Consider the following 72,089-nt stretch of genomic DNA (forward strand, 5'->3'; position numbering starts at 1 on the left):
TAATATTCAGTAGATGAAAGAATGAATGAGTGAATAGGAGCTGTTATGAGTAGCAGAGTTCCTGTCAAATACTATAGTTATGTATTTGAGTGTGTAAATGTGTATATGAATGATTTATATGCATTTATGTATGTGTGAATGTATAGTTGTGTATACATACATACACATTCATATCAAGTTAGCAATATATTAATTCTGTATATCTCTGATATAGTATAAGAATCTGCTAGGGCTGCCATAAAAAAACCACAAGACTGGGTGCCCTGAACAACAGATATTTACTTTCTGACGTCTTTGGAGGCTAAAATTCCAATATGGGGCTCCTGGGTGGCTCAGCTGGTCTGCCTTAGGCTCTGGTCATGATCCTGGGGTCCTGGGATTGAGCCCCACATGGGGCTCCCTCCTCAGTGGGAAGCCTGTCTCTCCCTCTCCCCCTACTTTTGTGTCCTCTCTCTTTATCTCTCTCTCATGTACACTATCTTTCTCTGTCAAGGGAATGAATAAAATCTTAAAAAAAAAAAAAATCCAATATCAAGCTGCCCTCAAGGTTAGTTTCTAGTGAGAAGTCTCTTCCTGGCTTGTAGACTGCACCTTCTTACCCGCTGTCCCAAAGCCTTTCCTCTGTGCCAGGGCAGACAGGGATCCCTAGTGTGACTTCCTTTTCTATAAGGATACCAGTCCTAGATTAGGACCCCACTCTTAGGACCTCACTTAATCTGAACTCCCTCCTGATATGCCTTGTCTCCAAATACAGTCACATTGGGGGTCAGACTACAACATATGTATCTGGGGGGAGGGAAACACAATTCAGTCCATGACAACATCAGTACATATGACATTCAGCTTGTCTTTTTCTCAAAGGATAGTCTCTGTGAAAACAAAGAAACTGTTCTGTGTCATAAAAGAGGATACTTAAATAGAAGGGGAGAGATATAGTTAAAGTTCAAAGAGTTTGCTTATTTATAAAATAATTACAATTCTTTTCTACTTCACCTGATTTTATCAAAATAGTTATATTCCCACAAAGAGATTTTTTTTTTTTTTAATTTTGGAAAGGATTATAAACCACTTGCAAGTAGATAAACCTTTAATAGCTGAATGAGCTTAATCAGTTGTTATTGTCTACTACTCTATGGAAACCAGGCAGGAAGAGCCAGAAAAGGTTGACGTCCCACAAAAATTTCATACTATGAAGGTGTAAATTTAAAGCGAAATTACTTGTAGAAAACTGTGTTGCATTCTTGGCGTGTGCGCGTTTGTAATAAAGTTAACTTTCACTTACGGTTATATTTAACTCAGGGGCTAATCCCAGTTTATTTTGCGCCTGTTATGATTAACCTCTTTGCACACTTGGCTTTGGTTTAGCGCTGGCCTCTGCGTTGGTGTTCCCCCCTAAAAGCTCCCTGGGGTTGGGAAGCCCTCGCCCGGACAGCCAGGTGACACAGGATGGAAAGCCTGAGCTCAAGGGCGCGGAGCCTCTCGCATACCGTTCCCCTCCCACCATCATCCCACCGCCGGGAGGCGGAGAGGGCTTCAAACTTCGCTCCAATCCGCAGCCGGCCCTCCCCGGGGTCCCCCGCTGGGCGACCCGCCCGCCGCGGACCGAGTTGGAGGAACTTTTGCACAGCTCCGCTCCAGAGTCTGGAGCGGCGAAGTGCTCCCCCTCCTCCCCAGCGCCCCCCTCCCTCTTCCCCCGCCTCCCGGTCCTCGCCCAGGCGCGAGCTCTGGTGATAGGACGAGCCCCGGGCGTGCATTGTGTATATGCAAACCAGAGCCCCGGCTCCCCAGGGCTGCCCAACCCGGCCGGGGCTGAGGCGGCGGCTGGCGCTGCAGTGGGCGCTGCTGTCCTCGCAGGAGCCGGGCACTGTCATGCCCCCGCCGCGCGGCGGGCCCCTGCGTCCCGGAGCCGCTATATAAGCGCAGGCAAGGGGACACTCGGAGGGGCTGAAGATGAAGGTGCCCGCGCATGGGCCCCCACTGATTGCCAACCCCTCCCGAGCCAGCGCCTCGCGCGGAGCCCGCGGCCGCCGAGGACCCGCCTTCGCCGCAGTAGCAGCTGGAGCAGCGACAGAGGAGGCAGCTGCGGCGGTGGCGGTGGCGGCGGCGCAGGTCGCCCGAGGACGCAGAGCGGCGGCGGCAGCTCGGGGGCCGCCGCTGCCCCGGCTGCCATGAGTTGTGCGGAGGTGATGTATCACCCCCAGCCGTATGGAGCGCCCCAGTATCTGCCCAACCCTGTGGCAGCTGCAACCTGCCCCACAGCCTACTACCACCCGGCGCCCCAACCTGGCCAGCAGGTGAGTCACCGACCGGGCAGCCCGCCGGGGGCGGGGGCGGGGGCGAGGGGCACCGAGAGTATCTATCTGGGACTCGGGCGACGTCCCGCCGGGACGGGTGGCGCGGAGGATGCTCTGGGACCTGGGGGAGCGCCGTTGAGCAGAACGGAGGAAAGGCTTCGGGAAGGGACAAGCAGCCTGGTGGACGGGGGGGGGGATTCGATGTGAGGCACTACCTGCCTTCATTGAGCTGGTGTCACCGGAGCTCAGAGCTGCTCCGCATAGCCACCTTAGCTCTTTGGGCTCAGTTCTCTGAAAACCACCAAGGGCATCTGTCTTAGGAGTATGTGAGTAAACTTACTTTAAATCAAATATTTTCTTTTCTTTGGAAAGGTGAAGTGTTTTCAGGGTTTTCTTAAGAGGATAAAATTGTGTCACCGACATAGGGGAGGCTACCTGGACAGTGAGCTCATGGAATGACCTTTCTGGAACTTTCATGGAACGGAGGTCTAGTGTAATGTCTGTCAAATGTTACTACAACTTCTCTGTAGAGTCTGTCTTCTTATGACTGTGACTGAGAGGGCAGGAATTGATCCCAAACTTCCTCATTCATTTTTAATTCCATCAAAGCGCAGAGATGTTATAGTTCAGCCTACTAGAAGTGTGTCCTCACTCAAGAGGTAACCTTGGATCACTGGATGTTGGGTCTTCACCATGCTGAGAATGATGGAGAATGCTGTGGATTAAAAAGGGTTCTGGAACCAGGGAGATGATATAGTTCTTTTAAAAGAGAGAGTAGGGTGTGGGGGATTTGGCACTAGGTACCCCTGGACATTCCTCTCTGGACACCTACAGAATGTGTTTCAAGCCTCAGTTAGTGCTATAGAGAACACATATGTGAGTATGTGGCACTAGCTTGTACCGAAGTAGGGTCTTCAGACTCTAGGAATTCGGGAATTACGGTTGATTTGGTGAAATTTTTAAAAATACAGTTTATGCACTCCGAGGTGGAGACACTTACCAGGAAACCAGATGTGCTTTGGAAATTACCATTCACAGAATTTATTGATTGGGTTTAAAAAAATTTCTTAGGAACCATATGTTTTATTATGGTCTTAAGGGTTTGGCTCTTTATTAAAACTTATATAATTAATTTTGATTTCTGTATTCCCTTTACTTGTTTCTTTGCTAGATTTGTAGGGCTACTCTTTGGAAAGAAATCATAACTTCAGTTTAGAATTTAAGGACTGTAAAACTCAGCTGATTCTGGAGCAGGGTACATGCCCCAGAGTTATCTGCTAAACAGTATAAGCTTAACCAGACCAAGTAGGGCAAAAGAGGAAGGAGCCCCATTTTATTGCTACCATTTTCTTTTATTTTATTTTATTTTTTTTAATATTCAGCAGCCTTAGCATTTGAAAACAAGATTACTTTTAGGAAAGAGAATAGGAAAACATTTTATAATTTATGGTCGAAGGTGACAGATTTAAACATTTTGGTTATCCTGTTTGCTTTTCTTTGATTTTAAACATAAAAGACGTTAAGTAATAGAGAAAACCATTTAGGTACAAATTAGGCAAGTGAAGCAAAGAGATGCTGGATATCATTTTTATGTGTTTTATAAACAGTCAGTCCCAGATGAACCATCCTATTTCCTCCCTTCCCTTCCTTCATCTCAAGGACTGTAGAGGCTCTCAGTTGTCAATTGGAATGTAGACAAGCAACAGACTCAAAATTACTAAGCATACAGAAAAGTGTTTTTCCCCTTAAAAGATAACTTGAACTATGTAAGTTATGAATAGGGTTTTGTTCTATAGAATTGTGAAAATAATCCCATTAATATATGAATCTGTGGTGGAGGTTAGGGATTATAATACTCTTGAACTAGAAAATAAAATTCATGTCGGAAAAATTATAAATTACTATTCATAAAATTAAGTTTTCAGTGAGGAAAACTCCAGTACGCCAACTTTTGTAACAGTGCTACAACTCGATCCCCAAATATCAGTCTTTTGCTGAGACCATCAACTAACTGAAGAATGAATTTTCTTTTTCATCTGAATCGTCCACATTGATAAGTTGCGCATATTAGTCTACACTTTAGGGTTCTGTAGGTATCCTTCAAATACATAATTGGCTGAGTTGACTTTAAGAACTTAGCTGAGAGGTGTGCTTGGAAATTTTCATGTTACTTTTACAAAAATGGTTTGTTAGAGGTTACTTTTTCTGTTGTTGTTAAGTAAGGAAATGGACTATAACTGGCTAGTGAAATAAAGGGACTTGATAGTGTAACTACTGTTCCTTTACCGTCAGGAGTTTATTTTGATGACCTATATTTTCTATTGGAAAAAAGAGTAAATCAGGAAATTCTTATCAGGCTGACAACATTTTTAGATTATGCGGTGCGTGGGTGAAGTGGGACTAATATTGACTTGGCCCTAATGCAGTCATCCGAGAATACATATTTTGGTTGTTTTTGCATTCCATAAGGTTTTATCATTATTATCCTTGAAGATTGTTTTCTCCATCCATGGGAAGTGACCCCTAATAGCATCTTGCCTGGGAGACAAAAATAAAGGCTACCACTCCTACAGCATTTGAAAACTTGATTTGCTGAGCAGAAAAAAGAAAAGCAGAAAAAGTGATAGAGTTATAAAGAAAGTTTCATGGTCACTGATAAAATGTTAGAAAAGAAAGCATTTCAGGTTTATGTTCCTTCTGTAATCCGTTGTAGTGGTGTATCTTTGAGCTTATTTTTTTCCCTCGAATCCATATAGCTCAGAAGTCCTTGTAAGTTAGTATAGCATAATGGTTTATTTTTTTCAAATATTTTATTTATTCATTTGAGACAGAGAGAGAGAGTGTGTAGGAACAGTGGGGAGAGGCAGTGGGAGAAGCAGACTCCCTGCTGAGCAGAGAGCCTGACGCAGGGCTAGCTCCCAGGACCTGGAGATCATGACCTGAGCTGAAAGCAGACGCTTAACCATCTGGGCCACCCAGGCTCCCTATAATGGTTTATTATGATGGATTTTATCCACAGGTGTGTTTTTCCTCTTCATGTATGATCATATAGGTGATAATTATTTTTGAAATAATAGAATATCATTCTCCAGGCGTGTGTACTCTGCTTTACCCTTAAAAGCACAGATGTGCACTTGAAATTTTAAGTTCAGATTTTTTTTCATCAAGTATATTATGCATTGTAGGTAATAATAGGTTGGTGGCTTAAAAACCTAGTGAACTGCATATATCTCAGGTGGCACTGTAATGCGTTACTTAGGCATACAGTAGACTACATGAATCAAAATAATTTGTAAATATGTCTGCAGAGTAAGTTTTATAGTCCCTGACGTTGATTCCTAGAAGTTGCATGACTATGAGTAAATCTTACAGTGTGCTTTATCCAGATAGGGTTTGCTAAGAGATGCTAAGCTTTGTGGTCCTCATGCCCACCATCTCTTTAACATCTCCTCAAGAGAACTCTTGACTCAGTCTCTCAGCCCCTGCTCCGGAGGCCTGATGACACTGCAGAACGTGTCCAGAAAGGAATGTGCTTGCATTCTAACAGTGACAGTAGGAACTAAGAGAAACAAATTTCCAAATATGTGTCAGGAAAAATTGAGGGAAATGATATGAAATCATAGATTCTCTTCATACCCGGGGGACTTCTCATCTTAAATGTAGACAGCCTGTTATTGTCTAAATCTGCCCCCCCCCCATTTACTCATAATGTCAACATTAGAAAGCTACGTAAAGCTTTCAGCATCCTGTAGTTTGTTCATGAGGTGGTGAACGCAGAAAAAAATATCGCCAGTTTTCTAATTGTGCATAGGGGTTTTTAACAGTTGTGCTCCGGACTTCATATAAGTTAGAGCATATTTACTTTGTCCACAGCTGTGTGAATCCTCTGGCATGCTTTCACTTAAAAGAATTAAATGCTCCTAGGAGGCAGAACTCCAGTTATAAGTTTATAAGGAGTTCCCCTGCTCCCCAAACTATTTCTCTGGACTTTGATACCTTGGTTAGGTCACAAAACACACACACATACACACACACACACACACACACACACACACACACGTAGTCAGAAGAAGACACCCTGAAGAAACATACTACACCCCTCCTTTTACAAACGGGAAAAATGGATGCTCACATGGCTGAACCACCTAGCCAAAGATTTCAGAGTTAACTGGTGACAAAATTAAGACCACCAGATGCCTTGCTCCGCAATGTAGCATCTTTCTACCATGCCATACAGTCTTCCAAGCCTTTTTATTTTTTATTTTTTGCAATTGCACAATAGGCTTATTTTTGTCTTTAGTGCTCCAAATCAACTTTTTGATAAAGAAGATTAATATGCAGTAGATTCTTTGGCCTTGGAGCTTGAAATTCTTTCCAAGTCCTTGGTAGTGTACTTTTTTAGTTTAGGCATTCCAAAGTCCTTTTGAAAGCATTTATATTATGCTAATGACTTTTGCTATCCATTCTGCATCCTTTGTTGATGAGGCAGAATATCCACTTAGCAAATGAACATTTATTTATTTTAAAATAATCTTCAGGAAGTGGTATTAACAGTCAGCTTCAAGTGCCTCATATGTTACTGTTATTTCAACGTAAGTTTAAATTCATTAAAAGGAAAGAATACAATTATATCCTAAATAGTCTCAGGATACAGCCAAATTATTTAAGGTGGAGGATCCAATTTTCTTGCAACTGTAAGCAAGGACTTAAGTGGACTTATAAGAATTCATACAGGACTTCATTGAGAAAGAACAACCCCCATAATTCCACACTACACAAATTAACTTGACTGCAGAAACTTAGAAGCTTAAAGTACACAGAGTTTTATGCTCCCAATAACTTTGCAGCCAGAAAATTCAAAGCTGGAAAAAAAAAATTAAACTTTAAAATGACTAAACTAACTATTGTCTCTGGCAGTCAACCAGAAGAGAGATTACAATAACGATAGAAAGGGAAGGCTTGGAATCCATACAATCATGCATAGTGAAGATATGTTTAGCAGAAAACCAAATGCCAGGACAAGGTGACAACTTTTTGGAAAGGAAGGGGTATTTTGGACAAATGCAAGTAAGGCCTAATTCACCTTGTACTTTCTAAAGTCTCCCATCTCATGAAATTGGGGATGGCAGGGACATGCGCCACGGCGAAGGAAATGAGGGTGTTCAGAGGGAAAAAGCTTGCCATCGTGCGCAGTGACTCTTGGGGCTGTTGCAGCAAAGATGCTGAGCTGATCCCTTTGGATAGTGTATGTATTTCTGTCTTGTATCCTTCTGTGCAAAGGGAATGTTCAACGAGACTAAAAATATTATGCTTAGGATACTCAGGGCAGATCCTAAAGCAGACTTGTGTATTAGACTTTCTGTCTATCATTCTAAAACTTGGGTGCTGAAGTTGGATCCCATTCCCATAGGCCCTACTTCCAGCTAGCGTTTAAAAACAAACAAACAAACAAACAAACAAAAAAACCCACAAAAACCCCCCACAAAGAATCCCAAACTAATTAATCCAGTAATAGATAATAATTTAAGGTATTATCTCCAGAAAAATATTTTCATTCTTCATTCAAGAAACAAAAGCTTTCTGATACTTGAATTTTAGGTTCTGGCAGACACAGTGAAGGAAATAATTTTGGGCAAAACTCTGCCCTGAATCTTTCAAAAAGCACCTCTTTAAGCAGCTGGTTTTCTGCTTTAAATATTCATTTAGGAAGACCCAACACTGCCCTGAACCAATAGACCCAAACATATGCTGCTAAAAACAAGTAGTCGTATATGCCGCATTTATAGATATCTCAGTGGATACCAGACTTATGCCAGTAATTTAGAAGTGTGGTCTGAAATGGGGTAACCAAACTATTTTTCATTTGTCTTGTGTTTTAGTAGAGAGGAGACAAAGAAAAGAAAGGAAGAATGACCTAAAGTAAACAGGTGTCCTTTTCTCTTAGAACTCTAATGTGGTAGTTTGCCAAAACACTTGGCCTTGGCGGATGGAGCGAGGGGCGGGGCAGTTGTAGGATGTATCCTTTCTTCTTACTGTGAAGACAGATAAAGGAGATACCAAAGCTAATTCTTGGGAATTGGGCTAGATGACCCATGTCTCGGAATGAATTAGTCTTCAGTGGTCTGTACGGTATTTTTGGCTGGTGTCCTGCAAAATCAGAAGAGGCAGCCAACGTAAGAAACAAAATTAAGTGTGAATTTGTCTAGAGCTCTAGCATGTTGCTTATTAGGATAGAGAGTTGGACGAGACCTCTGAGATAATCGAGTCTCAAAACTCCTCATTTTCAGAGGAGGAAGCTGAAGGCCAGACAGTTTGGTGACTGACCCAGACTCACGGACTCATTTTGGTCAAATCCTCCTTTCTATTCCGGCTCTCTTTCTATTGTGGTTCCTTCCCATCTGGACTTCTTTGCAAACAAGGAAACAATTAATAATTGACCTAATGTTACCTTCTTACTTTTCTTATTTAAAAATTTTAAAATATTAGCCACTTGGAGAAATTGGACAATTAGCCGTATGGATAAACTGTAAGGTTCTCTTTATTTACCATTGCCCTTACAATGCTCTTCTGACTAACTATGAGCAGCTTGAGTTTAATAATAGGCTATGACTTTCATCTTTGTGATGAATCCATGTCTTTGCACAATTACTGATAGAGAAGAGGAATTAATTGGTGATTAAATGAATAACAGATGAATTTTTAAAGATGAAGTCATACCCTATGTCTAGTAATAGGATTATAAAGGCATATCAGAAAATCACATATTGGAAACTTGTTTCATTCAAAGTAGTCAGTTTGAGAGAGAACACATACCCTTGTGATGTGATCATAGCTTAAAATATTTTGGGAATGCAAATTTTGAAATTCTGTCTAAGTATGTGGCACATTTTTTTGGAACATCCTCGAAACTGGAAACTTTTCATCCTTGGAAGGGATGAGTTTGATTTTTGATAATGACCAGAATCATTGAGACTCAAGTGTGCTCAAAAATAGCTGGTCAGGTTAATAGTATTTTTGGTTTGTTACTCCCAACTCTTAAGAAAAATGAAAACAAAACAAAATAAACAAATAAACACAAAATCTCAAGTTATGACTGTGTCTCACAAAATTGGCTCTGCTCACATTTCCAAAATAGGATTTCCAGAAAAATGGTGGGCAATAACATTATGTATCTGAGTTGCCAAGGGTACAATACCTTTTTTGGATAGAGACTTCAGTTTTATGTGGATGTATATCTATTTTGAAGAGCACTGCATGATTTAATAGCTGTAACTCTGTTATATGTTTACATCTCCATTTTTTTTTAATGTTTAAGTAACTTCGACTCTCCGTAGTTATGGGATACATCTGATGCCCTGCTGATTGTGGGCTTCTGTTTATTTATTCGACTAACCTAAATATATAGACACTCTTTTCCTTTAGTCTATTTTCTTGGCTCATGTTTTGTAGTCAGACAGAAATAGGTTCTAATCCTGTCTCTGCCATTTATTAGTTCGATGATCCCAGCCAAGCAAATCAGTTTTTGCATTTGTAAATTGGAAACAATTATTTGGGCAAAATATTTGTGTGCTTGTGTTTGAGAGAGGGAAGCAAAATATGATATGTGAAAGGTCTGTGGCATAGCTCTTCATCCCGACCCACCCTCCCTGAACCTGATTCCTCCTCCTTTTCCAAACAGGCTAAGGATCAAAATTTCAAGTCTCTCTGATATATTTTTAAAACTCTGTTACCGAGTAAATTCAGAAAAATATAATCAAGGAGCAGTCAGTTGCTTTTATGGACTTTACAATTTGAAGCGTAGAGAATTTGAAACATTTATTTCAGCCTAGTGGTCCTTTCTTAGAGGCATCGACCATGTTTTTTGAACATAAAAGAATCATTGCATTTAGAGAAGAGAGCCAGTAGAAATTGGGAAAAGAAAGAAAAAGAAAAAAGAATGAAAAAAAAAAAGACAAAGCTGTTTCCAAATATCCAATGATTCATTAAAATACTTTTGTTTTTTTAGGAAAAGAAGTTTCCACATATGCACAGTAATCATTTGGCATTTTGTAAGCTTAAGCCTTGGGGAGTTAGTGGTATTTGGCTCCTGACATGGAAGTCTCTCTTGTCAGACAAAATCCTTTCCCCTGCACATTCCTGTGAGAGTTGGTTCTTGTCGTGCCTTGTGGCAGGCTGTGAGGTGGCTGGGTATGGTCTGCATTGCCCAGGCTCACTCCTTCCTACACTGCTTTAACCTTTTCTCGTGGGTTAATTTTCACTTTGTGGCTGCTAACTCAGTCATTGTTTCACCTAAGGCAGGGTCATTTTGCCTGGGGGAAAATTGTCATTACTCTGAAATGGGGATGAGCTAGTTCATGTGCACTAAATAAACCAATTTGTAGGTGTTGAAGTCCCTTTTGATGACGTCTTTGTTTTGGTTAACAATTCTTCAGAGTCTTGTAAGAAAAGCATGAACATTTCTGAGACTTGGATATTTTTAGGAAGTATTGTGCATCTTCAGGAAAAAAAAACAACATTAACTAGATTGCCATTTGACCTCAATTCAGGAAATCTAGATTCTGATGATTTGAGATTTATCCTCAACATTTTGAATGTTATATATTATTCTCAAGAAAGAATGTAACACCAGGCAAGTTTCATGCTAAGAAGCAAATACCAAGTGAATACAGAATATGGCAAAAGTGCACATGGATAAATTACTTAGTTCAAAATAGGCAAAGAATTGATTTACTGTCACCAAAGCACAGATAACAGAAAGTAGCTAAGGCTTAAGGGTCTATGGAGGAGAATGTTAAGACAGTATGATTGTCAGCATATGAGTCAGTTACTGTTTAAATTCTGTTCCTGTTTTCTTTGTGCTCACACTTAATATTTTTTAAATGTATGCAAATTGTTCAACATCATTAGTCATTAGGGAATTGCAAATCAAAACCACGGTGAAGTACCACTTCATACCCACTAGGGTGACTATAGCTGTAATAATAATTTTTTCAAAATCCAGAAAATAACAAGTGTTATTTTTCTACCAAGGGATGTGGACAGATTGGACCCCAAGTACATTGCTGGTGGCAGTCTAAAGTGGTTCAGCTGCTGTGGAAACAGTTTGGCAGGTCCCTAATAAGTTAAGTGTAGTGTTACCATATGACCCAACTATCATACATACTTACCCAAGAGAATTGAAAAGAGGTGTGCAACCAAATACGTGTATACTCATAAGATCACTATCGGCAGTAGGCAGTAGATAGATATGACTCGAATATCCATCCGTGAATACATGGATAAACAAATTATGCTATATGCATGTAATGGAATACTACTCAACTATAAAAAGAATGAAGTATTGGTTCAGTGTGAATGCACCTTGGAGACATTATGCTAAGAGAAAGAACCTAGAAGCAAAAAAGTCATATATGTATGATTCAGTTTATATGAAATAGCCAAGATAGATTAATCCCTAGAGACAGAATGCGGATCGGTGGTTATCATGGACTGGTGGGGAGGAGTCATAAAATAGGGAGTTAATATTACACAGGTACAGAATTCCCCTTTGGGTTGATGAAATGTTTTGGAGTAGAGAGAGTTGGTGGTTTACAGCATTCTCAATGTGCTAAATGCCACAGAATCATTGACTTTCAAAAGGTCAATTTTATGTGAATTACACCTCAAAGAAAAAAAATTTTAAAAAAATTGGGATATCTATCAGGAGAGCAAAACTGAAAAAAGAAATACAGTACCAAGGGTAGAGAGGGATATGGAACAACAGGAACTCTCATAAACGGGCTGTCCGTGTGTAGGTTGGTGAAAATTACTTGAGAAAACCAGCAATATCTGTTAGGGCTGAACCACATCCGTACATTCCCTTTGACCCAGCAATCTTCCCTTCAGTATATACCCCAAAGAAATGCAGACGTATGTTCATTAAAAGACATACTCAGATGTTCATAGGGGTACTATTTGTAATAGCCCAAATCTGGAAACTAGCCAAATGGCTGTAAGTGGTAGAACAGATAAATGGATTACTACACAGCAATGAGTATGAGCATTCTATGACTACATGTGACAATATGCAGGAATCTCATGAACATAATATAGAGTGAAAGAAGCCAGACACAAAGGGTACATACTGTAGGAGTCCATTTACATAAAGTACAAAAGACAGTTTTGGCAAATCACATTGATAGAAGTCTGGATAGTGGTGGCGGTTCAGGAGGTAGTGTCTTGAAGGAAGCAGTGCCTTCTGGGGGGTACTGATGATGTTCTAGTTCTTGATCTGTTGCTCGTTTCATTGATGCACTCAGTTTACGACGTTTATGAACTAAACATTTATGATATGTAGCCTTTTCGGTTTATATTGTTCTTCAATAAAAACATTAAATAAATGCAGATTCATTGCATTCTAGGAAGGTTTCAGGCCATTTGGGTATTTTAGAATTCTCATTTTAACGAGCGGTATCGATGGTGAAGCTAATCGTGTGTTCACGTGTGCGTGTGTGCTTATGCGTGAGTGCGTGTGTGTGTATGTGTTAAATGTAAGTAGTTAAGTTGGTTCACTATAATTTGTGAAAATCGACTCACCTTTATCAGAAAAAAGTACTAGAGAATGATAGATAATGCCTTATGTCCGGCCTATTGGTAGGTGTATCATAGGCTGTATTTTATTTGATATTCTCCAAGCAAATGTATTCACTTAATAGAAGACCTGTCTTAAAGAGCTGGGAGAGGAAAAAAAAAACATATCTTATATCCATTCAAAAAATTGTATTTAAGTAGAGTCAATACATATATTTTAATAAAATCACCAGTGTTTGCCTATCAAAAGAAATAAGGTATCATTATATATTTATGTAAATGCGTATGTATATATCCAGACATATATTACATATATATGAAATGTAAAGGATATAGGGAATAAATGCAACCATAAACAGAAGAATAACTTTTAGAAAATAGACTCGTAAAAGATATTTTGATACAATGGCAGTTCACTTTTTGTTCACTTTTTCCCCATTTCATATTGAATTTTTCATAAGTAAATTTTAGATTAATTTATTTGTATACAACCATTCAACACTTGGTCAAAAAAGTGTAACATGAAATTTTACAACATTTAGAAAATTTTGTAATCTTAAATAAATTGAAAATCTATAGATTAAATTCAACTGCCATTAATTAATAAATTAAGATATTTTATTACTGCTATTACTGGTCATAATACTATGCTATCTTTATATCAGGATTTGTAGTTGTAAATCTTTTCCATATTTATAAAACTTTAATTAATTTTATTTCATCTAAGAATTATTTGCTAATTGGGATAAAATAAAACATTGCCTTTCTTTGCATAATTAGCACAGCCCAGGCTCTTTCCTTTAAAGAATAAATGTTAAAATTGAACAAATGAAACAATTAGATTCAAAACCTGACTCTCACAAACCGATGCTGAACTAGACATTAATAGGAAAAAAAGATCAGTTTCAGGGATAGTAATGAACACCAGTGGACAGTGAAGTCACTCCCTCTAGATCAGTTTAAGCTCCTTTCCTATGTAAAAACAGTGCTTCTTTTTCATATACCAGAGTACTTGGCAGAGAGTGTGCGTATATGCTTAATGGCATAACTTCAGATAAATACACAGGCACACAGAGAAATTGTGTGATTTGACTAATAAATTGTAATATTTGTTTATTTTTTAATGGAATTTAAAGTCAGAAGTAATTTTAGAGGCCATTTGGTTCAACCCCCTTATTTTATACATAATCTTTGTTACGTGGTGTTTTTGCTCTTGAAGTTAAACATAAACATGTTCAAACCTGTGCGACACAGATTGTAGGAAATATAACCGCACCGTCGTTACAACCAGCTATTCATCAGCAAGGCGTGTTCCCTCACAGGAATGAATTATCTATTCATCAACAAACGATAACCACATTGACACAGATTTTAAATATAAAGTAATGCATGTATTTATAAATAACAGCTCCTACATAATAACCAACAGCTCATAATATGCCTGAACATTTCAGGGCCCACCTCCCTCAAGAACAACATATTCATTGCTTGGGGGAAAGGGCTCAATTTATTGAATGATGCATTTATAATTTGGGGCTATAGATTTTTGAAGCTAGTAATTCCATTAGAAACACGAATCTGGGTTACATGTTTTGATAACATTTGCAGAACTATGTGGTTACGGAGTATTCTAGAATGATTTATTTTTTCGACTCACATTCATTTTCCAGCATGCATTTTTTTTTCTGGAATAAAAATAGTATAACAAAAAAAACAGGTTTTGCAGGTATACAAATGATAGAGAACTCATTTCATCATTAGGATAGTAAATTTTATAATCTTGAGCATTATCTTATGTATATAACTCACATTGAAGTTGTTGCTTATAAAAATCATATGTACTCAATGAAAAACATTTGGAAATACTGAAAAGCAGGAATAACAACTAGAGACCTTACCAGCCAGAAAATGATAACATACAATTTTGGTGACTTTTTTTTCCCCTGCGCTAGATCCCCATCCCCTGTCCTTATAAACACATATAAGTATACCTGCATATTTTTATTATGCATTCTGGCTCCACCACTCTCATCCTCTGTGACCTTTGGCAAGTGACTTCACTTCTCTGTGCTTTTGTTTCTTCACCTTTAAAATATAGATGGTAATAATAACCATGATGTAGAATTATACAAATTAACTGAGGTAATAAGTTCAAAGTTTTATAAGAGTGCTTGGTGTAATATACACTGATTATTATTACAGCTGTGATCATAGGTTTTAAGAATATTTTAAAATCATCAAAATTTTGTCATTTTTATTTGAAAGCCACCCTAGACATTGGTAACACCTTGTATTATTTTCAGTAAGCCATAATATTATCTTTTTTCCCCTCCATGATAATGGTGGCAAGTGGAACATCTGCAAAATATGTTCCATGCAAAATGGATCTTCACATAGACGTAGCTTTGTCATTTTAGTTTGATTTTTGAGAAATGAGTTTGGCACATCTGCCAAATCCTTTTATAAGACGCTACATTCCTGTTTTTATTTTGGTTTATTTCATTTATGGAAAGCTCTTTTCTTCCCCACCCCTCCCCCCCCAGGCACCCCCGCCTGTCCCCTATTCCTCTCTGTCCCAAACTATAATGTTGATGTATGTATATTCAAATTTTAAAATAGAAAATTGATGAAAAACTGGAAAAAAAACCTTCTTTAAAGCCGTTCTACTTTGGTATTTTAGATTGTGAAAAAGAGAAACCAAACAAACTTGTCTTTTACACTCTGAAAATATATTGTCTGATAATGATAATTTACTTTTTTTTTTTTTTTTTTTGCAAAATTTGAAATACCAGACTTATTTTTTTTGGGGGGGGAAGGAGAAGATTGGTTTGGGGAGGGAAAAGATGGAGTAAAGCAGACTAAGAAGAATCAGTTTGCAAACATATGTTAATATTTAGATTTTTTTTAAGTGAAAAGTTAAGTAGTTAATGCTTTTTTACAAACTGTCTTTGATACCGTGTTTTGTTTATTCCATCCCAGAAGAAGTTAGCGGTATACAGCAAGATGCAGGACTCTCTGGAAGTCACCCTTCCCAGCAAACAAGAGGAGGAGGAGGATGAGGAGGAGGAGGAGGAGGAGGAGGAGAAAGACCAGCCTGCCGAGATGGAGTACCTTAACTCTCGCTGTGTCCTTTTCACTTATTTCCAGGGAGACATTGGGTCAGTAGTGGATGAACACTTCTCAAGAGCTTTGGGCCAAGCCAGCACCCTCCATCCAGAATCTGCCATTTCAAAAAGCAAGATGGGGCTAACCCCCCTATGGCGAGGTAAGAATTCAAAAGCAGATGCTCTCCAGGGCTCTGTCTCTGTTTCGCAACTGCCTGTACCAGGTTCCAGCTGGAGATTTGCCCCTGGAGGACGGATATCCACTTGCTTTTTAATTTTTAAGGACAGCAAGGAATTTCTTTCAGACAAACAGCTGGATCAGTTTTGTCACATGTGGAATGCAGGGTTGGAAAGGATGCAGTCACACCCCTTAAATTCCTCATGGAAAGTAGTGATGCAACCGGCCTGAGTTTATAGTGGCAGGACTGAGCTGTGAAGCGCCATTCCTTAAAGCCCCAATGGCCCGGTTTGGATCTCCAAATGATAGGCGTGCCTGGATCAGCTTTTAAAAATTAGCTCTTGCTCATTCCACTAGGTGCTACGTGGTGACATAGCAGAAATCTGAGTCTGACCCAGGAGTCCAAACTTTGAAAGCCTTCTGTGTTCTCTTGATAGTTTTTTCTGTCTTGCTTTGTTGTGGGATGAACTCTTGGAGTTTACAATCCAGACATTATTGACTGTGTCTCTGTGGTTTAGACTATTGTTTTTACCTTGGTAAAAGTAAAGCAGTGGCCTATTTGATAGCATGTGGTCAATACTTTTAATATGTGTTTAAGGTGAAAAGTAGGAAAGCTGCAGTAAATTAGCTGGCTTTAATAAATTAGTCTGATATGTCAATAATGAATCATATTAGGATAATCTATCCTAGCAGAGAATTAAATACAATGCCTACTTTTTCTTTCTTTTTTTTTTTTTTTTTGGCATAGTGGCATATGCAATCTACTAATCATTTAATTTGTAATATAGAAACAAGAGCCCCAAATTGTAGTTAGAAGTGAGTGATTTTCTATAGCACTATAACCAGGTTAGTTTCAAGTGAGGTGTTGTGCATATGCAAAAGCTCTACAGTCCAGTGTTTTTCCCATTATCTGTGCCACTGCATAGAGACCTTTGGACTGATGTCCAATGTTCGAGTAGAAAGAACGTATAATAGTAATGTTTCTGTAACTGTTGTTATAATTTTCTTGGGATTATTAGAAATTTGGCCTTCAAGTTTACCTCCTGTTCCATTCATTGACATAAGCAGCAAATATTAAGGTCCTACTGTGTTCTAGATAGCGGGAATATATCCTCAAACTTAAGAGTCAAAGCCTCTACATTCATGAAACTTTTTGGTGGAAGAGACAGGTAGTAAGTAAATAATGAAATGCCTAGGTGTTGTTTTACTTAGGGTGATGATAGATACTCTCTCTGAGTCTGTTACATGTGGGCACAGACCTGAAGGAAATAAGAATGTCCCTCATCATATGAACATCTAGAGGGAAGTTATTTGAGGCAGTGGAGACACCGAGTACCAAGGTCCCGTGGAAGGACTGGACTTACAAGAGTGTTCAGTGAGTCAAATAAATAAATAAAATTAAAAAAAAAAAAAGAGTGTTCAGTGAGAAGCAAGAGTGCTACCGTGAGTGGAATGAAAAGCAGGGCGCTAGCTAGAGACTAGGATTTTTATGACTTTGTCAGTTTAGTGTATCTGGGTAGTGCAGGCAAACATGGCAGCCTCTTCAATTTTCATCCCTCCCTCGGAGACTAAGACTACATATATCGTATCTAGTTTTCTCACGTCATTTTCCCTAATTCTCAAGATAATGCATTTCTGCCTGGAAAATCAAGGATGCATATGAATTGGATGATTGTGACTGAATTAGATGAATCAAATTCATACCATTTATCCCAGATGAGAAAACAAAAAAGTTCTCAACATAGAATTGATGAGCGTTAACTGTGAAATCATTGCTTAGAGTTTCGTTATTTATAAAATAAGGGGGTTGAATTAAGTGACTGTTAACATCTCTTCTCCGTAGAGTTCTATGATTTCAAGCGCATTATTATAAAGTATTATTTACTCTCCATTATTGATAGAACTTTGCCATAACTGTTTCTAGTTGCGAAATAGTCGGATTTTGATAAATACACATTACTTAGATGTGATTGAAAAGAGATTTACCAAAATGTAATTAAAGATTTAGAAAATAATATCCTCAAGAGAGGTCTGATAAATTGAGATTCCCATGTCTGCTGAAGAGAGTTACTGGTAATTTTGTATTAATTGCCGAAGTAACACAGGTTTGGATAATGCAGTCTTTGGATTCAGTTCATTTTGGGGTTGCAATATAGGCCTCTTACTATGTCTGACTACAACATGATTTTGGATTGAATACTTAAATCTCTCCGAGCTCAACTTCAGCTATAGTATGTGTTTATTGATATATGTTTCTCAGGGTTATTGTAAAGATTCTTTGATAATGTGTATGAATGATTTGTGGCTTTATGCAAGGTGCTAAATGATGAGAGAGACGCCTTTTCTCTCTTCCTTAAGTAAGTTTCCACTCATTTGGGACATAGAACATCAACCTTGGGTTTTTTGATCCAGAAACACTGTTTTCTGGAGGTTTCTCTTTCTAGCAAAAAACAGTGTCTTGCACAAAGTAGCTACTCAATGCTATTGACAATGTTGATAGCCATGGTGGTGATGCTTTATGCAGGGGCTGCTAACCAGCTGTATTAAATTAAAGGGTCTAATTTATGGCATGAAGTTTTTACTATGCTGCACAAGTGCTATAGTGCTACAAAGGAATTTAAAACTGAGTTATGTCTGATTGCAGAATGTATTGCCACAGTAAATCTTTAGACAAAGATAGAGTGTCAGCAATAATGGAATAATGATCATACTTTAAATGTGTGTCTTGACAGAGTTAAGAAAGTCCTCTTTTAGGTGTTTGTAGCTTTTAGGCAAATAATTGATAGGAAGTATTTGTACTTTACTTGGCACAATGTCACATCAATTACCTCTTACCCCAGTATATATTCTTACAGGGATTGAATAGGTCTTCTCAATTGAGAAAACATAACGAATCTGATTGCCCTTTTATCCCCATCTAAATAGAAATATGGGCTCCAAATATGTCTATGTATTGATCTCAGTGCCCAAGGGTTATTACAAAAAGTGTGTTTTTGTGTGTGTGTGTGTGTGTGTAGGAAAGTGAAGCAGTTGAGTTAACAAAAGTATCACTCAGGGAAAAACCTTGCTGAGTGGTGAACTTGGTATTTTGTTGCTGTTACAAAATAAATAGTTATTACTTGGTTTATTTATATAGTGTCTGCTTAGAGCAACTCATTCTCATTGCGAAGACCTCTCACAATGAGCACTAACCTGAAAACAGTAAAAGAGGAGAAAGGGAAGGAGGGCGCATCTCTGAGCTGCGTGAGACTGGGAAAGATGGACGAGCGGCATCTCCAGGAAGCCCTGGAGGTCATTGCTGCCTGCAAGTTTAGGACGAACACATGGAAGGAAAACGAGGCCCGACTTAACGTCATCATCCTGCCTCCTTGAAACTGCCATTTTAGTCACAGTGTCCATTGTGAGCAACTCTAGAACAAAGTAACTGGAGGACAAACTTTGAACATAATGGTAATGCCTAATCCCTGAGTGACAGAAAACATTGGAAAACGTAGCCTTTCCCCTCTGACCCAACGATTTGTTCTCATGGGAACCAGAATAAGAGGGTGGGAAATAAATTACAGTTAGGACCCTTTGGATTACAGTTGAGTCACATTTCTTTCACTTAAGTTAATAAAAAGGTAAATGTTATCTTTTAATGTTAATGTTTTATATCATTATTCTGAGAATATGTTTCCTTGGGATTTTAAAGGTGACTTAAGGTAGAGGTTTTACAGCATTCTATTGTACCATTTTCCTTTTAACATAGCTTTCATTTTTTTTTTCAAAATTAAGTAGTAAAATGTTTAATTTATGAAATTAAATGTTAAAACTGCTCTGGTTTACATTGTTTACCCTTAGAGTTGTTTTTTTTTTTTTCAGAAATATTTAGAGCTAATATAAAAATTATCCCATCTATTATGAAATTGATAGAATAACTTGATGTTCCATATTAAACTCTTCTGTGTCTTTAAAGTATATTTCTGTATAATTCACACAGTGAGGTTACTGGGTATGCCTTGGGTGGGTTGTATTAGGCAGCATAACAATTTTGTCATTTTTGTTTTTTAGAAACAAGGATGTGTGTGTGTGTGTGTGTGTGTGTGTATGTAATATTTTTTAATTCCCAAATGCAAATTGAACCAAAGTGTATTTAGACTTTTTGTATGTTTCATAATGTCGGTGTTGGCTGACATCATCCAAATATCGAGTACCACTGAGTCCAAAGTCACCACCGGGTGTTAACATCTGACAGTTCTGAATTGCCTCCACTAACCTGAAAAGTAATATTCCATGGAAATAGCTTGTGCACAAAATTTTCATATGCTTTTTCATCAAACAAATGTGGCTGTGATTAAGTACTCTTAAGCAAAGAGTCATGTAATGAAAAAAATTTACATACATATGAAATAAGTACACTGATTCCCAGGCATGAACCAAAGTATATCATCTGTTTCTTTGTATTAAGATTTTTTTTAACATCCAAGATACCAAATAGTGGTTTCGAAGTGTAGACTTCCATAAACATATTTTCTCTTCAATATTGTTTCATTTACTTGAAAAATGCAACACTGTCTTTGAAAAGGGCTGAGAAGATCTCTGTAGACTTTATATTAATCTCAGGAGATGTACAGACTGGGAAAATATTAAGTTCCTTCTAATTTTATTTTTCCCTGGGGCATTTTAAAGCTTTGTTCAGCCTTTACCGAGCACGTTTTTAAAAACAGATTTCCACTTCCATTGACAGTGTGTTCACTAATACAATTATTCATAAATAGGATAATATTTTGGGTAAGGAATTTGTTCATTATTCACATTGGTGCATGCATATCCAAATGCCTAAGCATCTATAAAATAAAATTGGGTCTAAGTATATATAAATGAAAGGAAGTAAAAGGAAAGTATCCAGGAAAATGACATAGACTCTGTAGTTTTGACATTTTAATGGGGTATTTTAATAAGGGGAACTCGGTGTCTCTGGCTCGCACCTGTGGGTTGGCCTTAACCATTTTCATAATGGGATTCTGGCCCCATCAGGAGATGAAAGTTAAGAGCAGAATGAAGGGTTTGCTACCCAAGGATCGAATCTGTGACAACAAAGTGGCACAGATTCAGGTTGGCAAAGCTGCACTATATAATCTAAGGAGCCTCTATCAACTTTTGCATGGGCTTTAATTTTAACATTGATAGCTCTCATTGTGGGTGTTACAGAATAGTCTACAAATGGCTACCATTTAAGGCAAATTTGAATTTTCTTCTCAAGGCTTACACAACTTTCCTTGCAGGTCATTAGCAGCCACTTTTCATAGGTCAAAGGGAGACAATTCTGAAATAAAACAGACTGGCCCAATGCCAGTAAGTTTGACCTTAAGTGTTACTTTCTGGTAGATGTGATGGTGACAAAGCGAAGTCATTCGATTAACAGTTTGCCTGGACTGTTGGAAGACTTGAAGAACAATGTGCACTTCTATCCTTTGCCTCTTGGAGAATATAATTATCATTATTTTGTTTAATTTCCCCAAGGGATTTGAGAACCTTGGAGATTCTGTGGGGGGGGGGGGGGAAGGGGGGGGGGGGGGGGGAGGGGGAGACTTGAATGTGAGACACCAAATGGCTGTCTGTCCGAAGAATGAATGGAGTGAATGATGGTAGCCTTGGTGTAGGGCTGACAGGGAGAGAGGGGGAGGGTCTGCAGGGCTAGTGCAACAGCCACTTGGGAAGCTGGAGAAAGGAAACATATGAACACCGTGGTGATATCCTAATTAGTTAATCAAATTATACATACAGTGGCTGGTTCAGGTTATGGAAGCTTTCCTCTGCGGTCAGAAAACTATGACCTGAAAATTTATGAAGTGAGAACATGGCTATGTCAGACTTCTGAATACTTCTGTTTCAGAGTACTTCTTGGGATTTTCTCCACTCAATGAAAAGATCTAGCTAGGTTCTCTTCTGTGGAAGTTTGTATGAAAATAGCATCTTATTATCCACGCATGACTCATGGGCTAAGCAACCTTATCTTCATCTATAGATAGACATCACAGGCCACTTCACAGAATGATAGAAACATAAAGCCAGAAAATATTTGGAATTTTAATTGAGATACCTCATATGAAAGAAACTGAGCCATGGAGAGATCAACAGATCCATTTGAGATCATGAAATCAGATAAGGTAATTGGTAGGTGCTAGCTCTCTGGCTGAGCTCTCTAGACTCCCAGTCCTGAGCTTGCTCTTTTATAACCCCACCGTAGACAGCTGGCCATAGCTGGAGTTGTGGATCTTTCCAGTCATAGATCTGACTGTATTACTCCCTCTGTTAAAACCCTTCAAAGCTCACTGGCACTTCCTTAGGACAGTGCCCACATTCATTACATGGCTGGCAAAGCCCATCTCAGTCTTTCTTGGACCCAGTCTGGCTTTTTAGTCTAATTTTTTGCCACCTTCTGCCCACACAATTCTTTTTTTTCCTCATATGCTACTTTGTATGTGCCTGTGGTGTGTGTGTGTGTATGTGTGTGTGTGTGTGTGTGATGTTTGGCCTTTTACATATACTTTTTTATTTGCCTAAATTACTCTTCCCAACCTCTTCACAAGGCTAGTCCTACCCACCCTTGTAATTTATTTTTTCTTAGGCTGCCTCTGTTCCCACTCTCTGTTCTCCCCGTTATGGGACCCCCTACCAGGTCACAATGACATGTTTACTTATCTGTCCCCTGCTAGATTGTGATCTTTTTGGCCATCCCTGACCTCCCTATGCTTGGCACATAGTAGGTCATCTACAAATACGATGATTGAGTGGAGAAATTTAACTGAATAGTTGTGGGGGTGGTTTCCCTCTTTATTTATCTCTAAGTGGTTTTGTTTTGTTTTGTTTTGTATTACCCCTCTGCCTAACCCCTTCTCCTACTTGTTCACCCTACTTGAATCTTCCCCACTCATGGTCATCACTGAATGCTAGATGTTCATGTCACAGTTGCAATTGTGCCCTCTTATGGCACAATTATGAAGTGTGCCGGCCACTGAGGCAGGCCACCTGCCTTCAGAGCCCCGTCTCTTACTTGCCAGCTGTGCAGTCTTGGTCTTCTTGGTCTTCTTCCCTGCCGCAGTTTCCATCTCTCTAGACTGGGGGTAATAACAATAACTACCTTATTGGCGTGACGATCCAATAGCATCATCCATGAAAAGCCCCAGGACTAGGATCGGGTATTTGGTCACTGTTACTAAATATCAACAACTATTATTCTCTATCCGAGACTCCCAGACTTCTCCCAGAAAAAATAAGCTTGGGCTACACTCTTCTTGATGGGAAATGAGTGTTGGTGAGCGTAATTCAGTGTGATCATATTTCTGTTTATCACTTTCAGCATTAAAATGTGGTTTGAATGAAAATTGCATTTGCATTTATAAGAAGTTTGATAAATATCAGCATTTTCAACCTACTTGACTCACATACGAGGGCATAAGTTTCTTTACCTGTGATGTTTGTACCTGTGACCTCTGCCCAGACCCAATCGCAGCAAGCCACCCAGCAGGAAATGAAGCTTTTCAATCTCAGACTTGGCAAACCACAGCCCAGACTGTGACTGCATAAGCTAAGTGAACAAGGGGTGGGTGGGGGGCACTCACTCAGCACCTTGCACCGTGTGCATTGACTTGGTATGGGATCTCAGAGACCTGCCTAATACCGGTTTACCTCTGTGTGGGGAGAAAAGAGTGAATACTAATGAGCCGGCTTGTAAAATATGGGACAAGTAGAGGCAAGTCTAGCCTGGAACTGAATCTTATGTAAATAATTTTTCTGTCTTCTCAGACAGCTCAGCTCTCTCAAGCCAGCGGAGTAGTTTCCCGACTTCCTTTTGGACCAGCTCTTACCAGCCCCCATCTGCGCCCTGCTTGGGGGGTGTTCATCCTGACTTCCAGGTCACTGCACCCCCTGGCACCTTTACCGCAGCTGACCCCAGCCCCTGGCCAGGACACGGGCTGCATCAGACTGGCCCGGCCCCGCCCCCTCCCGTGTCCGAGCCCTGGCACTATCCTTTGGCATCTCAGGTGAGCCCGTCCTACAGCCACATGCATGACGTATACATGCGACACCACCACCCCAGTGCCCACATGCACCACCGCCATCCCCACCACCACCACCACCCTTCTGCTGGCTCTGCCCTGGATCCGTCCTACGGGCCCCTGCTGATGCCCTCAGTGCGTGCGGCCAGGATTCCTGCTCCCCAGTGTGACATCACAAAGACAGATCCGACTACAGTCACCACTGCTACCTCAGCGTGGGCCGGAGCTTTTCATGGAACCGTGGACTTAGTGCCAAGTGTGGGGTTTGAAACAGGTGAGCTGGGGAATGTCCTCCTTTCCATAAAAAGAAGCCAAAGTAAAGACCTAAATATAGAAACGGGGAGGATGTTTTTAAATATTTTGAAATATTTGTTCTCTTCTATGTAAAACGGAGCGTTGACAATACATTTATAGAACTAACCACTTTGCAGTAATTCCTGCATTCCTCAAGCAGGGTGACTAGCTTGAGGGAGGTGGCAGAACATTTTTCCCATTTCTTAAACTAGTAGCCTGTGTCTTTGAAGTAGAATCTCTACTACCTTGTGTTTACAAAGAATTGAACACATTTTTAAAATCTCCGCTGTCTCTGTGCTCTGTACCATGTATAATGCCGAATAGAATTCAGAAACAGTATGCTTCGGTAATTTTACCTTCTCTCCTCTTTGTCAGGTCTTACTTAGGATTTATAGAACTGCTTCCTGGAATATAAGCCATGGAATATAATCGTGGTCTTTTGCAAAGAATTAGGGAGCGTGTGTTAAAGGATTGGAATTCCCTTGTCTTCCCTCCCTGCCCTTCCTTTACCTTCTCCTCCTTCCTCTCTTTCTCTCTCTCTATTTTAAATAGCACAAGACTTAAAAGACTACTATAAAGTTTGTATTCAACAGATTTCGATAAAATTGGTAGGGCAAATGTTTCTTCACAGCGCCTTCAGCTCCTCTCTGGAATTCTGAAAGTCATGGTGTTAAATGTTTGATCTTGGTTTTTAGATCAGACTGCTCATCTTAATAGTATTAATGGTTTTGAGTTCACAAAAATCAGACGCATCAGAGGCTAAAACACAAATCAAGTCATTGATTACATCCCCGGAGTTTACATTCCGAAGTCACCCACTGGTCCACCTCCAATCCCAGGTTCTTTTCCTGGAATACTTTGTGATATATTAGGACTTTTTTTTTTTTTAAAGATTTTATTTATTTATTTGACAGACTGAGATCACAAGTAGGCAGAGAGGCAGGAGGAAGCAGGCTCCCTGCTGAGCAGAGAGCCCAGATGTGGGGCTCGATCCCAGGACTCTGGGATCATGATCTGAGCCAAAGGCAGAGGCTTTAACCCACTGAGCCACCCAAGGGCCCCATATTAGGCCCTTTAGGACTTTCTTTCCAGAAGTTTAAAGAAGCTTATTCTTTTCTTAGTTTTTCTAGTTTTCTTAGTTTTATTCTTAGTGTGCAAGGTCTTTCACCTGAATGCTGGTTTGCAGCAGAGGACTCCCTGGAGTAATCATTGCTTAGCATTAAGTTGCATGTGCCCTGACGTACGTAAACATTCTTATTTTGGTAAACTGGTTCTCTGCTGAGCTTTCCAGTGTTGCTTGTTGTTTAAACTGACCTGTTTCAGTTTCTTATTAAGTCCCTGAGTTTAAGCTGCTTCTCTAAACAATCAGGACACTTGATTCTCTCGGTGTAGGAGAAGAGAACGAGATGGGGCTGATCACACACTTCCTTTCATTGCCACATACTATGAAGAATGACGGCATTTCTTAAGTGGTTTAATGCCTGGCATGGGATCAGATTAGAGTCCCAGTTTGGTAACTGCCATCATGGGCAGCCAGTCTCTGGAGGCTCTTCCCTATCTCACTTCTGGGGTATCTGTGTGGCCAGAGCTAACAGCGCTCTTAGCAGGCATAGGAAATATTTTCTCCTTTCATAGTCAGTCCAGGCCGCTATAACAGAATACCGTACACTGGGGGGCTTAAACAACAAACATTTCGTTTTCACAGTGCTGGAAGCTGGAAAGTCCGAGATCAAGGTGCCAGCACATTCAGTGTTGGGTAAGGGTCCACTTCCTGCTTCTCAGCACTGTGTCCTCAGCTGGTAGAAGAGACTAGGGAATTCTCGGGACTCTCTTTTGTAAGGGCACTAATCCCATTAAAGAAGGCTTTTCTTTCCGGACCTAATCACTTCCCTAATCCTGTGCCGCCTCCTTAATACCATCACTTTGGGGGTTAACATTTAACATATGAAAGCTGGGAGGGTCACAGACACTCGGTGTATATAACTGTGCATTGCGTAATGTAAAGGGGAAAAGGGACATGATTGCCTTTGCTCTCTGTTTCTACTTCTCTGTCATCTGCTACCTACTTCTGCACTCCTTCTTATTTTGGGTGTGAGCTTTATTCCCCTACTCATAGTTCAGAATTTTGACTTGAAATAGTCTTTTCGGGATGAAAAGTTATGCTGCCTTTTGGAAGTGGAGAAGGGAGGATTTTTGTTCTTTTCGAAAAATCTACAGTGGACCCATTTGGGTCTAATATAAGTAGTTCTTAATACTTACTGAGCTGTGAATTAACATTTATTGAGTACCTACATATAAGGTATTGCCAGAGGTACTTTATTTATATTATTGTTTTTAGTTCTTAAACTAAATCTGAGCTAGATGTATCTAGATATTAGCAATAAGGAAACCAAGTCTCAGTTTTCCTATTTGAAAACTGCTTCTTAAATCTAAATGCCCAAGCTGGATTTGAACTAAAACCTACCCCAAATCTAAAAAGTTGCTAGGGTACCATCTCCCCATAAATATAGGTACATTTGACTATTAAGCCTATTACACTGTTAATAATAAGGAATGCAGGTTTGTCTATTGGAAGTACATAGTGTTACTCTTCGCCAGTGTGGTTTAGGATGATGATAGATTCACCCCTGTCCCATAGCTTTGATCCAACTGAGAAAACAAAGATGAAGAAATAAAGCAGATAAAGATCATATTATTGGCATAATCATTGATCAGCCTGAACTAGAGGTCCTTGATTCGTTTTACTCCCACAATTGGACTTCTAGTGTCTTCCCCTAAGATTAGATTCTGGGAGATTCAATCCTAGAAAATATCCAGACTTCAGAAAAGATTCCCTTAGCCCTCTTCCTTGTCATGTAGTTTAAAGCCTCATTGCTGTGAAAAGAGGTTGATGGTTACCCAGATTTGCCTTGAAAAGCATGGTCTGTGGCATGAACCTGGTGTGCCTACCCTGCAAAGAACAGAAGTAGGAGGAGGGTGTGCCTTTCAAGTGCTGGCCTGAAAAAGAGACTGGGGGAGGGACTGAGCCATATGTACTCATTTTCTTCTCCTAAGGCCAGACGTCCTATCAAATATCGCATCTCTCTTTCTCTGGGAAGAGTTATAGCGGAGTGTTTTAGGTCAGTTTCCCCAGGAAAACAGACTCGAAGATGCAGATTTGATTATAGACAATTTATGGGGTAGAGTTCTCAGGAAAACATCTTTGTGCAATGAGAGAATTGGGCAAGAGAAGTCTCACTACGATTACATTCAACTGAGACTCAGTGGATTCTAGAAGAAGCTCTGGAGTTGGGATTGTACTTTTTAATTGTCCTACTTTAAGTTCAAGGTGGATGGGCTTTTATACGTCTGCATTGACCAATTACTGGATGTGTTTCTCTGGAAAGGGGACGTGACATAAGGCAAAGTGACTTTATTCTGCTGAAGGGAGGTATCTGACTGCTCACAGCAGTATCCACAGCAGGGGAACAACTGAAGAATGGTAGCTACCTTTCCACTTTTCCAACTATGTAAAAAGAACAGAAGTTTCTGTGTCATATTCCCAAGCCAAGAAGGTAGGATAGTTGAAAAGAATGCAAGGTGGCTTCCTCTGTACAGGTTATGCAGAGTTGTCTAGACCAGGTAGTCCCAAACAGTGGCTTAGCTCAGGACTCAGCAGCAACACTGTGTGGCTCCTGAGCAGTCAAGGGAAGAGCTCGTATTCAGGTGATACACGTTTGAAACTCCTCAACGTGCAGCTACCAAGGCCACCAAAATATAGGCAATTTTCACATTCCGTTAGGATGCAAATAAATTAATCCGACTATGTTGAGAGCAATTTGGTAAAGGATATGACGTTTTCATCAGTAGGGGAAAGGTTTATTAAGTTTAGGTACATTTTTATTTTGCAGCCATTTAAAGAAATTAAGGAAATCTGGAAGATTCAAATGATATAATGCTTAGTGACGAGGGAAGTTTTGGAGTATCATGTATGGTATAATCCAAGAGTCAGCAGAAGTTTTCTATAAAGGGCCTGGTAGAAATTGTCAGTGCTTTGTAGGGTCACACTATCTCTGTTTGTCGCCACTACTCAACTCTGTGTTTATAGTGTAGTGTTTATAGCCACAGGCAGAACTTAGAGAAATGAAGATGTCTGTGTCCCATTAAAACTTCAGTGATGGACACTGATATTTGAATTTTATTTGTCATGAAATGCTCTTCATGAGTCGTGAAATGCTACTCTTCTTTTTGTATTTCCTTCTTTCTCAGTCATGTAAAAACATAAATCCCATTCTTCCACTCTTAGCTCATGGGCTGTGTATAAACAGAAGTGAGCCTGATTTGGCCTGTGGGCTGGAGTTTGCCGGCCTCTGGTATAGTTCCATATGTATCACTCTTATCTGTCTACACCCACACATATGCATGTGTGTGCCTGTACTCCCTCAATAAAAATTATCTGGAAGCATATATCACAACTTTTAATGGTCATTGCTCCTGGCAATTAGTGTGTGGCCTAAGCTTTGAAGCCAGACTGCCTGGTTTTAGAAGCCCCACTCTGTCACTTAGTAGCTGCAGGACTTTGTGCAAATTACTTAACCCCCTTGGTGCCTCAAATTCCTTATCTTTAAAAGATGCTTCATAGGGTTGTATTGAGGGTTAAATGAATTGAAGAAGTAAAACATTTACAAATGTGCTCTGAAGATAATAGGTACTCTTTAAATTTTAGCTCTCAAGGGAAGGTGATCAAACCCCTACTTTTTGTAGCTTTAAAAAATATGTTCTTGATGGGGCTCCTGGCTGACTGAGTCAAGTTAAGCCTCTGACTTTTGATTTTGGTTTAGGTCATAATCTCAGGGTCATGGGATCAAGCCCCCCATTGGGCTCTGCTCTGGGCATGGAATCTGCTTGGGATTCTCTCCCTCTCTCTCTGCCCCTGCCCACTGTGCTCTTTCTCTCTCTCAAATAAATAAATTTTTAAATATATGTTATTGAACTACATTTTATATATCAGATGCTTTACCGTTTTAAAGTGAACCATTCGGTGCTTTTAGTACGTTCATGATGTTGTGCAACCGTTCCCACTATCTAATTCCAGAACATTTCCATCACCTCAACAAGAAATCCCTATATCTTAGGGATATAAAACATATCCCCATACATATTCCTTCTTCCTTCTGTGCCCTGGCAACCACTAATCTACTTTCTGCCTCCATTTTTTTCTACTTGGGACATTTCTTATGAATGTAGTCTCACGGTATGTGGCCTTTTATATCTTACTCCTTTCACTTAGCCTGTGTTTTCTAGATTCATCCACATAGCATGTATCAGAACTTCATTCCTTTTTAAGAGTAGGTACTATTCTATTGTATAGATACAGCACATTTTGCTTATCCATTCATTCACTGATTCGTTCCTGCTTTTTCACTAATATGAATGATGCTGTTATGAACACCCATGTACTGATACTCTGTGAAGCGATGCTCTCAGTTCTTCTGGGTATGTACATAGGGGTGAAATTTTGGGGTCGAGAGAGAACTTTACTTTTTCTTTTGCATACTTCTATATTTCTTGATTTTATCTTATTGATTATGATACAACATATTATTAGCTATGCACATAAAAATAAGATCTATCTCTATCATGCTCAGAAATTTTACAATGACATTAAGTAAATTCTGTTGCAGTATTCATCATTCAGCGACCATAATCATACAATTTATTTCACTGAAATGCTGTCATTCTTCTTTCCTGTTATTGCCAATAATTTACTTAACATAAAATATACAATGTAATTCATCCCAACCAGTTTGAATTAATTTTTCTAAGCAAAGATTTGTTCATGAGGACTTTTTACTGAAATACAAAGTTTATTTTATTTTTAAGTTCTACTTCATCCACTATATTTAAAGTTACCAAAAGGAAAAAGGGTAGTGCTTTGTAGTATGACTTCTCTATAAACATAAGCTGCTCATGGCTTGAGATTGTTTTTATCTGCACAGCCACAGATTTATTTTTCTTAGGATTCCTCGTGTTTTTTAAGCTACAATTTTGTTACAAATTTATCATTTTTTACCTTGAGGAATGCCACAATAACTCAGTATAAAATATACATAAACAGTTTCTTTTTGCTAAAACACATTTAAATAGCCTAACGTTAGAAAACAAAACAAAACAACGTTCTCTACTATAACACGGGTTTGGGAAATCTGGGTCTAAAAGGGAATTAATATATGTTGATGTATCTTCTGGCTTCTTAAAAAATTTGTCATATAAGCATTAACCATACATTTGCATAAGTAGTAGATTTTTTAAGAAGATCATTAAATGATTCTGCCCCAAACTATGATTATAGCCAGATATTAAACAGTATCTAGTTTATCTCTCATTAATGAGCATATCTTCAATTATTGAGTGAAATCAAGATTATGTATTACAGCATGGGACATTGACCCTTGTTAGACAGAAAAACAGTAGCTACTAGATCTTAAAATAACTTGCTGGATACAGGCTATGAAATTTTCCACAGGTACAAGAAGCTATGTTTCTAGTATTCCCTCAGATGTTAAGGCATAAACATATTTCTGAAGAAACTTTCACAATAATGGCCTTGATTAACCTGTGAATAGAATTACTCTGTTAAAAGGCCTGGAAAACATTCTTTAAGAACTTAAATTTTGATAATGGGTAGGGAGCACTGGGCACCAATGGGGAAGTTAGGAGTAACTAAATGTCCTTTTTATCTGTTTTTGTCCTCTCCACGGATACTTGGTGTCTGGTAATATTATGAAAGAATCAACCTTACATGTTTCTTTGAAAAATTTTTTATGATATAAGTCCTGTATACTACATTTCACAAAATGCATTTAATTTTAATCTTCTTATCTGAAGATTTTACAAAAGGGACCTCATTCACAAAAGGCAGAATTGTATTTTGAAGCAATGTAAACTATTATTGCTCAGAATTGTTATATACTGTTCCCTTTGAAATAGGCTGATCAAATGACTATAGCTGTCAAGACCACGGTGGTCAGTCTTGTTCAATACTATGTGGATGCTTTACGTTGCAATCCACGAGGAGAAACATCTGTCTTTGTTTTATCAAATAAAGGCAGGATGGAAAGTAGCTAGTGAACTAGAGCAGCAAATAGGCAGTTCCCCTCCCTGAAAGAGAGGTGGACATCAAGTTACCACTTGCTTTTCCTATCAACCTGTAACTTTGCCATCTCTCTAGATCACATCTCAAGACCTGCACTTTCTTGTAGGTGGTCTGGTGCTGACAAGCCTGGGCAACAAAGATTGTGATTGCATGAAAGTTCTCAAAAATAACCAGGCTAAACTATTTTAACATCCCCTTGTAAAATGTTACTAATTTTTGAATTTCATTGAGGATATCAAAGGGATTCAAATCATAGAGCGTTATACCCACTGATCTCTTGGAAATCATTTCTGTCTCTAAACATACACATTTGCAAAAACAAACAAACAAACAAAAACCCTATAGGAAACCAATAGTTATCAACCCAGTACACTTGGATATTTGTTTGATATATTAATTAATGCTCCAGTTGCAAGCTTTACAATGAGAAATATGGTAAGTTTGGACAGAAATTCTCAGAAAACTACAGTAATAGTTGACAGGATAGTATGATCTATATAAGATATTAAAGCACTAAGGTAGTTCTTGTTCTAGAAGAGAGAGGACACCAAAGTAATATATATGGTTGGTGCTCAGCTAAAAGCAGTTTCCTTCCTTTCCTCTTCACATCTTCTCATGGAGTATATATATTAGTTATCTGAATTCTGGAGGCTATAGGGTTAGGGATTTATTGAAGCCGTTCCTGACATTTTTAGTAAATTTTGTAAGTGATGAGGAAATTAGAAAATTGGCCGTAATCATGTTTTAACATAGGATAGACACAGAAGCTTACTTCTTATAATTTGATTTCAGCAGGTAGACATATTAAATGGTATATTATATAGAAGCCTGCCCTGAGACTATGTGATTTTTCAGTGGCAATTATGCTATTCAATAAAAATTTATAGATTTCTGAATACTTACCTTGAGGACATCATCTAAATTAGGATAGTGAAGATGTCACAAAGCAATAGTTGCAGCTGAAAAAGAATGTATATGTTGGGATGTTTTTTGAACTATACTTTCTCTGGACTTTTTCAGAGTTTATTATGATTGGTAACAATACTCTAGTAATTAACAACTAATTGTTTAACCCTTTCTGCAGACCTTTTTCTTTTTCTTTGACTTATGTCATAATCCTATTTTCCACTGAGAGAAAAAAAAATCAAAGGTATGTTAAAATATTTACACACTCCTAAATGGTGTTAGTTGTATAGGGCACATGTCCAGAATGACAGTTTCGTGACCAGAAGGCTAATGGAAACCATCTCTGAGATGCATGCAAAATGCCAGGAGATCCCAGCCAGAGAGTGAGATCTGCATGAAAAGTAACTGGATGGTGAATCAGAGGGAGAAATGCATTCCAGAGTACTGCTGTCAGTTTCAAGTATCCATGGCTGGATTCTGTAAAGCCTTAATGAGTTTCCCCTGCTCTCCCATGTAGATCTTGCCCATGCTGTCTTGTGGGCCTTTCTCCACTGAATGGTGCCATAATGTCACAGTGCCCATGGCATGGGGATTTTGTCTCATAGAGCCTCCTCCTACTTTACAGAGCAAGTGCAGGAGCCTTCTGAGAGGATTCCAGATGTTCTGAGATTATTTGCATAATAATACAAATAATGGTGTGTGTGTGTATATGTGTGTGTAAAAGAGAAAGAGGCAAGGAGAGATGAGATTGATCTAATTGATGATTTACTATCCCCTCCCCCCAATCATTTAGGGGCTCATAAAAATGGTGGTCAGTACAGAGAACTTTAATCTTTGCAGACATGTAGAAATGTGTGTCTAGAGATGTGTATGGGAAAAGCAGAGGACCAAAAAAGTAAACTCCAAGACCCACATTATCACTTAGCTGCATGATGTTGAGCAAGTCTTATAACCTGTATGTTCCTCCCCTTCCTTTGATGCAGAATGGAGATGATACTTCTTACTCTGTCGCAGCTGGGAGATTCCAATGAACGATTGTACATGGTTGTGTTTCCTAGATGGTGCACATGAGGGAGAACTAAAGCTCTCATTATTCTTACTACATATATTGCATTTCAAACAGAAAAAGAAATCCATACTGGAGATGTGAGACATCATGAATAACTGAGATGCAAGCCTTGAATGCCTGTCACTCCCTGACTCTGTCTACCTTAATTTGCTTCTATTCTTGAAGAATAGCTGTGATATGCGGCACCTGGGATGGCACACTCCATTGAGCGTCTGGCTCTTGGTTTTAGCTCAGGTCTGATCTTGGGATCATGTGATTGAGCCTTGCATCTGGCTGCACGCTCAGCATAGGATCTGCTTGGGTTTCTGTCTCTTCCTCTGCCCCTTTCCCCTGATCGACTGATTGATCGATCGATCAATCTTTCTCTCTCTCTCTCTCTCTCTCAAATAAATAAATAAATAAATAAAATCTTAAAGAAAAGAATAATTTTGATGTTTACTAGAGCTAAATTTCCTAATACTGCTGTTTGCTGGTATTGGCCATCCAGTGAAAACTGGGTACTTTGTATTGGTCGGGCAGACAATGGGAGAGGTATAATAAAGAATCAAGAAGAAAAGAATTTGAAGGAATATCAGGATGTGCATCTTTAAGACATTTTTAAACAAGTTTTTTGTTTGTTTGTTTTCCTGTCTTTAGCACTCTGCCTTGTGGACTGAGAAGGTACTAGAAAATTGATCCTATCCCCTTGGAATTAAGTACTGTTGAGATATTTGTCCTCATCACTCATGTAGATCAAAAGGAAATTTTATGTGCAGGATGAGGCAGTTAGAGTATAGATAGACTCACCAAACTCCATTAATACATGCTAATCTTTGAAAGTTGTGAACTAAAAACTGATTCATTTTTCCATTGCAATATTAATTTTGTAAACAAGTTTCTATTTATTGCTCTGTAAATGGGGTAGCACCTTTTGGTCTCTGAAATATTTTCCCAAGAACTGCAAGCAAAACTAGGCAATGCCATCAGCTTTTGACTGTTTTCTTAACAGAGACCTCGCAACTAGTTATGGTTGGCAGTTGGGTATTTTTTCAAACTACACCGTGTCTTCCTGAGAGAACCATATGTGCTCTTCTGAGAGGAGAGGTGTAGAGGTTGAAAAAACAAAACAAAACAAAACAAAACAAAAAAACCCTCCCAGGATATTCTAGTATGACTCTTAATGGAGAACCACTCAAAGAATTAAAAGTCCTATTTCAGGGTCGGTATTTTGTGTTCACAGGGTATTTATCTTTTCAGTAACACTTTGCTCATATCATATCACATATAGGGGTACCTCTAAAAGAAACAGCTCAAATGAAGAAATCTGTTTCAGAACTTGTTCCCAGTTTCACATCAGTTTTCAAATAGGCTGCAAAGATTCCATACAAAAATTCTATACAGCTTGCGGAATTACAGATTCTTTTTATTCCCTTCCAGGCTGTCTAATTCTTATTGTTCTATTTATCAACAATATAAGGTTTCACAAACAGTTGTCTGTGGCCAACATGTTGTGAATTCCTTGGCAAAAAGATGACCAAAAAAAAGTCTTATGAGAGACTGTTAGGGGCAAACCATACCATTCTTTGTTTGGATACAGCCTGATATACTATGTATTTACTTTCATAATTTTTGTCAACTCTAAGCATGTGTTATAAGGCTTATTTTCATGGTTGCTTTGCCTGAACTGTATCAGGTGATGCTCGGCATCTTCAGAATCTTTGAAGCCCCATTTCTGTTTGCTTGGATTGGACAATCCCTTCTGGAAAATGTCAGAACGAGCTTGTGTTTATATCACATCTAAGTAAGATGAGAAATTACTGGTGTCAGTGTAGATGATTGATACGCAACATACCTTCATTCTTAAACCGAATATTTTCCAATATGTTTTGCTTTAATGGAGAGATTGATTGCTTAAATCAAATGGGTAGAAAAAGACATTTATATTTCTGCAGTTCTGAAGTAATTTTTTAAAAATTTGAAGTCTTTTTAAATAACTCATCCTCCTAGGTATGGTGTTTCCTGTGTTGGTGTTGTGTCCCTAATTACGTTTTTATGAGTAAGGAATGAATCCAGATTAGCTCTTCCTCTGGTTGGATTATCTATTTTCTGGATCATAAAGCTGTCACTGCATAACCTAGAAACCTCTTTAAAGATGCATGTTTGGCTGCATTTGTTATCCAACAGATGTCTGGATAGTTAGAATCTCTTGAGAGTATTATAACTTGTGGTTTCAGTTACAATAAGTGATCCAAGCATTTTTTGGTCTTGCTCCTCTCTAGTTCTGGGAGAAAGTCTGTAGAAGAAATTACAGAGGGTATTTCATTTCGCTCTTCCCCACTCCCTCTTTCCTTTATTCTTTGTCTCTGTCTTCGAAGTTTTGTTTTGTTTTGTTGTGTATATCTGCTTTTGGAGTTGGTGAGCAGTGTCTATATTACATATCCTCCCTCCTGATCCCCAGTGTCTCTCACCTAAGAGCTTAATTGATATTCAAGTTTTGAGTGCAGTAAATTGCCATAATGATACAAAACTACCCAACTCTGTAATTGATATTTTGTATTTGTCCATGAGATCGATTTTAAAATGACTCGTTCAGATTTGTAATTCCATATCCTGAGGGTTTGAGTACTTGCCAGTGTCCCTGCTAGCTGGCCATTTTAACCTGCATGAGTCTGAGGGGGTGGACATGGCCAAAGGCAATGGCTGGCGATTGTGTGAGTAGGAGAGTTTGTGGCTTTGGAGGGAGGAAGGTGGTGAGAGGGTAGGCAGCAGACAGGCTGCAGGGGGGGGGGGGGGGGGGCTGTCTGGGAAAACAGGAGCAGCGGAAACACCTGGGCACTGACCCGCTTACCGCCTGCAATGGTTGCCTCAGGTGTGCAGGTGCTGTGCTTCTGACAAAAACGTAGTAAATTATAGTCTATGAGGTTCAGCGGGTTTTCCATTTCTACTCGTCCCTTGAATCTGAACTTAAATATATTTTAGCAAGTATTTAGACAGTTTTCACCTCATTGTTTCTGACAGTACGACTACATGGAAATTTTTCAGTCATTTCTAAATGTGCCTGGAGAAAACATCTTTATATACAGAAAGACATCCCTCTGCTAATAAATTATTTCACTGCCATAGTTAAGTATCTGTTACCATTGTTTTAGTGTGCAAGGGTTGTAATGATAAGAAGGTAATTGTAATTCAAGTGTCATAATAAATTTATTCTTCAGTCTGGTTCAAGAGTACATTTTGTTTGTGATGACTTTAAAAAGAATTATTGTCCAACGTTGAAGTGCTAACTGTGAAGATGCTTAATGCTCATCAAACTGGCTAAAATATTTGTAAAATATGAGAAAAATAACCCTTATGTATCTACTATACAAAAAGCACTTAGAAATAAATGAGAAAATTGCTTTCTTAAATGCATAGGAAATTGACCAAAGATAAAACACTGAGGAAGAAATGTCATAGTCACAGAATATTTACCTTCACTAAGGTGAAAAGAAATGCAAATTGAAATAGATACTTTTAATCTGTAAAAAGTAAGATGAATATTGGTACGAACTTGCTGAAACATGTAGCACCCACAATGAAATATGGAAATATGCAAATTTAAGTGAACATATATGCTGAGGTTCACTAATTATGCAAACATATTTTCAGGAATTTCTTATCTGTCAAAATGTTCACATTAGTAGCAAGTATGTTTGTACACGTGTGTGTATCCAAATGATATACATCTATAGAGAATGGGATAATTTACACTACAGGGTAGAATACATATTCTACATCCCTCCAGAAGGGTTCATGTATATGTACTGATGTGGGGTAAAACATTTTCCAAGATAATATTGCAGGTGAAATAAGCATGTTATAGCATAGTGTAAATACTGGTATGAGTATGTGTGTACATCTAAAGTTTCTTCGTGAGTTCTATGGTGACAGGGGCTATTAGGTAGAACTTACACTTTCTAAATCCCCTGTAACTGGATATTAAGCAAGAAATCTATGATGTTTTAGAATTTGAAAAGAAGATGTTTTTAAAAAGAATGAAGGGAGATGTCCACGGTGGTTAAACATTTTTTAAGTATTTACCTGAAATGAAATCATAGTTTCTGAATTGGATAGCTCTCACTCTTATTTTTTCCCCCACTTTGTGTTTCCTCTACTTTGTGTTTCTCCTACTTAGTGTTAAGGTGCTATCCCCACATAGATTTTATTTAGAAATTCTTAACTAGCATTTAAACTGATTGCCCTGGGGCTCAGACAAACAAATGCAGTTGTATGATCATTACCAATGAAAATTATATAAAGTAGGAGAAGATAATACAACTGTCTCTTGCATCACTTTGTGATCATTTGTCAGTGTTTCAGTGTTAGATGTCGAATTGTTGGTAAAGGTTAGATATTTTGATACAGTAGCCAACACAGTGTTGTGTATACTTATAGTATGTAGTAAGTATGACTTACCTTTATTAAAGCAGGGAAGAAGCAGGAGATTCTTTTTTTTTTTTTTAATGTAGGACTAAGCTATCAGCTTCTTTTATTCTAATGGCAAGCATTTTGATCCTAAAAAGTTTCTAGACTCTTAGTATCTATGAAATGAAAAATTTATATTTATGCATCTAAGTATTTCTTGGCTTTCAGGTCATAAAATATTCTACCCACACTTCAAGGTTTTATGTTCTTATGTTTTCTTCTTTTTTTATCAGCAGCATGTTCCCTGGTGTATGGTTACCACATTACCTCTTTTATCTACAGCAATAAAATTAATTGGAAGCATGTTCAACTTACTGAAGAGCTATAGGCAGTGGTGTTGTCAAGTGATTATGCTGACTTAGAAGCAGGGCATGCTTTCCTAATGGGTATAACTCTGACAATCAAACTTTCCCTAAAGCTCAGATGTGCTGGGGTATAGTTTTTCAGAAACCTAAATTATTATTTATTTCTACCCAATAGCAGAAAACTTAACCTCATTAATGATGAGTATACTTAGTCCAACTTAGTGATATCTCCATTGCTCTCAGTTTAGTACAATGTCCAATTTAGAGTTGGAACCTCTTCTCCGATTCCATCCTCACCCTCTCCTTGGGTTTGCCTCTGTATTCCTAGAATCATTGTATCATAAAAACTGTTAACTAAGAGGTTGCTGGTTCATGATTTTGTCATTTCCTTCCTATCCTGGCCTTTGTTTCCATACTTATCCCCTCTCCCTCACTCTGTTTCTCAGTGCATTCTCTGTACAGTGCTCTTCCAGGTAATGACCCATTTAAGTCAGGTTCAACTTCTAGCCATTGTGATCCCTCCAACATTCTCAGTTGGGGTGGCTGGTGCCATTTCTTCTGCTGTGGGGTACCCACATCACAGACATCAGACACACTAGCAGGGTCACCAACATTTTCTCTGAGCTCACTCTTGTATCTTTTTGGGGGTCCCATGAAAACTTTAGGATCTTCTCACAAGACACCTAAGAGTGGAGGGAAATGAGAGCGGGAAGTGTCCAGATCTTTCATCCTTAGACACACCCCGTTGCCATCTTTACTTCCTTATTCCCAGATCCTTTTGTAAGAGGTGAACCTCTGGGGCACCTGGGTGGCCCAGTTGGTTGAGCATCTAACTCTTGATTTGGGCTTAGGTCCTGATCTCAGGGTTGTGGGATGGATCCCTGCCCTCACTGAGTTTCTTTCTCCCTCTGTCCTTCCCTGCTTTGAATTGAGGAACTGGTCTGTGGGCTTGTGTTTCCATTCAAGCTTTTCTCCTAACTGAATCCCAGACTCTCAAACTCTGAAGCCAGCAATCTGATGTTTTTATTCTCTGGTCTCATTTCTGAAAACACCTCATGAACCAGATGGCCACCCTGCGCCTTCAGTATTCACACTGGGGAAGGGTTATTTTTGTGGCTGTGGGGAGGCTTATATATCAAAAACGTATCAGTCAACGTGGAATATCCTATTACACAACTGAAGTAGTCTTCATCTGAAGTATAATAAACTACTGTGTAATCAATTACTGCACCTTAAAAAGCTAAAAAACATTACAGATGTATAGTTTAAAAAGGTTACTAAAAGAGCTCTACTTTTAACTCTGACATTGGTTCTGTTGTCAGGTGATTTCTAACAGTGTGAAAAGGAATATTAAAAAATGTATTTTTTCCTCAGATTGATTTAATGAAAGGATTTTTGACTTGGGGAATTGTGGGTAGTAGAGGTTAGTGACATAGTCTCTGGCAAATATAGTCCATATGGGGGCAGCCATATACATTGTAGCTGAGACCTTTGACTCCGACATCAGACCACCTTGTTTTCAATCCTAGCTCTGCCGCTTAATAGTTTCATAATTTCTCTTAGTCTTAATTTTCTCATTTGTAAAATAAATACTATTGTAGCATGGTTGAGAGCATTACATGAAATCTTTCATGAAAAGTACTTCACACAGTGCCTGTCATATTCAGCCGTAAGAAAATGTTCACTGACATTTTTATGATGTTTATTTTCTTTTTGACTAAAAATCTCACAGACTAAACAATAAAATTAAAACTGAGTTATTGATATCAAGAAGATAAACATGGGTGATTTCAGACAGCCTGTGGGGAGATTTCAGTATATGTTACGAACCAATTTCCTATCAGTTTGAGTTAGGAAAGTGAGAGGCAGAACAAGCCCGAATAGCTATGAGAACATAGCAGAGTAGATTTTGTGTTTTGGTAAGAAAAGCTGGGGAAACCCCAAATGTGTGTAGACCACATACAGTCAATGATTTTGTCGTCTTCAACCCTTGCTGAAAAAACTAAACATGCCAGCTGACTCTTAAATATCCCGATCTATCCTCATCAGTTGTCTAATAAGAAAAATCCTAGCTGCTTCTCTCCTGCAACTTATTAGTAGTAGGGTGTTTTGTTTGTGGTTGTTCATTTTCTTGTGTTTTACCTATGCCTAACTGTTGAATTTTATGCATATTTTTGAAATACCTGGTAATTAAAGCAAAGGTTTGACAGACTGTACCATCACCAAGAAGCAGCTAAACCACAAGGACCACATTAGCTATTTAATACATTTGAGGCCTTAGACGAATTGATTTTTTTTTTTTTTTAAGGTTTGCATTAGAGTAATGCAAAGACTTGGAAACAAAAACAATGAGATGAAGTTATAAGGAGAGAATGCTCTCTGTTAATTCTGGTTGGAAAATGTGGAGCTATGATAAGTAATGCAATAGTTGTCTGCAGAAAAAGGCTAACATGATTTTGAAGGAGTCATATGTCTTTGCAAAGCAAACTAGGGATTGCCTTTATCTAAGAGGAAAAAAAAGACACTCAAACCACTTGATGATTCCAACACTATTCATGACTTGCCGTGCTGACATTCTATAGATTGATGGGGTCTTCAAGTGTTGGAAATACTGAGTCATACAGATGAGACGTTTCAATAATGAAAAAAATGTTTATGCAGTCAGCAAATTGTCAGTTAAGGTGGTTTAGATTATAAGAGTCACCAAACAGAGACTGTGTCAGGTTACAAATTATTCTAACCACAAAATCATTTGAAAACGAGTAGAGAAAATTTAGAGTGAATGGGTATACCCCAAATCCTTTTATTTCTTCCTTCCCTTCTTCCTCCTGTTTCTCCTTCTCCTCCTCTTTTTTTGAAAGGAAAACTGTTGACTCTGTATCTAAACATAATACTAGTCTCAAGAGAAAACAAAAATTAAGATGAAACTAATCTTTTTTTCAGAAAATGTTGCTTTTTCCCCCAGTATGCAAGTGCTATAGGATATAGATGGTGACTTGTGGTTCTATGAGGTGCTTTGTCTTTTTCTCTTTGTTCTTTCTCCCTTTATGTAGTCTTTTTGTAGATTGTCTTAATGTCTCCCATCAATGACTTACTAATTGTGTCTGTTTTGTAATGATATCCATTGTTTTGTAAAATTCTTTGACAAGTTGGAGGGACAAGAAATGAAATCATTGCAGCTGTTTTAGTAACAATTTTAATTTAAAACCCTACTGGCTCATTTAACCATTCCATTTCTGACATCCACCCCAGACTTACAATCATTTTAGATCAAGGATCAAGAAAACACTCTGTGATCTGAGCACCCGTACAGCAGCAGACATGCTGCTTTTCTACCCACTCCTTAATGTTTTGGTATTTGGTTTTAATCATTGCTTTGTCTGTCCTCTTCTAAATGATTATGCCAAAAATAAAGGAACCTGAGGTAAGTGACTTCAAGTAGATATAAGCTGAAGGTGCTATGCTAATTGTCCACCTCAGAAATCAGTCAACTGACTGTATTGGAACTAAATCAGAATCACAATTTCCATTTTCTGTTTGATAAGCTTCTTAATCACTTTAGCTTTGAGTTGGAATTCATATGTGTTCACTTATTTTCCTTGTTACTATTTTTAAAACCTTATCTGTAAATTTTATTTTCTTGCTATGAAGTATAGATTTTTATACCATCTTAAATATTTTCTGGAGGACGATGTGAAAAAACAAGTACATTTATAAAAATAATATTTTGTGCTGTTAGCTATGAACCAACTGTATCTATTTTACTGAACACTATTAGATCCAGTTTTTAACCATGTCTCATTGCTCACCATATTGGATGGTGACTACATTTCCATGGACTACATTTCCAAAATAGCACCAGACTTGACTCACTCCTTTAGTCCGAAAGTATCATTTTTATTGCTGAAAGGTATTAACCGAAGTGCCCCAAAGATTGGTTAACTTGTTTTCTCCAAATATCAGCTCCTTTTGGAATTAGAAATAAAAAGGTTTTGTTTATATTATTTTATTGTACTTATTATCACTCATACTCTAAGAAAATAAAAAACTACAGTAAGGAATTTCTACTATACCAAAAGAAAAAAAGAAGAACAACTTCTACTATCCAAATAGCACTGCGCTGGTCTAGAGTTTTTGTCCACTGCTGTATTGGTTGGCTTTGTGAAAATTGTGAACTCAAGCATGGAATTTTTTTGAGATCAGGTCATCCTTAGTCCATACCCTACAGTGGCCTAGATTGTCTTTTTGGCTTCTATATCCAATGCCTTGTAGATGATGCCCACTTCTGAATACTTCCTATATTAAAGCTTTTCGTTTTTCTCACTCTCATCTTTCCCAGGTCTACAGCATCAAGACAAGAGCAAGGAATCACCATGGTACTGAAACACAGTATTAGCAAGTCAGGTTGGAGTGTGACTCCGTGGGCCCACTGGGAAAGATGCTGCCAGGATTTCCCATTCTGCAGTGGGACACAATAGACATGCAAGAAGAGGAAGTATCAGCCAGCTGACTTTGGTTGGAAGCCTTTTCTTGAGAAAGCAGAGTGGGTTCTAGACATTGAAGAAAAGCATTTTTGTTTGTTTTTTTTTCCCCTCATCTGAGCCTTTGCCAACTGTGCAACTCTCTTTTTTAAGTCTTGCTTTTATGGATACATGGTTTAATTTTTGTTTCCTTTGGATTTTTTTCTTTTCCTTTTTGAACCAACCACCTTGTCAGGAAAAGATGAACCACAAATGAAAATGCTCATTCTTTCAGGAATACAATTTTGTAGCTCTATGTGTATCTATTTTTGTAGAAATACGGAAAGTTTGATTTAGCATTGATGGGCTATTTTTGAGGGATGTATTTTTTTTAATATTGTAAAAATTGTTAAGTTCTGTTTAAAGAACTTGCTCTCAGAGAAGCACTGGCAAAAATGTTGAAAAGGCTTGTCTTTAAGATGTCTGTAATATGCTCTGTGCTTTCTAGGTTACCTCAAGTGTTTGACAGTTTCTCCTTTTTTACAAAAGTAGCACCATAGCCAAGCCAATATAGTATTGTTTTACACTAAATCTCAGTGAAGATTTAATGCCATGCTAGCTCACTTAGCTTTGAGTTATATGCATAGCTTGAAAAGGAAGTGTTTTAATGACCACACTTAAGAAAGGATATTTCATTACTTCGATTTGTCCCAAAGAGTACTTGGAAGTTGACTAAGTTTTGCAGAAACTTTAAATCAGAGGGAGAGTTTGCCTAGAGTATATAATTGTCTTTTTAGCCCATCCAACTTTGATAAATGGAACCAGTTTATATCAACTACTGGAAAAAAAATGCATTTACCCATGCTACCTTTGATTGCCAGTGGCTTGGTTTCCTTGTTTCTATTTATGCAATCATGGCAATTTCTAAGGTCATATTTTAAGTGGACTTTTTTTCCTAGAGATGTTCAAGGGACAATATTTGGGAAGGTACTAGACGTGTCACAAAGCCTTTAATTCAATGACTATTTCTGATAATTTTACTCATCATTGTAAATTAAAAAATAATATATTATATATGTAATATTTTAAACATCTTTTTTTCAAGACTTTCTTGATTGTTTAAATCTGGTCTTAGTTGATTGAACTCTTTTAAGAAAACTTTTTAGAGCAAAATGAAATTTAAATTGGAATTTATGCCACAGTTACTTAAATTGGGGTTACAAAATGACTATTCTTTGAAATTTATCCTTGAAAACTCAGGATTCAACTTGGGATGGCCCTCAGGATCTAAATAAGGTGAAGTTGGAATTACCATTAAGACCTTGTTAGGAAAAGATTAGGGTTATAAAAGTAGCAGTTATGAAGAATTTTTGATGCAAAGTCCATTCTCATCTAGCTGCTTCCAGAGGTGGGTCACATTAAAAAGTTAGTGTTATATAGAAGTTTTAGTTTGGTAAAAGTTTCTCAAATGTGCCCCATCCTGGTCTTCACCCATATGAAATACAGTGTTTAATGAAATACCACTTTCCACTTTAAATTGTGTATATCTTGTGCATAAACATTTTAGCTATAAGAGCAGCACAACCTCTGCTCAGCTAGGCAGGGTTCTTACAGATAATTTAAAGTAGTTCCCTTATCTCTGTTTTTTGCATTGATTTTCTTTCCTGGTGCTTCTGGTGAATTATAAATCTATACACTCTCTTACATTGTTATCATAAGTTGCTTTTTCTTAACCAAACTCTCCTTAACACAATGTGCATATTTTTACCGAATGTGAGGTCAAAGCTTAAGGAATTTTTGACTTACAAATCATATTACAAATGATATGAACTTAGATTTCTAGGGAGTGGCTTGGTTAAATTATCTATATTTTGATCTATAGTTTGATTCGTTACGGTTATATGTACTTTGCCCAATATATGGAGCATGAAGTTAAATGAATCTATAAAATTGGTTTCCTCTTGTGTCCTCCTGAGTTTTCAAAGTCAAGTATTTGTGCAGTTCCCATGGGATGACTCCCTGGGAATTATTTATTTTCCTCCCCTTCCCTTGGAACCTATTAATTTCCTTTGCAGTTTCTCTTAGAACAGCATTGTACTCCAGCTCATTCAGGTCATTCAGTTGGATTTTCCCAATTAAGGGAGAAGAAAAGTATTAACTCTCTGCTCCTTTCCTTACTCACCATTGAACTGAATTCAAGGAGAGAGAGAGAATTGTATAGCTACACCCTGAATTTGGACTGTGTTCTGTGCCACTCCTGATAACTACAGTATGAAAGGTTCCTTGGCTCTGGGGTCCAAGAAAAGTTGGAGATCTGAATTCTGCTGTATCCAGGAAAGATTTATAAGTGAGGTCTCCTGTTAAGAAAAGGCATTGTTGACATACTGCAAGGATTAGATCCTTAACAAGCAAGGAATGGATCAAAGTCTAAGTAAAAAGAGAGTGCATGTCTCTATCATTGTCTGGCATCCCCTTGGTGTTCTGTTTTGTTTTGTTTTTTTTTGACTGGTACCCCCTTGTTATGATCATATTACCTACACCACCTTAAGTAAAAGAGGATGAGTTGTAATTTAGCATGATATTCTAAATTTAAGTTTAAAATGCTATCACTCTCTGGGTCTGCTCTTTGCACATCAAAATGATGCTGTTGAACTTAGAGACTCCTAACCTGCTTCACTGAGGGCTACCAACTTTCTTCCCCATTCATTTGGAACCACTCCACTTTTGACTACTTTAAAAATTAGACTTCTTTCAAGGTTTTTAAAGGTCTTTGAGCTAGACCCTATTAAATCATCTCATTTATTTGACATTGAGTCAAGGCTTCGACCGCTATTAACCAACATGAGTTAAGGAACAACATAATAGTGTTAAGTTAGATCTCAACAGGCTATTTTGTCCCTCACTGTTTATTTGAAAAGAGCATCTAAATATTTTAAAAACCAGTGTTCCTTCTTAAGAAGGTTAACCATCCCCTCTGAACTTTCATCTGCTTTTTTTTTTTCTTTCTCTGTCCTCTTAAAATTATTTACATTATTATTTTAAGCAGAAATGGCCAGGGTTGCTCTACATTTTGCAAATGAGAACCAGTGGGTTGCAAATAATTTAAGGAATTAATTCTTTTAACTTTATAAAAAAACTTAAAAAAAGACAAATTTTAGTAACTGGTATAAAACATGCCCTTGCAGAGCTCATTATTCATTTTGGAAATCATACTGCCTATTCCTATGCTAAGACCTGCAGAACACGCAGGATCTATCCGGTTTTTGCATTGGCTGTCTGGTTTAATATTACATTTGTCATTTGAAGTTGCAATCAGAAACAGTATTTCAAGAAACTAAATTCTATTTCTTAATGATTGTCCCTTTGTTACATAATATTGCCAAATTAAGTCAATGGGGCAATGGCATTAGTGGTGGAAAAGGAAAGTTTATATATTGGAGTGAATAGAGAAGCAAAATGAATTCATGGAAAAGAGCATTGACTTGTGCGTTAGGTCATTGTCTGAATTCTGGCGTGGCCACAATTAGGTATGTGTGATTTGGGTTTTATTTATCTTCTGAGCAAAGTGAGATAATAGTACCTAAGTGGCAGGCTGTGAAGTCTGAAAATCATATCTATCTATCTATGTATCCATCTATCTATCATCAGTCATCTCTGTCTCATAGTAAATGTTCAGTAAGTACCACAGTGTACCACAAATGTCTGTCAATTAAGTAAGTCATAAAATTGAGCTCCCAGATGTCCCTTCTTTATACTTCCCATATCCACTTCTGCAGCAATCAAATAGATATATGACTGCTTTTTCATCACAAATTGTTGCAAGAGAATCTTGTCCACTACTATTTGTTGAAGATAAAATGTAAATTTCTTAATTATTTCTGTTACTTTAGTGTGTCACTTATGAAGGAAAATAAATTAACCTTTTAGTGGTATGTAGATCCAACTGTGAGTTTTCTTACATTTCCAAAATCCTATTCATCCAGGATCCTATGTATTTTCTCTCATATTAAGGCAACATCTTACTAAATCACCAAAATTTATATTTTTTTTTTCAGTTCTATTTTGGCTTCTTTAGCACCTGGAATAAAAACCTCTCTTTTGAAGTTATTATTATTTTTTTTTTTTACTTGCCTTGGAGGAAAAATTGCAAAATATGATGGAAAAAAAATCGTTTGCATGAAAAGGGGAGGGAAAAAATCCCTTTACAATCTCAGCAGATTTACTCTGCTTGAGAAAAAAGAAACAATTTTATTGGAAGCAGATGTTGACACTGTGTCAGTTAGTGAAGATGGAAAGAGTTCACTTGAACCATTGCAGTTACAAAGGAGTATTGATGGCAGTTAGAATCCCTGTGATTGATCACCTTCACAGCAGACATAAGGACAGCAGAAAAGCAGAAACTGTATGAGACCAAGACTGAAATCAGCCTGCTGATTTTCATGTACAGGATCTTAAGAACCCAGTTTCGCTTCACTTTGTGTTTTCTTTCCCCCAGGATAAAAGACATGTCTTTCAGAAAATTTAAAGCTTCTTTGAGAAATTAAAATTTATTCTCTGAAAACACGGCCTAAGAGCTCTTTAAATCTCTTATTAAAGTATTAAAACTCTTATTAAAGTCATTTTCAAAAAATCGGGTTATAGTTTTAGTTTAAAAATGTGTGTGGAAGACAAATAGATAAGCTGCACAAAAGTGGATGATTGAAGATTGGGGTATGGGTGGGCCCTCTAGGAAGACCTCAGTCTCAAGAGCTTCAAAATGTTAATTACCTTGGTAACTTGGTCATGGACATTGGGCACAGAACAGACTTTTCGGAATTTTTCAGCAGGCTTTTTTCTTTTAGTGCTCTCTGGGAATTTCACCCTATACACTTTGCCAAAATATAGAAATAGCCATTATTATTAAAATATCCTAATTTTCTTATTTCCTTTATTGTCCATTATGCTTTATTTGTTTGTTTGAAAAATGTTTGTATAGTTTCAAATAATTGATCAAACAAGTATTCACTTGAAATTGCAAATTAATTAGATCCAATAAATTTATCTGAATCTCCTTCTAAAGTTCCAGGAAATACTAATTGGATTAAGTGTAATTTACCAATTCCATTATATAAGTAAACTATGATACCTTCTAGAAAGGGCAGGTTACTGTCAATTAGCTTCTTTTTTTTAACAATTTCTGGACTACTAAATTTTGATGTAAGAATAGCTCTTTTAGAATATAAGATTCTTTAGGAGATTTTTGTTTGGTGTATGCATAAGATGTGAACTTTTCTAATGATATCTCTTTATACTAATAGAGATGTACATTTTTTTATGCTGTGGCTAGGGCAGAAATTAATAATGATTATTTACACACATGATTTAATTTCTTAGGATATTTACAATCTTGGATATTATATATGATTTAAAAAGACTATTCCATACATTTTTCTGGATATACAGTATAGGGAAGAGTTTCCATGTGAATTCTTTGTATCATTTTAAAATGCATATGTTGAAAGGGAAAACGGATTAATTTTTATCATATAAATCTAGGAAGGTGAAATACTTTTATAAGAAATAATGTGGAAGACTTTATATTTGTCACTTGATTAAGTAAACTGAAAACTATTAATAGAAATATTATCCTGCACCATTGAAGTACAATAAAATTCCAGACTTGATAGTTTTATGAGCAATTTTATGCTATCTTAATTTTACATTTCCAGAAAGACAAATTAAGTAATCTTGCCTATGTTGTCAGTCTTAATTTACAAAGCTCATAAAACTTTTGGCTTTACAAACTAATTAAAAAATCTTAATTTTTTTTTTGTTCTTTTTCTGGGGTTTGGGAAAGAGACATTTTCGTATTTCTGTTCATTCTTCAAATGCAGGTCGCATAATATGTCAGTGATAAAAGATGGTGGAGGACTTTGTAAGTAAAAACAATGTTATCTTCAATATGTTCAATAAATAATTTAATGTGAATTTAATGTTTGTATTTTAAGGTAGCATTTTGGTTTGGTCTGCATTTCTTGACAATTAACTAAAGCTCTGTTTTCTTCTTATCCGATTAAGCAATTTATAAATATCTTTGGAAATTAAAACATTTTAGTGTTTTGTTTGTTTGTTTTTATGAGGTTAATTTCTAAGGCCAGGGAATCTAATTGTTACAGTGAGGAGTGGGTTAGAAGCGAAGTGTTTATAATGGAAGGGCAAGTGAAATGGGCCATGTTCATTATATAACAGCAGGAAGCTTATAAATGGATTTAGTACAATGCTTCTAAAATTATCATTGACTATGAGAAATGCATTTTGTTGCTTTGTTTTTACACTTGTTGGTTACAGAACTTGATATAAGTATTATGAAAAAATCCAAAAAACAAAAAAAAACTTTCCTAACAATTCATTGGCACTGAACAACTGCATCTGGAAAGGAAAAGTCTAAGAATTTTTGAAGGAAGCTGGAGTTTTCCTACATTGGACTCTACTTTCTTCTTAAATGGATCTTTCATTTAGAAGTGCAAAAGTCTAGAAATAAGTGTTTGAATCAGTAGGCTCTCCAACATATTAGGTGAGATAATTTCGCATTCTTAACTGTTTGCCATATTTAAACGAGATTAGTGTTATGAGTTTTCTATGGCCACTGTAAAAAATTACCACAAACTTAATGGCTTCAAACAACACATTTATTATCTTAACCACCCTGTAGGTCAGACATTCGGCACTGCTCTCAGGCTAAAATCAAAGTGTCAGCTGCATTCCTTCTGGAAGCTCTAAGGGAGAGTCTCTTTCCTTGTTGCAAGCTTCTAGAGTCCTTGACTAAGGGCTCCCTTCCTCCATCTTCTAAGCCATCAGCTACTGGTCAAGTCCTTCTCACATAGCATCACTCTGACCCTCTCTTTTGTGCCTCTCTCACATGTTTAAAGACCTTTGTAATTACATTGAGTCTGCCTGCGTAGTCTCCTCATCTCAAGGTTCTTAATTTAATTACATCTGCAAAGTTCTTAAATGTAAGGTGACATTCACAGGTCCTAAAGATTAAGATGTGAGTATTTTTTTGAAAGGGGCATTATTCTACCACCACAATTAGTAGTAGATTTCGATATATTTTTTCATCAGCCCTGTAACCTGAGAGTATTTAACGTATCACTGAAACTAGCAAGGCTTATTCCATGTTTACAATGGTCATTTGTGGAGGATTCATCTTCCTTCACTTAAATAATGGCATATGAAGGGAATTTCTGTTGTTATTTCAAACATTTCACGTGGTTATTATAGTGCCTTGGAATCTAAAGGGCTATGCGGTATTTATGTCAGACAAGCATTCAGGCGGGTGGAGAGCAGGACATCTGGTGCAGATTCTTCCTAGCTGAAGTGTGTTTTCTCTGGGGATAATCAACTACCATTTAATTGTTTTGCTTCCTTTTTTGGGAACGTGTGATCATCCTGTGTTGCCTTAAGTCTCCAACCATCTCATTTGACCTGCTTATACACATGTGACAAAAATATCTATATATGACCACACTTACATAGTAAAGCTTTTACATTTTTGTCCAGATTGAATCATTACATCTGTTATCAGTTAAGCAGTGGAACAACTGGGATGGAAAGCAAACATGTTTTGATGCATTTAATGTGTAAAGTAGGTACCTGTACTCTGGAATGTTGTTGATCAGTAAATGAGCTAGACTGTCTTCGAAACAACATGCAAGTACAACCGTTTTACTTTCCACACCAAGTTTGGCTGTGGCTGAATGAAGGACACCAGCATGGATCTTTGCTTTGCACTTGTAAAACACACTGTTTGCAGAGAGCCAAATATAGCAACAGAGGATTTATTATCTTGCCAAAAAATACAAAATCTGTTCCCCTTTAAACACGACACTCTATCCTTTTCTTGTGGATCTTGCTAAAAGAAAAATAAAGCTTTAAACAACCCCATTCCTTCTGCTGGAAGTTTCTTAATTTTTTTCAAATGGGCTATGTGTGGTTTTGTGTTTTTATATTTCCTAAAGAAAATGGCTATATGAGAAATCCAGCCACTATTAAGCATTTTTCTTACAAAACAAAAAACAAAAGACACACCAAAAAAGTGCCAAGCAAAAAAACCCCTAAAAACAAAATATTTCTAAATCAAAGATTAGAATCAATAGTAATTAAGAATATCACACTTTGGTGGCTTCAAGACAGAGTATCACTGGGTGATATTCTGTGTTTCATTTTGTATTGAACCAAAAAATAATTAAAAAAAAATTATCTTCAACCAACCAGGTGTTTTCTTTGCCTTAGAACATGGGTATTTTGCTCTGAATGTTGTCTGATGCGTAGATGGATTAGTCTAAATTATAAAGTTGGTAACGACAGTTAACTCTTCGGCTTGGTCTATGATGTATACACAGAATTTTGAAAACAGTTTTGTAAACATCACCAAGAAAATAAGCTTTCGAGTGACAGCTTTACCAGACCTCTTCGTGTGGGATTTTAAAACAAACACAAGGCTGTTTGGAAATACTTGGTATATGTAAATATGCAGAATATGCTGAACAGTGCTAACAGCTGTAGGGTGTACTCCCTCATCCTTGAGCAGAATCTTTTGGTGGCAGTGGTGGTGGTTTTTTCCATCTTTGTTTCTCCTCTTCCTCACCAAACCCCCACCTGTCTCCACCCACTCACCCATCCACATACAAAAGCACGTGACTTAACACACACACACCCCTTCCACACTGTTTCCAAGAGAATCAGTTAAGCAGATTCCCCCTGGAAAAGGTGGGCGGCGCCTTGGAGGGCTGTTTGGGTTACACGATGTCGTAAAGACTGTGCTTCCCGAACTTGCTTACACTTGCTCTGACACCGGCCTCGCACACAGCCCAGACACTCCGCAGGCCGGATTCCATTAAGGCTTGTCATTGCAAGGCGAGGGAATGTCTGGCTGAGCGTGGCCTTCCTGCTCTGAGGTTCCCAAAGAACAGAGAGTAATCACTTTAAATGTGTGCTATCAGGTTCTGTAACATCAAGGCACTCATTCATTTATTAAAAAAAAAAAAAAAAATTCCTTTCTGCCTACAGCTTATAAAAAGGAGGGAGGACCCAAGAGAAATTAAAAATGAGTCTCTTCTTAAGACATTTGGACTGGTTTGGAGACGAGAAGGTGGAAAATGTGAAGTGAGAAACCCTGGGACCTAGGATCAGATCCAGTCATAATTTGTTGATATCATTTAGTCAGTTTCCTTATCAGTAGCATAACAATCAAATAAAATAAATGTGAATTGCTTTGAGAAAATTAATAGTGCTGTACAGATACAAAGAGAAAGAACTGATATTTATTAAAACTCCTCTGTATATCATGAGCATTGCATGAATTTATATTAAAGAATTCTCACAAATGGCAACATGTAGACAGCATTATTTGGGAGGCAGTCAGCATTATAAAAACCATGCAGATTTCATTTTTAATGATGCTACTTAGAAGCTGGAAGTCATTGGACAATTTCCTCAGCCTCTCTAAGTTTCAGTGTGTCCACCTGTCAAATGAAGATATTAAAAGTAACTACTCCAAACAATTGTTACAGCAATTAAATAACATATATAAATCATTTATCACTAAGTAAATAGTATGCTTTTCTTCTTAGTAACCTTATTTTTAGTAATTTAGGGAATTTAGGAAATCAGTTAGTCCTTGCCCAAGAGAACTTGACTACAAGTGGCAGAACCAGATTCAAACCCAGATTTAACCAAGAAAAGAATCTTAGACCACCACACTACCTTTTAAAGTGAAGGTATTTGCAGTGAGAATATTTTAATAATTTCTTACCAACTGGAATAATTCCCATTTTCTTCTTCCTCCAAATCCCATGAAAATGGAGCGGTAGAAATCTCTTGGCTCCTGGAACCTCAGAAATTAATGTCTCTCGTCTCCTGGAACCTCAGAACTTACTGTGTGTGTATGTGTATGTAACCTATTTTTTTCTTCTCCCATCTACTTTTTCTACAGATCACCTATATACGCTAATGACATTCATACAAGCAAAATGAAGTAATGATTCCAATCCCTTGGGGCTATGGTCTTGAAGTCATATGGATTTTAAATTCTTTAGCCTGAATGGTTAACAGTGGATATAGTGTCCATGTTGACTATTTGAGATAAGCCAACTACCTTCCTATTAGGCAGTTCCCATTCATAAAAACAAGTCTTTAAAAAGCCAGCTTTTTCAAGGAAATATTCTTAGATGCAACCACTGCTTCTTGCTCTCTGCCGTATGTTTGGGCCTGCGAAGCTTCTGAACTTGTCTGTTTCCTGGCCCCATGATAATGCCCTTAGACTTATCAGTAGAATTCAACTGCTTTGATGTTGAACTTTTTATTGTGCTTCCCAAAGAAGTTTGTACCTGTTTTGACTTCTTCAGTTCCTCATAATAGGGTCTTTCCTGACCCAGCCCTGCTGATTCTAGCTCCTGGAGTGAGCCAGGATCCAGCTGTCCTGAAGGCATGATTAACTTTGGCAAGCTGATCACCCAAGGGCTGATCTAGGATCTGAATCCTATAAAAGTTGTGCAGAGGGGAGCTTTTTAAGAAGATACAAAATCATACTAAATTATAAGAGTGAGTATTTAGAGTATGAGAAATCCCAACAAATTTTGTAAAGGTGATGAACATAAACACAAAATTCAGAAAAATCATGCAAATTTGTATTCACTACCTGTTCAAGCCATATGTATAACATAACATACTACCCTTCCAACAGCTTGCACATTTATCTTTGTTTTATCTTTAGTACATTTCAACCATGTTTCTTTCCTTTCTCATATTTGGTGGTAGAACAGGTAGGTTCTGTTCATAGACTAATATGTTCTCAGCCCCTCTTGACACAACATAGTGAGGGGTTGCAGTATTCCTAGACACCATTTGTTCCCTAGGACATGAATACTTAATTATATATGGAGGTATGAATATATCTGCTAAATGTAAATCCAAACTATCTGGTAGATAGCTTGATTCTTACCAACCCGCAAAGGAAAGTGTGGTGGAGGGGATATCTGAGTGAAGGAGAGAGCATTTTTATATGCTTGTCATTAAAATAGCTTATCTTTTAAAATTTGCAAAAACTTCTGTCAAGATGAATGTTAGAATTCATCTCAGAGCTTTGGAAGGTGGTCCTTGCAAATAAGGCTCCCAGAAGGTTTATTCTCATTAGCTTAGGACAAATCATGCCTCTTAAATATGTCTCCCATGGTTTTGTTTTTTTGTTTGTTTGTTTTTGTTGTTGTTGTTGTTTAAAAAGGTCCTACTTATAAGAGCATTGATATGTGGCTTCACAGTTTTAATTTTCCAGTTCCTGTATGTTATAGTACATTAAACTACAAATCCAAAGATGATAAGAGTTTCATACTGAATAACCAAGATTTAAAAAGGCTTCCATTTGAGAGAGGGAGAGAGAAGAAAAAGCTGAAATTTTTTGGAAGGAATTTAATATAGACAAGGAGAAAATAGTTTATGAGATGACTGAACTGAAGAATTTATGTGCAAATAACCTGAAGCTGAGAACAGTAAGGAATGAGTTACCTCCCGGAAAAAAGTCTTGTTTTTCTTTTTCTTTTTTTTTTTTTTTGTTTTTAATTTTTAATTTTTTATTAACATATAATGTATTGGGGCGCCTGGGTGGCTCAGTGGGTTAAAGCCTCTGCCTTCGGCTCAGGTCATGATCCCAGGGTCCTGGGATCGAGCCCCACATCGGGCTCTCTGCTCCGCAGGGAGCCTGCTTCCTCCTCTCTCTCTCTGCCTGCCTCTCTGCCTGCTTGTGATCTCTGTCTGTCAAATAAATAAAATCTTTAAAAAAAAAAAAAAACATATAATGTATTATTAGCCCCAGGGGTACAGGTCTGTGAGTCACCAGGTTTACACACTTCACAGCACAGTCTTGTTTTTCTTAAGGATTTAAAAAAGACTATATGGGGCACCTGGGTGGTTCAGTGGGTTAAGCCTCTGCCTTTGGCCCAGGTCATGATCTTGGGGTCCTGGGATCGAGTCCCACATCGGGCTCTCTGCTCAGCGGGGAGCCTGCTTCCCTCTCTCTCTCTGCCTGCTGCTCTTCCTGCTTGTGATCTCTCTCCCTCTGTCAAATAAATTAAAAATCTTAAAAAAAAAAAAAAAGGCTATATGATGTTTGCAGCTATTCATGATCATGAACCAGAATTATATAACATGTTCAAAAAAATGAAGTCTTACTGTATAATGAAACAAAGAATTCTTTCTTAGATTATCTGAAAAGAAATGAATTTCTGACATAGATCTGTCATTAACAATACATGTGCTTCTAGAAAAATCACTAAATGTCCTTGGTGTGTTCTCATCTATAAAATAATGACATTAAAATGACAGAATTTTTAAGGTTTCTTCTAATTCTAAAAGGGCTGTGATTCTACATATATTTTTGTAAAATAAGACACATTAACCTATTTAGACATCAGAATTAAAATTTTCCTGGAGCTAAAATACTTTGGAAAGAATAACCTAATTGGAAAAGATTATTTAACAACTTGTTCGGATGTCAATGTAAGTCTGAGCTATAAAAAAAAAAATTCAATCATGAATTTTTGTTGTTGTACAGAGTGTAACAAAGAAAAATTCCGAAGAATCTCTTTGTAACAAATACCATTAGTATTTATATAATCTGAAATTAAAAAAAAAAAAAAAAAAAGCAAGGGAGAGACCATTCCCTTAGAAATTAGGCATTCTGGAATTTGTATTTCTAACACAGTTTATCCCTCAAGGAGCCAATATTCAAACCTGTGTATAATTTAGACTTTTTTGCTCATCCCATGTGTCTCACGTACTGGTTTGAATTAGTCAGTTGTGGAAAATAGAAATGTACAAATCAAAAAAAAATTCACTTACAGTATTATTACTAATTATATCCAACACAAGAGAGAAAGTTACAGGCATATACCATTAAAGACATAATAAGTTATCTAGCCTTACCACCTACTCACTTAGCTCTGATTGGTTTAAAAAACAAACTTGTGGGGGCACCTGGGTGGCTCAGTGCTTAAGCCTCTGCCTTCAGCTCGGGTCGTGGTCTCAGGGTCCTGGGATCGAGTCCCACATCGGGCTCTCTGCTCTGCAGGGAGCCTGCTTCCTCCTCTCTCTCTCTCTCTCTCTCTCTCTCTGTCTGCCTCTCTGCCCACTTGTGATCTCTCTCTGTCAAATAAATAAAATCTTTAAAAAAAATAAAATAAAAATAAAATAAAAAGCAAACTTGTGATGTGTCCAGCTTAATTTTAACAAGCCATGTTGGCTTCTATGATTTCAACTGGAAAACTAATCATTGTGTACATTTCAGTATCAATAAACGTTTGTTGACAAAATCTCCTTACGTCCAAATTTCATGTAATTACCTACAGCCATTCACTCTTCATCAGGAAGAATAATTTACCAACATAATCTGAAATCATTCACCATCTCCTCATGATGCCTTGTCTCATGTCAGGCAAAATGAGTTAAATGGACACAGTCTCTGTGCTCTAAGAATATTTTCAACCTCCTTGGTCTGGAAGTACCATTTGTTTGGATCTCAATCACATTGTGTTCTATCAATAATTTAATGATTTGCCAAATTAATCCTATTTTATTTCCTTCATTTCTATACATAAATGTCTGTTTATCCTCAATTTCTTTGCCCTAGTAAATATCCTAATGCATCGGTCAGTTTTCAACCTCCTAATAGCTTTATCATCGGTAGACTGCCCACATGGAGCCTGAACAAAAGGGCAGTGGCTTTTGTTCTGTGTGGACAGAGCAGTGAGTCTATTCTGAGGTGGAAAGAAAAATAGTTTCTCCTCCGGAGCAAACGACTCAGTTCTAGAAAGGGCAACTACATTTGTTTTTTTGCACGTCTTTTTGCTCTCAGATCTCTTCCTAAATCTTCTGATGTTCCACTCAGTATCACAGGAGTATTGGCCTCTGGCACTGGCTGGAGATTAAAGCGTGGAGCCAGGAGGTGGGGATAAGGCAAGATATTTTACTGCCTCCTGCCGTATGTGCAGTTTGGGCAGCGTCTCTGGCAGCAGCCATGTCTCCAGCGATGACTATGGCTCCTCTGTGGCTTCAGCTCCTGCCACCCTCCCAGTTCCTGCCAGGTTCCCTGGCCCCAGGTTCCTTTAATCCTGCTTCTCCTTTTTGCCTCTACATGTGGGAGTGACTTCCTGATATTGTTCTTCTGTGGTTTGCTTCTCCATCTCCTTAGCATTTCTATTACCCTGTAACCATGTTCCTAAGTTGAATTTGCTATTTTAAGTACTCAGAGTGGTTTTTATTTACTAGTTGGAATGTGACAGGAATACGTTTGCCTATAAGGAATGGTCCCAGGAAACATTTTCAAGAAAGGTTTGTGGCATAGAGTTTACATGTTAAGAGCATGAGTGTAGGAATAACCCCCAGGCAGGCAGAAAGAGGGATTTTAATAATCCAGCGGCATCACAACCACCTGAAGTATCAGGAGTCTAAGAAATTAAGTCTGCTGAACTTGGCTGCTATGGCAGTGACAATGGTTCCAAGTATTGTAGAGGTCAGAAAAGTATTTGAGACTATACTGGAGGGCTTCCAAAGGAACGAAAGAAAGGAAAGGAAAAGGAAAGAAAAAAAAAAAGGGAGGAAGGAAGGAAGAAAGACCAAAAAAAAAGGAAAAAACAACTCAAAGTTTTGAGCTGTTATATCAAAACACAAATAGAGGGGCGCCTAGGTGGCTCAGTAAGTTAAAGCCTCTGCCTTCGGCTCAGGTCATGATCCCAGGGTCCTGGGATGGAGCCCTATATTGGGCTCTTTGCTCAGCAGGGAGCCTGCTTCCTCCTCTCTCTCTGCCTGCCTCTCTGCCTACTTGTGATCTCTCTCTCTGTGTCAGGTAAATAAATAAAAATCTTTAAAGAAAACACACACAAGTAGAAAACCAGAAAACTTCATGACTACTTTAAATGAATGTTTCTATTCAATATAGACACAAAGGGAAGCATGGTTGATGATCAGGACTAAAATCTTATGGTACAGTTTGGATAATTATGAAGCAAAATGGTCAGACAACTTTGACAAGAATGTTCCATTAACCATAGGGGATTTAGCGAAGAAGGAATAATTCCTTTAGATGTCAGCAGAAACATTTAGGTGTTCTCAGATGAAGCTGGAAATTTTGGTCTCCCATAATTAAATAAATTCCATAACTGAATTCCTAAATTCATTTGTTACTTGAAACAACTCCTTTCTTCTTTCTGAGGATACTAGCCTTCTTGCATGATATACCTGTATCACACCTCATTGCCTCTAGATAATATTCCAATAAGACCTGGGGGAGAATCACTAGTTATCTTGGGAGAAGAGAGTCTACACATCACAAGGATTGAAAGAATTTGCGCGTGTTTACCATTTGGAAACTGAGAAGCATGCACATGAGTGGATCCTGAGCATGTTAAACCAAGAAGATGGAATAAAAAGTTTGGTTGGCTTGATCTGTTGGATCCCGGATCGAATATACTAATTTGACTGGTGGAAAATGGCTCTAATAATTTGCTTGGTTGACTGACTAAGTCATGGATGCCACAAGGGGCTAAGTTTAATGACATCAAGATGCCAGAACTTCTCTGCAAGTATTTAAAGGAAGGAGTCCAACAGAATTACAAATTTATAATATTAGAATAAAATTATTACATGCAACTTAATTTCTCTCCTTCTGACCATGTTGCCTAAAAGTTACAGAAAACACTTTTGTCCCTGGGGCATTGAGAAATGTGTTATGAGAGAAATAGCAGAATCCTTGAAAATTTGGTGCTGGCTATCATCTGTAGATTGGGGATGATGGTGGGAGTTGCCACCCTTGACGTAGTCTCCATGATTTTAATGGGAATTGTAGGATCCCAGAGCAGCAGAGGCCAGGTGGCAGTACTTAACCACCAGAGATAAGGACAGCTCAATTACCATAACTGGCTGTAGGGATGGACTGCCATTCAGAGTGTTTTAACCGCTAGGGATCTGGGGCATGGCTAATAAATTACAGAGTCCCAGCAACAAAATAAATAATCATAAAATACAACTTGATCTATATTATGGGAAATTTGTGGAGCAGAAATCTCATGTGAGTCACTGCCTCAAGTCATGACCTCTTACCCAATTCTTCCACCCCAGCTAGTCTTTAAACCTGAACCCCCGGTTGAAGGAAAGACCAGGACCCTCTTGAGAATGGCTTTGCAACACTGTCACGTGAACTGATTTTAAATGTCTCTCTACGCATCCCCTGATATGGTATATAGCTATTTTATCTGCCACTCTGCACTAGAGAAAGGAAAAAAATCCCAGATACTGACCCTGAGTTCACCCTAATCTCTATGGACCTGAAAGGTCACTATGGTTCACTGAAACTTATGGAAATTGGCTGGTGAATGGTTTTGGCCCCAGTCTATCACAAAGTGGGCCTATAGAATCCGTGGGTCGATCCTTTGGTTTTTGTCCCAGGTCCTGATCACACAGTTGGGTAAAGTAGATGAAGAAAATGACAGAATCCCATCAGTGGTTATTATGACAAGAAGGGCCACATGTTAGTCCCTGGAATTGTCCATCCGTACCTAAACAGTAAACCAGAAGCAAAACTCTAACTCTGGAGGAACTGTATCTATCAGCTTCCTCTACACAGAATTAAACGATGGAGGAATAGCAATTTCCAGGATCTCCACATTTAACTCATCCACAAAAAGCAGGAGGGGCCTTGGAGCACTGCTATAGACTGTCATAAACTTAATCAGGTGATGGCTCCAATTATAACTACTCTTCCAGGTGTGTATCCTGAGTACAAGAAAGCAAAGAGTCTTTGGAACTCAGTACACAATTATTGATCTGGCTGGCAAAGAGCCTTTATTCTTTTTCCTCTCCATAATAATCTGCAAGGATTAAGAGAATTTCACCCATCAGGGACATCAGAATACTGAATCTATAAATATATGATATAAGGTATAGAGACTTTCTATCTTAGGGCTTTTTAATTTTCCTGGCTTCTGTGTATGATAAAGTCCTCAAGACCTTGATCAGGATGTTCCTCAGCACATTCCTCTAGTCCATGGCAGTGATGCTGATTGAGTCCGGTAAGGAAGAAGCAGCAAGAATAACTTAAAAACCTAGGAAGTTCTCTGTGCGAAGGGAGCAGGAAATAAAATAAATGAAAATCCCATCTTCTGCCTTGTCCGCCACATTTCTAAAAGCATGTGGGAAAATTCTAAGGTGAACGGCAGGTTGCTGTAACTTGTACAGTGCATCTCTCAGAAGAAAAAATGACTTTGGGGCAGCAAAACTTGTTTTCATAAATATAGATACACAAGTGGACTTACCCTAGTTGTGCACCTTGCTTCTTCCTCCAGCACCAGCATCTGTACAATGACAGAGCTCCTCACAGTCAAGATATCCCACAGCTCACAGCTTCTAACTGAGAAACCCATTTCACAGCCAGAGAAGAGGGTAATCCACATCCATCAAGTGCACTTAACTCAGGTACCGACTGTTCTAGTAGGATAGTGGAACAGCTAAAGCTTCCATCTGGGGGTCATCAGGGCAACGTGCTCCAAGGTTGGTTTTGCTGTCTTACAAAGTTTGCTGAACCTGCTTTGAAACTGTAGCTAATGCGCTGTGTGACCTTTTCCACTATCCCAAGACACTAGTGTGGGGACTGAGGGAAGTAGGAGTAATTCTCTCACCGGTACATTTATAAACCTGATAAGAGACAAATCTAGATGGACCCCAGGCTCCTTTTCTCTTCCTTTTCAGTACCTTAGCAGAGAGCTGGTTCAGTCGGGGTAAGAGCCCACAGAGAAACAAGAAAGGCTTTAATTTATGTCTGCATTCTGGGCATGCAAGCCCTTCTCAGGGCACTCAGCATGCAGCCCTGAGTCATTTTAATGCTTCCTCTGTAACATCGTACTTGGGCGCAGAGATAACTTGATATATTTCAACTTTCTTAGCCTAGCTAGGTTTTTTCTATCTCTTCTTAGGCTCACCTAGGAATGTGCAATGCAGTGTGGGCTTGGGACTCACTTGCTGTCTTGGCACGATCTCGCTTGCTCTTCCAGCCTTTTATCCTGGCAGGTCTCCTTTGGGAGAACAGTAATCAGGGTGCATCCAGGCCTGAACATGTGGAGTTCAGGGGACTATATCTGCTTCTAACACATATATGCACACACACACATATAAATGCTTCTCTAATAAACTCTCTATATACACTATAAGCGCATGAGCTCCTCATGGTGCTTATTTGTGCCTCCTTTGCAACAAACAATCCACTTGGCAAGTTTTTGCTTTACTGTCCTGCAGATTTGAGGGCTGCTTTGCTATGATCTCTAATGAAGGAATAGTTTTACCAGAGGATACAACAGTTGTTTTATTAAACTGGGAGTGGAGACGAACACCTGGCTATTTTGGGCTCCTCATGGTTCTGAACCAATGGGTATGGGGGACGGTTATAAAACCAAGGGGGGAAATAGATTGCTAGTAATTTGTGGTAAGAAGAAATATGTGTGGAATTCAGGGGATTCTTAGGATAGATCTTATTACTTCCATATTTCAAAATAAGATCGGGGAAGATAACGTAAAGCCTATAAAGGCAAGTCCCAGAAACTCAGATCCTTCAGAAACGTAGGTTTGATTACCCTCGTAGGTGATAAACCTGACCACCTGTGAGAGGCTGAGGGCACGAGTAGCATAGTTATATGGGTTAGATAAAATAGCCCTCAAGCACCAAAGACACGGTACCTTTAGCGCTTGTTATTCGGGGAGTTTGTGGAGTTACAACTACTCTTGCTCTTTTTTTTGGTCCCTGAGGTCAGTTCCCAGGAGAGAAAAATTATTCAGACATAAGTTCATCTCACAGGAGCTCAGGATCTGTAAAATAGGAAAAACTATTTAATTTTCTGCTTCCTTATCTGTCAGACTTGAGAGGGTCAAGGTGGTCACTTTGGCTCAGTCCTCGAAGCAGCTGCGTTTTTTTGTACACCGTGTAAGAGGTCTTAAGATCTTAGTGCTTTTATTATAACCATCCTGCATGAATTGGCCCTGCACAGAAAGCTCATTTCTTCTCCTGATTTTCAGGATACCAAATAATTAACCATGTAGATCTGACTCCATTTTATGATTTTGATTCAGCACATATCATTTTTCCCTATTACAACTTGATTTTTTTTTTTTTTAAATTAGGATTTGTCCTCCTCATTTAGGCAAAATCTTTCTTGTCTTTCTGGACCAGATTTCCCGACCAACGCTTGTCCCATAAGCAGGACTTGAGCATAAATGAAATTCTCATTTTATTCCCTTGAATAATTTCACACCACGTTTAAAGCAAATAGACATCTTGAATCCAGGTAAGATAGAGCTCTTTATAAGTACGCAGTTTAAAGTAGACATTCTTATTTTCGCATATGTCTTATCTTACTATCTCATTGTTATTTTTTAAGGACAGAGACATATTAATTGCATTTTAAGATGTCTGTGCATTAAACACTTTGCCTTCATGACTTACTAGTTGTGCATGCTTAATCCATCTCTCCTAGTTAATAAGGAATTTATGGCCCACATTTTGGAGACACTAAGATGTTATGCACATGCAAACTATTATTTTTTCTGCAGGAAGCATCTTCAAATTGTCCCCAGTTAATGAAGACACCCTGTCTAGAGCTAACCACCTACACTGCTTACCGAAATCATCCTAGCTTTGGATTTCTGAATTTAAAATATGACTTCTTGCTAGTTTTCTTCCTTACAGTCACAGATATTTTATATATGGAAACTCTTTATAGGCCTTTTTTTTTTTTTAAGATTTTATTCATTTATTTGAGAGAGAGAGAGAACAAGCAGAAGGAGGGGCAGAGGGAGAGGGCCAAGCAAACTCCCCACCTCGTGGGGAGCCTGATGTGGGTTGGGCTTGATCGCAAGACCTTGAGATCATGACCCGAGTCAAAGTCAGATGTTTAACCAACTGAGCCACCAAGGTGACCCACAGATCTCTGAAAATGATTTTTGTACTCTTATCTCAAATGATTTTTTTTTCACATGTCTTCGTTTAACTTAGCTTTGCATGCACAATCAGAGTTTAAATTGTATTTGTGTGGGAATTTTTTTTTTTTTTTAGATTTTATTTATTTATTTGACAGAGATCAAAAGCAGGCAGAGAGGCAGGCAGAGAGAGGAAGAAGCAGGCTCCTTGCTGAGCAGAGAGCCCGATGCGGGGGCTTGATCCCAGGACCCTGAGATCATGACCTGAGCCGAAGGCAGCGGCTTAACCCACTGAGCCACCCAGGCGCCCCTGTGTGGGAAATTAATAAAAGGAACATTTCACCTTTTTAAATTGAACATTTCTTGACTGCAAATGAACTTTCCAGTGTCATTATTAACATAGGTAATTTTTTTTTAAAACAACAAGCTGTGACCAGCTGCATTATCACAAAGCAAGGTTACATTACTTGAAATGCTTTAAAAAAATTAATCTAGAATGACTATTGTTAGAAATATAGATAAGCTTTACAATTTCTAGAAAGTATAAGGGATTCATGTAATTCTGGATTTTTTTCCTCTTAGGTCTAATGTACTTTAAACTTTTAAAGAAATCTACTTTTTGTAGTTTAAAATGGTTTATACATTTGATGAGAGCATACAGGGCTCCCATGGTTGGAGAGTTATGAAACATTATAAAGATTTTGCCAATGATCCAGCATTCTAATATGCCCCAGTCATAGTTCTTGATATCACTAGTATTAGAGTTATAGAAATTATCCTACTGGTACTAGAATATCTCTTCTAAGTTTCATCAGGGATGACTGATACTATTGTTTCAAATTCTAGAACCATTTCAGTATCTCAACATACTAGTAATTAAAGGATACTGTTCTTCAGCTTCTGACACAATCTCAACTCTGCAATGATAGTCGAATGATACCAGAAATGGTATTTCAACTTTTGAAACTAAATTTATGAATTTGTACAGATAAAGGAGTTTATCTTAAATATTAAAACGTGCTTGTAATTAAAAATGCCAAACCCATTTACTGTATGTTAGTTCCCTAAAATTAATTGAACCTTCTGTAAAGAGTTTCAGAATAAGTTTTATTTGAAGTAAAGAGTATACAGATTCCTTGAACATCAAACTTTATACAAACGTATAAATTAACAAAATGTTAAAAAGTAAAAACTCTTTTCAATCTGAGTCATCTCATTGTTTTGTCTTCTCAGCACATATTATGTAGATAATTCATTATATTTTACTTAATGTAATGTTTGTTTGGAGTTTCCAGTTATTTGGGAATGTCTCCGATTATTCTTATTGAAGGGTAAGCATGGCACATCACTGTTTTAAACAGGATAGGAACGGTAGGCTGAAAGTATAATTATAGGACCTCAAAGGCTTAATATAAGAAACATTTACTCTACACTCACACTCAGTATAGAAATTGACAGGGACCTCTATCCACTCTAGAACCCAGAATAAGGAAGATTTTGCATATTGAAGTTCCAACACTTGGAACATTTAGTCTTTTCTGTTTCTGCTTTATATTTTTATTTTTATTTTTTTTGTAGTGGATTCATTTTGGAAGTTAAACATGTTCTTCCTTCTGTTCATATTTAGTTGACTCAAACTATTCCCATGGTCCTATCCAGCTAAATGAACATGGGAAAAGCTGGTCAGGAAATGCTTGGTGAACATTTTCTCCACTGTGGCCACCAACGGTAACAAATATGTATTGAGTACCTATAAATATGTAAATCACTGAGCAAAATCCTGAGCACAGAACAAGATATTAATCCCCAAATGTCCTCTGGAAACCTATAAGCCAACCATGGAAGTATTTCTTCAATAATATAGTCATCCAACTGAAATGATACAACTTCTCCAAAGGATTCCAAAATTCAAGTATTCATTCACATTTGGAAGAAAAAGAATAACCAGAAAAATAATGAAATATTGTAGAGTATTTTTCCTATGGATAGGAACATAGTTATATATTACTATTATATGCATTTATATGTACAATTATTACAATATGCAATTTTAAAATTAATTACAGTTTAAAAATAATGACAAAGAACTTAAATGCCTTACTCAAGAGATACAGCCAATAAGTATGGATACAAGGTATAATTCATCTGAGTCTAGAACACAAATTACCCTGCCTTAAGGGTACAACTTAGCAGTTCTCTACCTGCAAAAGAATATTCCAACTGCCGAAATCCAAGGCAATAGTCAGATGGTTACGCACGATGATAGATCTCTCTCGATGTCTGTGTTACTTTTGTTTTTCTGTTGAACCACTGAGATGAATCTTCCTTTGAGAAGCTCATTTTTATGATACTTTATTAAATTTTTACGTCGATGGTGTATAATTGTTCAGGGTTCACAGGGAAACAGAAGCAATAGGATGTGTGTGTGTGTGTGTGTGTGTGTGTGTGTGTGTGTGTGTGTGAATTTTATTTACTTATTTATCCATTTATTTGCTTGTTCATTCATTCATTTGTTCATTCATTGGGCAAATTCCAAATTGGCAGGGTAGGTTTGTAGGTAGGAACCCTACCTGAGGGAGAGGTTGATACAGTTAGAATTCTAACTGTATGTTATAGTTAGAATCGGAAGACAGACTGTGGTCAGAATTCCCTCTTCCTTTGGGGATGTCAGTTTTTGTTTTCTGTTTTCTGTTTTTTTTTTTTTTTTTTTTCTCTTCAGTTGTATTTGAGTCAGAATAGGAAAGTCATGCTGAGATTACAATTACCAAACTTCAGGTGCTTAATGCAAGAGACATTTGTTTCAACTGGTTGCTAAGATCCGCTAACATTAGGGAGGGTAATTTGTTTTACTCAGTCTACTGATTTGAATGTCAATCTCATCTGAAAAATACCTTCACAACAAAATATAGACTTGTGTTTGACCAAATATCTGGGTTCTGTAGCCTAACAAAGTTGACATATAAAATTCACCATCATAGTTCAGAAAGCTACTGGTAAAATCCTTAGAAAATTACTTAAAGAAATATTTTTTTTTCTCACATATTAATATAATCCTTATTTTTATCATCAAGTTTATAGAATGAAGGCATGACACCCAAATGTCTTTCCAGACTTATTTTACATTTAAATATGCTTAAAAAGCACACAATTGGGATATGTGGGTGAAGCAGTCAGTTGAGCAACTGACTCCTGGTTTTGGCTCAGGTCATGATCTCAGGGTCCTGAGATTGAGCTCTGTGTTGAACTCTGGGCTCAGCAGAGTCTTCTTGACATTCTCTCTCCCTCTCCCCCTTCTTGACATTCTCTCTCCCTCTCCCCCTTCTGCTTGTGCTCTCTCTTTAGCTCTCTCCCTCTAAAAGAAATAAATACGTCTTTTTAAAAATATAAAATACACAAAAGCACACAATTGAACCCAAGTCTATAGGATTTTTACTGAAAATGAGTAGGTGACATTGTTGATTTCATCCTTCCTCTTCCCAAACAGGAGATCTTCTCCAAGTAAATATAGCTCAATGACTTAATAAGTATTCACACCACACCTGTTGAAAACCAGTAAGAAGCCCTATTGTCTCCTGTATCTACTGTGTCTATCATTTTCTATTGTATACACCCTTACAGTCTTAATTATATTTTCACATACTTTGGCCTTGATTCCCCAAGATTATTTCCCTAGAGAATAATATGCTTCTTTACATAAGGGATTGTGTCTCTTATTGGTAAACGTTACAGTAGTGTACACAAAGCAAGTGTTTTAAAATATTGCTTTGATATGTTGTAAGTGAAATCTCTCCTATTTCAGAGATTTTTATTTAGAGAGGAATGAAATCATCACAAAAACTTGACTTTTTCAAGAAGAATGACTTATGTGTGACTTAGGCGTCAAAAGTACATCTTTGGAAAAATTCAGTGTGAGAAGTATTGAATCAAGCCTCAGGAGGACTGGCATCTCCTTCTGGCTCAGTGACCAACTAAAGGACTGACTCCAGGCAGGTCAACCTTCCTTGTACCTGAGACCCCTACCTGGCAAAAGAAAGACTTGGACCAGAAAGCATTAAGGCCCTAAAGATTCTAAGGTTCTATAATTCTTCGAAATACTCTAGGATTTTATTCACATCTTTATTTCTCCTAAATTATCTTGGTTACATTATTCATACTAAGATAATCCCCTTAAAGTACGATGAACATTGAAATAATACCTTGAAATTGTTTTTTGCAATTCTCAGAAGAAAAATTTTGTAGAAAGAATTATATAATTAATAAAGGAAATCCAGATGGCCCGTGATAAACAGAAACATTCTGGTGTTGTATCATCCTGTTGTAGTTGAAAGATATTTTGAAAAAGAAAAATAAAAGCAATGAATAATTTTGAAAGGATTAACTTCCTTCAGCATGATGGCTGACATTTCTGATTATTTTCTATGTCGCTATGATTGACAGTTTGAATAAATCTAAACGAAATATTAGCAATCCAGTCCCAAATAGTGTAAAAAATCTCCATGTCCAGAATGAGTGTCAAACTCCCAACATAATCCACAATTACAAGACTCCTGCAAATCACAGTCTCGTCATTTTTTTTAAATGGGAAATATACAAGCATAGTAATTGCTTCTTGAGTAGAGATACTTTTTTTTTTTTTTTTTGAGGGGTCAAATTTAAAACATCTGCAGACAGATGGAAGGGAAACTAGAGTCAGGGCTGTTACCAAATCTCCTGCAGCTGTCAGGGTGTATTTGAGGCCATCATAAGGGTTCATTAGCAACAGGGGATACTACATCCTGGGAGAAAGAAACAGGACCTGGTGGGAGAGGGATGTCCTTCTCCTGGCTAATTGTTTTGGCTAACGTGAGTGAGGGATGATTAGATTCAAACTTGCAGAATACTGTTCCCCTGGGCCTGGACTGAAGCTTCTACTTGAAATTTTTGGTATACTTTCTGGTCATCAGACCACATGGTAACTTCCAGTCATTCTAGGGAGAACCAACTCAAGCCTCAGGCACTGATTCCTCACACCTCCCACACCCACATTCTTCCTGTTATGATCATCACCCAATTTCTCTTGCTTATTTTAACCTTTGAAGAGAAGGAGAAAAAGAACAAGGAGTTCAGCACACCACAGAAGTTGACTGTATTGTGAAATACAACAAAACTCCCCTGTACAGTAGAAGCAGGGGCCTTCTGGAGATATTGGACCCATTTCATACTGGGTACACCATCTGGGCCCTTCTTAGTTTCCATATTCTTCGGGTGATAATCATTCTAGATTTTTTTTTTTAATTTTCTATTTCTTTGTCTCATGAAAACAAATTCAAGATGCTCTTGCTTGGTGTCATAACTTGACAAAATCAAGTGGATTCTTTGAACACTAGGTTGCCATCAAAAAGGAAGGGAAAGGAGAAAAGACATGCAAAAGAAATATTTGCTCACAGCAAAAAGAATATTCACCTAACAGCTATAATGCATATTGTGTTTTAATTGATGTTTGGGGGTTCTTTTCCTCTTCTCTTATGAACTCTGCAGTTTTTACTAAATAGAAAGATGATTCCATATTGAAATTCTCCACAGTGGCCAAACCGTTTTACTATTGTTTCTCAGGCATGTCACATGACTTTCATAATGTGTGCTCACTACATCTCTTCTGTCAAGAGTGCTCTGATATACTTATTTCCCTTGTCTCAATATTACTCATCTTTTAAGACCCTTCCCAGCCATTTTATACTTTGTATGTCACACGTATTACCTGCTACATTTATTAGCCACATAGTAAATCCTGTCTGGGACCATTATCTTTCTGTGCTAGTACAATTTCCCCAAACAGGCTCTAAACCCTTAGTGGTCAAGGTCTGTGATACATTTCTTTGTGTTTGCCATATCCTTAAAACATCTTACACAGAGTAGGAGTTCATGGGATGATGATAATAGTAATAACCTGAGGTCCCATTTGGAATGGAAAGTGGTTTAAACAAATACTTGTGGAGATAATTGCAACATGTAATATTTTTAAGATGTCATAACAAAAATATGTTCAAAGATAAATATTCTGTGGGCTGAAATTTCACCATTTATCATGACTCAGTAGTACTCAAATTCGCCTTTCATTTAAGGACAAGCCCCTTTCCAATAAGAGGGTGGAGTGCAATGCAGTTCTCATAGTGAGAGAGAGAAAGTAGTTTAACCTTTACAACCTTGAGAATTAAACAAGGAATGTTACTGGAAATGCAGGCAGAAAGAAAATAGAAGTCCAAACATGAAATGAAGAGCCTGCAAGTAGAAAATATGTGGTTGGCCTCAAATCAACTCTTGGGCCATTGGGTCCAGATCCATTTCTGTACTAAGGAAGCTATAGCAGAAGGAGATAAGTAGGATCTTTTCCACGGGGTCAGTTGTGTTGGGAGTAAGTTGTCAATGTTGTTGGCTATCCAAGAACATCATGGATATACTTCAAGCATCAGTCGACCTCATGACTACAAAAACAAAAAGCAGACTAACTATTGATGGATATACCGATTGGTTTGCCCTTCCTTTATTCCTGGAAGCAAGATAGACAAGAAACCACAGGTAACAATATTTACATTCTTTCCATGCCTAGTTATCTTGGCACTTTTTTGATAGCTTTGCATATATTGACCCTCTTAATTCTCACAATAACCTTAAGAAGTATGTGCTGTCACTATCTTGACTGTTCCAAAGGAAAAATGGAGGCATAGGTGGTTAAGCAACATGTTCAAGCTTACATATGGCTAGTGAGTGGAGGAAATGGAATTCAAACACATATAGTCTGGATGCAAGGGGCAGGTCCACACTAAACCATGTCATTAGGTATTTCAGGTTGTTGTGTGGCAAGGTTTGGGCAAGGATGGGTCAGATTCTAAGTTCATAGTTGGTAAAATAGAGTCCTTGCTTGGCAATATGTGAAGTCCTTGGCCATCAGCATGCTGAATACTGGCAATCATGCTTATTCAGGAACAACCCAGAGGGTCACAGTGTCCTCCATATCCTTAGCTTTAGCTATGCTTCGATGTTGTCATGAGGTCTTGTTCTGTCATGGTTCCCTCTTCAAAGCTGGAGTTGCTACATGTTGTCAGTAAAGATGACCTGGAGTTTGTCTTCAGTTCATGTCACCTGGTTGGCTCTTATAGAGTAGATAGAACACTGAGTGCATGTCAAGTCACATCCCCAGTCTAACAAATTCCATATCTACAATGTTAATAAACACCACACTAATGTTTATTTGATGGTAAAAATACTCATAATATTCATGCAACACGCTTCAGTATTTTGTTGAATGTTTAACACAGAACGTGAATTATTACATAATTCAAACCAATTTATCTGGACTAAAATTTATATCCTTAAATACTCTTCAGCACTTCAAAACACTAAAAGCCTTAATATTAACCACTGTAGCTCCTGTCTAAGCTGGTGCTTGACATTTATTTCCTCATTTAGCACTTAGATCAAAGGGGTCTCTATTCCTTCATGCACTGCCTTACGCTTATTTCTCCTACCATCCTTTTGTGAAGAGGTCAGTTTAACTTTCATCTCAAATATAATTACTTTCTTTCAAATATTAAAGATTTCTGTCTACTCATTTCTAGGATGCCTCTCAGCAACTTTTCCCCTTTCTTTTGCTTCTCCTCCTCCTCCTCCTTCCCCTCCCCCTCTCCCTCCCCTCCTTCTCCTCCTCCTCCTCCTCCTCCTCCTCCTCCTTCTTCTTCTTCTTCTTCTTCTTCCCATCACTGCTGTTCATCTGCCTTTCCATTTGCCCCTATTTCTTTTATGATGATTTTCTTTAAGTTTTCCTATTTCATCCATCCATTGTGAAACTAAATTTCAGGTTTATAGAGCTTCCAGTTCAAGCTGTTACACAGGCCACATGTATTTATTTCACTTCCTGAGAATTCAGTGAAATGAAAATACAGAAGTAGAGATAACAAAGAAGAGGGTATGGTAGAGAAATGGTGGCTCCCAAAGATGTCTCTGTCTTCATTGCCAGAAGTTGTGCATAGATTACATGGCTAAGGAGCATCTACAGATGTGATTAAGTTAAGGATCTTAAGATCGGTAGAGTACCCTGAACTATCCAGTTGAACCCAATGCAATCACAAGGGTCTCTATAAGAGAAAGGTAGGGAGGGTAGAGTCAGAGAATGTGATGAGGGAAGCATAAATCTGGATGAATCAAGGAAGGGCCATGAGCCATGGCTGACAGGCAGGCAGGCTGGCAGGAAGGCTGGCAGACTCTAGAAGCTGATAAAGACAAGGCAGTGATGCTCTTTTAGAACATCCAGAACTAACGCAGCTGGGCTGACACCTTGATTTCAGGACCTCTGATCTCCAGAACTGTAAGATAATGACTACTGTTTTAAGCTATCAAGGTTGTGGCAATTTGTTACAGTAGGAGTGAGAAATTAATAATGAGAGGATGAAATAATCAGGGGGAAAATAGAATGGGTTTTCCGAAAAGAAAAACAAAACAAAACAAAACAAATCAGTGTTTTTGAGATTGAATGAATCTCTCCCTAAGTACAAAACAACATTCAGTGATGGGGGTGGGGAGGGGAACGAAGCTAGATACATCACGAAACTTAGAACAAGAGAAGATTTTTAAACTCTGTTGCAGAAGGAGTCAAAACAAAACTGAAAGCTAAACTAAATGGCTACCTACAAAGGATCAATTTTAAGAGGGGCATCACAGTTCTCATAAGCATCATTGGACACTAGGTGACAGAATATGCCTTCAGATGTTTAGGATAAATGATTTCAAAAATTGATATCTATCCTCAGGCAAAATATTAAGGTGAGAAGCAAAGGCATTCTGGCAAAGTAAAAATTCAGTTTTCTTCCTTAAATATGTAACATGTACTCTGGCAATATGAAGCATGGATCTGAAAAAAAGAAAAACAGGAAATCCAAGAACATATGTACAAGATTCAGAGAACTAAAGAATAGAAATTTCTGAATAATTGCCAAGTGGCAATGTAGAAACTAAGCATTTCAACTTAAAAAAAAAAAAAGGAGTCAGTGAGTTTTGAGAACTTGTTCAAGAAGAAAATGAACACCTTGGGGCCAACGATGTAAGGAGGAAACTGGATGGTTTGGAGATATGGTAAATGCCTACTAACTCATAAAATCTTATTAAAAAGTACATTGTGCCTTCACAATTCTACCAGTCTTCACTATTTCTTTGCTATTTGACATTTTCTCTCTCATGCATTTGAAGAACTCATAAAAAATTCTGGTTTGGTCACAACAGGAAGCATCAATTAATTGAAAAAAATTATTTTTTATATATTAAAAAAAAA

At 37.9% G+C, this 72,089-nt stretch overlaps 1 protein-coding gene across 1 annotated transcript; it reads left to right on the plus strand.

Annotated features, from left to right (window-relative positions):
• The first annotated feature begins 2,168 nt into the window (after positions 1 to 2,168).
• On the plus strand, positions 2,169 to 43,028 carry LOC111151971 (vestigial like family member 3). The gene is made up of 4 exons (XM_022510227.1): positions 2,169 to 2,294; positions 15,843 to 16,128; positions 23,934 to 24,461; positions 42,679 to 43,028. The coding sequence occupies exons 1-4, from the start codon at positions 2,169 to 2,171 to the stop codon at positions 42,720 to 42,722; spliced, it is 984 nt and encodes a 327-aa protein (XP_022365935.1). The 3' UTR covers positions 42,723 to 43,028.
• Positions 43,029 to 72,089: the final 29,061 nt, after the last annotated feature.

This window comes from Enhydra lutris, unplaced genomic scaffold (genome assembly GCF_002288905.1).
Source record: "Enhydra lutris kenyoni isolate GAN:26980312 unplaced genomic scaffold, ASM228890v2 scaffoldscaffold2, whole genome shotgun sequence".
Classification (NCBI taxonomy): domain Eukaryota; kingdom Metazoa; phylum Chordata; class Mammalia; order Carnivora; family Mustelidae; genus Enhydra; species Enhydra lutris.

Bases quoted from the DNA above. Each gene is read 5' to 3' on its own strand.
- LOC111151971 (XM_022510227.1), top strand. From the start codon at position 2,169: ATGAGTTGTGCGGAGGTGATGTATCACCCCCAGCCGTATGGAGCGCCC. The intron at 2,295-15,842 runs GTGAGTCACCGA...ATTCCATCCCAG, and splicing joins CGCCCCAACCTGGCCAGCAG to AAGAAGTTAGCGGTATACAG. The intron at 24,462-42,678 runs GTGAGCTGGGGA...CATCTTTCCCAG, and splicing joins AAGTGTGGGGTTTGAAACAG to GTCTACAGCATCAAGACAAG.